This window comes from Equus asinus, chromosome 17 (genome assembly GCF_041296235.1).
Source record: "Equus asinus isolate D_3611 breed Donkey chromosome 17, EquAss-T2T_v2, whole genome shotgun sequence".
Classification (NCBI taxonomy): Eukaryota; Metazoa; Chordata; class Mammalia; order Perissodactyla; family Equidae; genus Equus; species Equus asinus.
Genome location: NC_091806.1, coordinates 18,949,583 through 19,021,671, shown reverse-complemented (window position 1 = coordinate 19,021,671; position 72,089 = coordinate 18,949,583). Strand labels below are relative to the sequence as shown.

Here is a 72,089-nt window from a genome sequence, read left to right as displayed (position 1 = left end):
TGGCAATTCACTAAGCATTTAATCATCACCCAATTGGTGACAAATTCTACAGATATTATGCCAGGCACTATGGTAGGCACAGCGAGGAACCACACATGAATAGCATATGCGTTATAGTAGGTACCAGGGAGTGTGTCACCAATGTCTTATATATTTCCCTAATCTGTCTGACATATTTATTGACCTTGACTTTCTTTCCATAGTTAAAGCTGTGGGTTCAAATGTGAATTCTCCTGGAAGAGAGAATAAGCCTACCTTACAAAATACATCTGAGAGTCACAATTTGTAAGCTTGCAGACACAGAGAAGTGCTGAGAAGGACAGGGAAATGAAATGACTAAGTAATTTCACAAATTGGAACCAGAAGAAGAGTCCAGATATCCTGTACATAGCCCAGTATTTTCTCAGTAAATTACCCATCAAATGTTGCCCTATAGATGATTTTTAGGTGACAGATACTAGATGTCTGAAGAGATGGAAAACATCATTGAGGAAATAATAAAGAACTGAAACAAGTACTGGGGCCAGGAGGTCCAATGACATGCTCCACATTTACAGTGAGTAGTCTATTTTTCTACTGTACAATGCAGAGTACAGTCCTTTCATGATTAGTAAGTATCTTTCTTTATCCCATTATAGGTAATTTAGGCCCCAGGAAGTGGTTACTTCCTAAATGGATCACCTCATGTCTCCCAACAATGTGACTGAATTTATCCTCTTGGGACTCACGCAGAATCCACACTTGCAAAAAATACTCTTCGTTGTTTTTCTGTTCATTTTCCTATTTACTGTCCTGGCCAATTCGCTCATTGTCATTACCATTTCCCTCAGCCCCATACTTTCAGCTCCCATGTACTTCTTTCTTACTTACTTGTCCTTCATAGATGCCTCCTTCACCTCTGTCACCACCCCCAAAATGATCATTGACATGCTGTACCAGAGGAGAACCATCTCCTTAAGTGGCTGCCTGACACAAATCTTTGTAGAACACTTCCTGGGAGGATCAGAGGTCATCCTGCTCATTGTCATGGCCTATGATTGCTATGTGGCCATCTGCAAGCCCCTGCACTACATGAGCATCATGCGACAAGGGCTCTGCCGCCTCCTCGTGTTTGTGACCTTGATGGGTGGAATACTGCATGCCACTGTGCAGATTCTTTTCATGGCTAACCTGTCTTTCTGTGGCCCCAATGTCATTGACCACTTCATGTGTGATTTCTTTCCACTGCTGGAACTTGCCTGCAAGGATTCCTACATGCTCGGAATAGTAGTGACAGCCAACAGTGGGGCTATGTGTTTGCTCATTTTTTCCATGCTGCTCATCTCCTACATAGTCATCCTGAGCTCCCTGAAATCTCTAGGCTCCAAAGGACGACGCAAAGCCCTCTCTACATGTGGCTCCCACTTTACTGTAGTTGTACTCTATTTTGTGCCTTGCATATTCACCTACACACATCCTGTGGCCACCTGCCCTCTGGACAAGTTGGTGACTGTGTTCTTTGCTATCCTCACTCCCATGTTAAATCCTATCATTTACACAGTGAGAAACACAGAGGTTAAAAATGCCCTGAGGAGTTTGTTGAAGATGAGAGTAACTTAGGCTGTTCGTAATGACGAGAAATTGACTACATATATATATATATATGGAGAATATTACATGTTGTATATTGTTAAAGAAAATTAACAAATTTTGCAGATCACTGATGGAAAATAATAATCCCAGATGCTAACATTTATTAAGTACTTAATAGTGGCCAATCTCTTTGATATGTGTTTTGATAGTTTTTAATGTACTTTACCAAGGCTTCAACGTTTATGTGCATAGATTAAGGATATGCAATGGAGAGAACAACTATAAATCCATGGTTTGATGATTCTAGAGTGTATTTTTCTCCAGAGTCCCACTGCTACTTTACTAAATTTTTCATACATATGTTACTTGAATGAAATTGACTTTTTCATAGAAAAAGCCTTGATCTCAGAGCTTCTTTTGTTTTTGCTTTGCCTGCGGTAAATAAAAAAGAGAATAGAAATTCTTAGATATATATATGGAGAAGTAACATAAGGGAAGGGAAAAATTCACTAATGATTTTTTTTTTGGCACTACGGATTGACAAAAACCAAAAAGAAAGACATTCACAAAAGAAAGAAAGAATAAGTTATAATCTATCTCTATTTTTTTCTTGTCATAAGAAATAAGCAAGAAGTTTTGAAATTACTCTTAATTTGGTCTTATTTTCTTAAATACCCTTGTAGTTCAGAGTTTTTCGTGGATATGAAGGACGTTTTTCTTTTACCTTACCAAGACTTGAGGAGTAATTTGAAGAAACAAGGGTAAACATTCTTTTCTTTCATCTCAACATAAAGGCATATAATTATGTTGTGAAGCTATTGCTCTGGAGGTGTGATACACGTATTTACATTAAATGAACACTATTATCTATTGGGCATATTCACATTTTTAGGTGATTTTTCATGTATTAAATTGGTAGTTCCGATATTACTATCCCCATTATACAGAGAAATTGATGCCAAGAGAAATTCACTAATTTACTTGCCTCAGGTCACACATCTAAGATTTTCAGATACAAAATTTTAATCCAAGTCTTTCAGATCTCAGCCTTCGTTTCTTTGAAATAAAACACCATTGACCATCACAGTATGTTTACGTCTATAGACAAGAAACTTTTCTGCAGTCTTAATGATTCACTTTGTCCTTCAAGAAAGATGGTATCAAATTTGTTGTAGCCTTTTCTCTCATGTAGCAATATATTTAAGCAATAATGATCCTCTTTGTACATGGAAAATATTAGATCTTTCTACATTACTACATAACAATTTATAAATTAAAGTTTCTCTGAATGTAACACTCCAACATGTGTTACTTCTCACAAACGTCCCTTTCTCAAACTCACGGGTCATATAGAGCTATTTTTAATTTGATCATACAGTAATGTCAGAGCAAGGTACACTGTTCTTTGGGGTGACAGGCTGTTTTAACTTATGCATGGCTGTCTCACATTCATAAGAAACAGAACAGTTCCCACAGAATCTAAGCCTGGAAGATCATATAAATAGCATGTGATCTATTAAAAATGATCAAGTTTGCAATTGCTGGTAAGAATTAAACATTTCAGCAGAATGTGGATTAAATGATGTGGTTCATTTTGACTGTCAATTAGGAGATGAGAGTATGCCAGGAGTAAGGAGAGGATGAAGTATTGAGTAAATGTTCTTTCTACTCTAAGACAAAAGGGAAGGTTTGAAGAGGGAAACTAAGGCCAGTAACTGTGTTTTCAAGGTGACAATAAGTGCTCAGTGGAGGAGTGAGAAGATTAATGAGAGACAAATTATAAATTGTCAATAGAAAACTTGGAAGGTGTAAGAACTGAAGGCAGAAATGTACGGCAGTCTGACTTTCTCAGTAGATGGAATCTTGCCGGTATGTGAATAACTGTAAGGAATGTTAAGATGTCCTTTTGTACTCATCATCAGGAGTATCTCATGAGGGCCAACTGACATCTGATTTTTTATGATACTTAAAACAGCATATAAAGAAGTAAGTATATTTACTCTAATAATTAATAAGATAAATAATATCTAGCTCTGTTCTGTAGGATGCTTTGGTTTATATGGGCTTTTAATTCAGTGAAAATATTAGGCATTAAGTGAGAGGAGTGAGCTAATTCTTATTGAAGGCCAAGCACGACACATAAATTTTGATAGGTTCTTTACATACTTTAACTCTCTTATTTTAAAAAGTTTTGTTAGCCTTTACTCCTTTTTATACAGAAGAAAATGAGGCTCAATGAAGTTAAGCAACAGTATCAAGTCATATACTCTGTCATCTCTACTCGTCCCGCTTCACAATACTCCTTGCAAGAATGATGTGAAAATATCAAATCACAGAATTGATCATTGGCTGCATTGTCAGGATTGCCCTTGAGGCAGTTTTCCCTTATTTTGGGGGGGGGCACGTTCTTCTCTTAAGCTGTCCCTTGACCTCTCCTTCCCAGGTTATTTGGTCTATCTTGATTCCTCATGTGTCAGAGAAAAGCCGTATGATGATCTCATTTCCACTGATGTATTTGCCTTCATGGGCATCATGAAAAGTAGAATGTAATGGGCTGGAAAAGTAAAATCGAAATGATTGAATTTTAAAGAAAGTGACACATGAGCAAGAGAGATGTGTGGAGAAAGAATAAGGAATTCAATCACCAAGGAGGCCTATACTCTGGGCATAAGGATAGCACCTAGAACAGCTAAATGTTGTTTCTACAGGACTTTTCCCAATAGCATCACATGATGTAAATATTATTTGAAAAACGGCTCATGGTCATTTAAATTGAAGACATTTTGACTTATTACATTTATACAAAAGATACTGATCTGTGCCTACACTGTGCTGAAGAGTTCTGACAAGTGCCGCATTTGTGTGGAATTTAAATTCCAGTGGGGAATAGATGGATAATAAACAAGCTAATAAATAAATAAAAACTGTAATTGTGTTTGTAATAATTCTGCTGAAAAACATTTATTAAGTGGGTGATACAGTACAGTAGATAATTGGATATAGATTTGTGTACTTGTTTGAAGCACAGCTAGAATTTTAGTTAGGCCCAAGATTAAAAAAACATATCATTTCCCCTCTTTCTTTTTATAAGGTAGTTACTCTAACACATGCTTTTGCAACGGGGACGTTAACTCTCCCAAGTAGGCAAAAATGATTTCCTGGGAGATGAAAATATGCTACTGTTTTTACATATACAGCGTAGATATACATAAAATACATAAATAGTATATCTGTGGTGTTAAGATTTTTGGGGGTGATTAGGTAACAGAATGTTTAAAAGGGGTCTTAGGTGGGCAATAATGAAAAAAAAAAAAAAAGGTTGAGGAGCACTGCCTAACACATGGTTAAGTGAGAACATGGAGTGGTTTTAGAATGCTATTAAATATAATCCAAGCACAGAGGTTGGCCCATCACCTGTGAAGATCATATTTAGTAAAACTGAAACTCCTTCTCAAGAGAATTCCCAGGGGGTATGGTCAAATATGTTACTGAAGCAGTTGTAATCTGTGAAGAACACTGTAATTGTAGGATACTGATAGTTTTTACTATTGAAGGTAGAAAAAGAATAAAGACTGTAACCCCAAATATTTCTAAACTGAAAACATGTGATTTGGGAGTACAAATTGTTATGGAATGAGACAGAATTTAGTCTTTATTTTTTCTGGCTGAGATATATTTTTTAATCCTTAATAATGTCAACTGGAGGCCGGCCCCATGGCCTAGTTCTTAAGTCCCAGGCACTCTGCTTAGGTGAGCCTGGTTCGGTTCCTCGGCATGCACCTACAACACTAATTGGTGGCCATGTTGTGGGGCGACCTACACACAAAATAAAGAAGACTGGAAACAGATGTTAGTTGAGGCCAAATCTTTCTCAGCAAAAAATAAATAAATACATAATGTCAAATGTTCTTCAGTTAGATGTGACACAATTTTAACAATACACTTAAAAATTCAAAGCTCACCAGATTATGTGATAGAAAACTTTTGTCTTAGTACTTGCTAGATAGCCAAGAAGAAATACTACTGACTTTTCTTCATTTATGTTTTCAGACACATGGATCATTGTGTGGCCATTCTGTTACTGAAGAAGAGACCTTGGTTGTGGAATGAATAATTGAATGGTTAATACCATGATCTGGCTTTGAGTTTGTGGAACATCAGCTTGCCTGGCTCCAGTGAAGTTCAGCCCCTGGGCAAAGCAGATCATTGCAGGGCTGGACAGGAATTCACTAGAATGGTGATTAGCTCCTTAGTCAGTAGAGACACAGCCTCAAAGGGATGCAATTGGAATGAGGCAAGTCTACTCATTTTGAAATTCTGTGCCATTTGATAATGGCACTCTGCCCCCTTTTAGCCCAGGTCTATTGCCCAAAGGGGCATATCCTGTTAATGATGTTTCTTCCAAGATGTGGATTGGAAACTCTGTGCAAATTAAGCTCAATATGCAAGCAAATGACAGACACAGTCCCATGAATGATTTTGTTAGCAGCTTAGCTGGCTGTCTTTTTTTGGAAACATTTTATATTTAGATGAAATTTAATTCCTCTACCAACCAGAGGGTTTTTTCCCTTCTTATGTCTGACCACTTCAAGTAGTTGTTCTAAATCTTTCTTTAAAATCATTAGAAACTCTGATCCTACGGATTTGCTACATTAAAAATTTAAAGTCATGATACTTAGGTTTTTTCTAGATGAAAGTTGATTTGAGTGCATCCTGGATGAGGCCAGACCTCTGGAGACCCTGGCATTATCCTAGAAATTTTACTTGCATAATGTCAACTTTCTACTTACTGTGTCCATCAGGTAACTTGGCTTTTGGATGTCACAGAGATGACATCAGACTGAATTTTGGAGGTGACTTTAAAAACTTATTTGAGTATTAAATATGTTCATATTAATTGGAGCTACCATTTTGAAATTACTGAAATAATTGAATCATCTATACACACAGACAATCATGTCATACTTAAAATGTGTCAGTGTTTTATCTGTTTTATCTATATATACAAATTGCAGCCTTGGGTTGGAAAGCCTTGAGTTATCAAAATTTTTAGCTCGATTTACTTTAATTTATTTTGGCAAATTATCAAATCTTAAGTGTCTACCTCTTGACCTCTATCCAGTTGATGGAATTAGCAAATAAAACAGTGAGTTTGTGTTTTAGAGATGAGCTTTTAGGAAGGGAAGGAACAGGATTAACTGGGCATGTCTAGGATGCTTTTAGAGAGATTTTTGTTTCCCTTCTTTCATGCAACTCTGTCTCTCTCTTTATGTGTGTGTGTGTTCGTGTATGTATATGGATATAATACAAATATATACATTGTATATGTGTTACTGATTTCCTCTTGTATCAATTTCCTTTAATCTTTATTTTTCCACTAATCATTTTCGAGAATTAACCTATGTGATGTTTTTGTTTCTATTTTAATTAGTTAATTATACATTAAATTTCTGGCTTAATTAATTAAATTTTTGAGGAAGATTAGCCCTAAGCTAACATCTGCTGCCAATCTTCCTCTTTTTCACTAAGGAAGACTGGCCCTGAGCCAGCATTCATGCCCATCTTCCTCTACTTTTTACATGTGGGACGCCTACCACAGCATGGCTTGACAAGTGGTGTGTAGGTCTGCACCTGGGATCTGAACCGGCAAACCCTGGGCCGCTGAAGAGGAATTTGCGAATTTAACCACTGCACCACTGGGCTGGCCCTTCTGGCTTTAATTTTTAATGTAAAGATGAATTGGAATTTAAAAATATATTTCTCTATCTCTGTAAAAGCACGCACATTTGTTTGTGAGCAGCTCTGCCCGCCAGGGTGGTTTTGGTGCTGGTGCTGACGGTGATACTGATGATTTGTTCAGAGATAGGGTGGTAAAATCAAGAAAGGTCATTGAGTGATTAAGCCCTCTCCCTCCAAAAGCATTCAAAAAAAGTAAGTTTTTGCATCTACAATGGTATAGTAATTTTCACTGTATAAATGTGCTCGATCTTCACACGTCAATCAAGGAAAGCAAAGTGAATTAGGAAGACTTACCACCAGAACAAGTCTTTTTAAAGCCTTTAATTAGAGAAATATACTATTGATGATGTATGTGCCCAGGATGCATATCTTCTGAGGAACACAGGGCCACTGATTATTCATTAAAAAATGATGACTCAGGGCCAGTCCCAGTTGCCTAGTGGTTAGGTTTGGCAAGCTCTGCTCTGCTTTGGCTGCCCAGGTTCAGTTCCCTGGGAACAGATCTACACCACACTGTTAGTGGCCATGCTGTGCTGGCGGCCCACATATTAAAAAGCAGAGGAAGATTCCCATAGATGTTAGATCAGAGTGAATCTTCTTCTTCAAAAAAAATGGCAGCTCAAAGGTCCTTACTAAACACATTGCTATTACTTCATGTTCTCCAGGACTTTATTGAAGAAATTATTTTGCCCCATAAGAAATTAAGACACAAGTAACACATTTCAGCCGTAAAGTCAGCATATTGCATTCAAATCTAGTCTTTATCACTTACTAACTGTATAGCCTTAAGAAAACCGTTTATTCTGTTTTTTCAAGTTATAAAACATGTCTAAATATAGCCAGATGTAAGGATTAAATGAGAACACATGTATAAAGTACTAACAAAATGTCTGGTACAAAAATTACTTATTATTTTTTGTTAAACAATGATATCTGTGAATAGACTATATATCTCTATATAGATATGACACTGCATTTAATTTACCTTTATATGGATACCATTAACATATTTATTGTTTATGTCATCAATGAAATTCTGGGAATTTTGTGGGTTCTAGGAATTCTAGGATTGAATGAACATAAATTAAGGTGAGATAGAATTTTTCACCCAGCACTTGGTTAATATAATAAAGATTGATAATATTTAGTGTTAGAAAAGCTATGGGGAAAATTATTCTTTAATTATTTTTCTTTCAGGCAAATTTCATAACATAGAGATAGCATGAACTTATTTGCCTAGTAAACCCAGGTAGATGAACTTGCATGTTTGCATTACATTTATTATTGACAATTCTGAAGACATGCTTGTTTTTATTAAAACAACAAACTGATACTAGCGTTTATTTATCAAAGATTATCCTGATCATTTGAAATTGAAACCATTTGGGTTTGATTATGTATTTCTGAGAGTTTTAGGAATACTTAATTTATATAGGTGTTTATTTTTGTTTAAGCCAATTAAATAGAACTCTCTTAAAAATTTCATGTACATAGTATACATAAATACAGAGATATACATAAACATACAGATAGACACAGAGATCTTATAGCTTTTATTTGAAACTTTTAAGCATGCTTCAGATATAATAAAACAAAACTCAAAAGAATAGCTGGATCCAAATTGTGTTTCTGCCAGATGGACTAACTTAAGGTTATTGGCTCAGTTGGCGACAGTTTTTAGGATTTTTTATTTGTGAACTATAAGAATTCTTTTAGAGAAGCTATTTTTGGATTCATTTTGTCTTTTAGAAGTTTCTGCAAACCAATCAAAGAATGTATTCCACTGTCTCCAAGAGGTCTAAGATTTCTTTTCAAGGGTGCCCCTTAAGGTGGACTACCTTATCTAAGTCAAAGTTTTCCTAAAGTGGCCACAACAATTCTAAATTATCCAAAAATTTAACCATTTTTCCAGAAATCACAAGATCCAGGTCCACACTGAGTATAAGTCTAAGAGACAGGAGTCTTTTTCCTTTTCCTTTTCTTTTTCTTTTTTTGCTGAGGAAGACTGGCCCTGACCTAACATCTGTGCCAATCTTCCTCTATTTTGTATGTGGGTCACCACCAAAGCATGACCACATTTGAGTGGCAAAGCACTGCACCTTGGAAGTGAACCCATGCTCCCAAAGCAGAGCATGCTAAACTTAACCAATAGGCCATGGGCCCAGCCCCAAGACAGTAGTCTTTAAGAGAAGAGGAGAAGGGAATTTTGACCAGGTGAAACTCATCTCTGCATTTAGATTCCCTGAAACAAATAATCCAAAGGAATCCTGGTAATTTTCCTGCTGCCTAAAACCCAGGGAATCATGGGTTTTCCCTCTTACAGACAGAAGGATGACCTACCAAGTAGATTCAACAAACAAAATACAGGTATGCAGAGTAAATCTGGAGAGCTCACATGCAAAGCAAGCAGAGCTGGGATCCGAGAGAGACTTACCATTAAACCCCAGGCTCTGTGAGAAAGCAGTGAGCTCAATTAACTCTCTGCATACCAGCACATGGTTTCTCACCGGCCTCAGAGTCTTTAAGGGTGTTCTTTGGATCCCACTTCTGATGCCATAATCTGTCAAAATTTCATAAATAGCAAAATTCAACTCATCAAATCAACAAATAGTCTTTAGTTAGAATTGACTGTGCATGTAAGACAGTTTGTGAAGTGAGAGCTTCATATTAGTCTTTGAAAGTAGAATGGATCTATCTGAAGTACAATATACATGCTGTAAATACATTGCACATGATTCATCTTCAAAGTAAATTGAAAGAGTAGAAGCTATAAGCTCTCTATTGGATATTCTCTCTTTTTGTTGAATTAATGAATAGCAATAAAGTACATAAATAGGCTTCTGCTCCTGGATGAGATTCAATAACTTGTGGCCAAAAGTGTTTTTGCCATGAACAACTAGAAAAGCCAGAAACAATAGAAAAATAGTACCTCACCTGTATGAGGTACCGGAGACCTGCTGAGGCAACCAAAATTGAAAGGGAGACAAGACCTTCAATAAAGTGAGTAGAATCCTGTGGCTGCTTTTACGCTGGGAGAATTTTTTCTTTCTCTGGATAGACATCCTGTCTGAGGATGATAGCCTCATCCAGGCTGAGAATCTTGGTTTTTTTATTGTATAGTTCTTTCTAAGGATATGAGGGAACATAGGTAGCCAGGCTGTGGTGGTGACCCACATACAAAACAGAGGAAGATTGGCACAGATGTTAGCTCAGGGCTAATCTTCCTCAGCAAAAATAGAAAAAGACTCCTGTCTCTTACATGTATACTCAGTGTCGACCAGGATCTCGTGCTTTCTGGAAAACTGAGTGAACTTTTGGATAATTTAGAATTGTACTGGCCATTTTACTCAAGAAATCAGGTGTATGAGGTCCTGGAGACCTCCTGAGGCAACAAAAACTGAATGGGAGGCAAGACCTTCAATAAAGTGAGTAGAATTCTGTGGCTGCTTTTACCCTGGGAGCATGTTTTCATTCTGGGGACGGACATCCTCTCTGAGGAGGTAGCCTCATCCAGGCTGAGAGTCTGGGCTTTACAACAGTGGATTGTTACTTCTGGGGCTTGGGTGAGGGCAGAGAAAGAAGCAGAACTTTTGGAGGAAATTTGGAAAGCCTCAATCATACAGTATTTTTCCCTTAAGACATGTCTCCACCTCTAGAGGATGTAGAGAGTGTGCTATGGGTTGAATTATATCCCTTTCAAAAGATCTTGAAGTCCTAATCCTCAGTGGCTGTGAATGTGGATTTATCTGGAAAAAGGGAATTTGCAGATGATCAAGTTAAGATGAGATCATTATGGTGAGCCCAATCCAATATGACGGAGATTCTTATTAAAAAAGCAAAATTCAGAGACAGAGACAGACATGCACACAGGGAGAATGCCATGTGAAGATGATGACAGATTGGGGTGATGCATGTATAAGCCATGGTACTCCAAAGACTGCCAGAAACCCACCAGAATTGAAGGGAGAGGCATGGAACAGATTCTCCCTCATATCCTCAGAAGGAACCATATCATAAAACCAAATAATAAAGAGCAGAAAGCAAAGACATAGAATATAAATATGAAGAGAGCATGCATAGACCCTAAATCTGGTCTTTGAATTAGAAGAATAAAATTTATAAACTTCTACCATGTGTTGGTAGTTATGTGAGGGTGTACACCTGTCAAAAGTGATCTACTTTACGTTTAAAAATTATACATTTTATTGCATATAAAGTATATCTTAAGAAGTTGATTTGGAAATATAAATATATAAACACATTTTTTCTTTACATTCTCTCTTTCTCTTCTTCCCTCCTTTACCTACTGACTTCAGAATGTTTTAGAAATTTTATTAGTAGTTTTCATTGTAATTATTTGTATCATAATGTATTTTATTAGAATTATTAGGTTTTATAATTATTATATTTAACAGTAACATTTTCTAAAATATGGAACTGAGAGGAGAAACTTAGCTAAAGTCACAGAAACACAAATAATGAGGCTATAATTCAATTATATCACATCTATTTGAACTTTTACCTGGACCCAGAGCTTTGTCTGTCATTAGAAAAGATTTGACTTAAAGGAAGAACCTTTGGTAACTTTTAGTTGGGTTTACCTCAGTGTGACTTTGAAAGTGTGTTTTTTTCTTAGAGCATAGTGCATGGGTGGAAAACTTGGTAACTGAAATGGGAGTGGACGCTCAGGAACAACTAGGAGAGGAGGAGGGCTCTGAAGAAGAATCTGCCTGTTGACAACATTTTCTGGGATTAATTGGCCCCATGGTTTGCTGTGATCCTGAATTAACTGAGCTAAGTAGCTCATGGAGCAAATCCTTCAGAGTTGGGTGGGAAGAGCGGAGTCCTCGTCCATCCAGAGGCTGGCCTTTGTGAAATTTTATGAAATTTCTACAAATATCTGATGGAGGCAGAAGAAATATTTAACTCCGGTGTTCTGCCAAGGAATGCTTCGGGGTTTTAGAGCTGGCTTCAAAGATGTTTCCATCACAGAATAGTGGGCATATTTCTTTTGTATTCCAGAAAATTCTAAAAGTTGAAGTAGAAAACTTTCTGCCAGTAAACAGTATCTTTTGGAGAGTCTTACTGAGGCTTTTTAAAAGAGTTGGCTATCTGTGGAATATCTTCCCTCCCCATAGATCCTGCAAGAGAAAGCAGAATGAATCTATTTAAGATAAAATGTACTTGTAGCAAACACAGTGTGCATGATTCACCCTCATAGGAAATCAAATTGAAATAGCAAAAGCTATGAGGTCTCAATTGGATATGATCTTTTTTTATAAGAAGAAAAGTAAGTTTTCTAGCCCCACTGAACTATTATCTTTTTATTGCCTCCCACTTAGGACTGGGTTCTAGGCAGTTGCTATCATCCAGTTCTGTCTCCTGAGAAAACTGAAGTTCCAGGAACATACTTCCCACAGTGATGAGATGATTCTGATGTTTCAGGGTTCCCCAGCTTTTACTGGCCTCTGCTTAATGCAGCACTGTCTCATGCCGAATTTTTATTGAAACGAGAGGTACATTGAAAGGAGCCAAGTTATAGTATCCTACACATGCAGATTTCTTATTTACAAAGCTGAAGGTCAGGAGAAGGTGAAGAATGCATACCGATACTACTATGATCCCATTATACTGATTGTCCTGATATTAACAATGCTAATGTTGGCTGCCCAGAACCCTCTATCACCCCTACTAACATCCAAACATTACATTCTCTTTCTGCGCTTGGAGTAAGGATAATACGAGAAGTGGAAGAGAGAAGTAAAACTCTCTAGTGAAATCCTAGGACAAACTACTCTTTATTCCTAACATGGCTCTTTGCTCACCCGCACACTGTGGGATTTTCCTGTCCCCTCCCTTGATTCTTTTTCCTTGTCTGGTTTTTTCCACAATCACATTTGTCCCTTGGGCTCTGATACCTGCCACCATTCTCTGACCTCTCTGTCCCCTCCTCCTCACTATTATTTTTTCAATTACACATATAAAATGCCAATCTCTTTGTTTGACTCATCCTAAAGTGTGTATCCATTTGATAATCAGGACATGTATTGAACATGCCAATGGTTTTCTTCTTTACCTGTTTATGATTTCATGGCTTTCTGCTGGCTCTGCTCAGATGGTTGGACACTGATACTTCGCATGTCATTGTGGGGTGGAGTGTTAGAGAGAGAGATTACTATGGGGCCATGAATGCTTGGGTTCTGGTTTGGGTTCCTATCTGATTACTTTCTGCTAAACTCTGCCACCCCGTTTAACCTGAAGTACAAAAAATAAAGCAGCATGAACTTGCCTTATGAGATATTGTAAAATCGAATGAACAAAAGATATTAAGCAAAAGTGAGAGAAGACTGTAATTCAGGATTGGATGATTCAGCAAACACACACACATACTTTAATACTGGAAGCCCATTAGCAAGAAAATCTTTTGGTAAAACGTGGAAGGGTTTGCTGGATACTCTGTGCACAGATAGACATGGATATCAGAGGAAGGTCATTTGCTACTAAGAAAGATGGACATTCGGAGAATGAGATAGTCTAGGGGCATTTATGAAGGGCAGCAGTGTCAGGCATGGTTGGAGTATCTTTAAGCAGAAGCACTGGGATGAAAAGGTGGAAAGCAAGATGATGGCACAGAGAGGGCTTCGGAGGTCACAGTGAGTATACCAGCCATTGCATTCGAAAACCATCATAACCATTTTGTTATATTTATGACTCATTATACATTTAAGGTGCCCACTTTTCCTTTTTAAGGTATATCAAGGAGGTAAAAAGAGGGAGAGGACAGAATGAGTGAGGAGAAGAGGGAATACCTGAAATCGTGTCCTTTCTTTCTGTTTAGAAACAGAATAGGCCTGTGGGAATCCACTTAATGAACTGTAGGATTGGCCATTTGGAATAATGATGTTTGTGAAATATCAGCCTGAGTTTGTGGTATGATTGAGCTAATAATTCTCAGAATGAAAATTCACCTAGGTATCTCATTCAAAGTGTTATTTTTCTTCCACTAAATTGTGTGAGACAATTTATTTAGAGTTTAATGAGTATTAAATACTATATGAAAGGAATTGTTATGTTGTATGTTTTGGGTATATAAAAATGGTCCTATTTTTAGAGCAGTAAAAATACTATTCATGAGACCTAATGATAGACACATGTCATTACACGTTTATCCAAACCGTAGAATGTATACCACCAAGAGTGAACCCTAAGGTAAACTATACATTTTGGGTGATTATGATGTGTCAGTGTAAGTTCATCCATTATAACAAATGCATCCCTCTGGTGGGGGATGCTGATAATGGGGAGGCTTAGGAATGGGTGAGGCAGGGACAATATGGGAAATCTCTGTACCCTTCCTTAATTTTGCTGTAAACTTAAAACTGCTCTAAAAAATAAAGTCTTAAAGACAACAACAACAAAAAGAGATCCCGTTAAAGCTCAGGAGAGATATTTAATTTTGCCATTCCCCACAGAGGCTAATTAAAGGTGAGCACCTATGATCTTCTCTAAGAAAAGAAGTAACAAGTCTCAAGCCTCTGATGAATCATATTTTGGATGCCTGCAGGCACTATCTTACTTTTGTTGGGGCCATCATGAATCATGTTGTATGGTTTTCACTGAGTTTCTTAGTGTAGGGGATAGAAAGACAGACATCTATAGTGGAACTCTGATAATCTTGAAGGAGTTAGATACCTCCTTACAGATGACCTCAAAGTCCAATTAGCCTAAATTTAGTAAAAAGAAAAAAAGAAAAGAAAAGAAAAAAGATTAAATTTCATTAAAGAACTTTGAGTGATTTTTGTTAAGTACTGAGTAAATCTTTTTAGTGCAGAAGATTGGCCCTGAGCTAAAATCTGTTGCCAATCTTCCTCTTTTTTTTTTCTCCCCAAAGCCCCAGTACCTAGTTGTGTATCCTGATTGTAAGTCCTTCTAGTTCTTCCATGTGGGCCACCACAAAATCGCTTGATGAGCAGTGTGTATGCCCACACCCAGCATCCAAACTGGCGAATCCCAGGCCACAGAAGCAGAACACACGAACTGAACCACTATGCAACCCGGCCAGCCCCACTGAATAAATCTTGATAAAAGCTATTCTAATGCTTTTTAGGCCTCCAAATTTTATATTTCACCAATAAAAATATATTCAACTTCATAACCTGGCTTTCATGCCTTTCAACCAGGAGGAGAGCTTTCTTTTCCAAGCTTTTCTACATGACTTTTGAGTCTGGCTAAACTAGAGTTTTCATGTTGGCCTTCTTTCTGTTTGCCTGATAAAGTTTGCCTTATCAATTCTATTAAAATTTTGATTTCATTTCTTTCATCCCAAATGTCCTTAGCCCTCTGATTTTAATATATCTGGGTCCCTTACTTTTCTACAGTCATGGACTTATTTCATTTTTACTTTCCTCTCATATTGGGCCCCATATATTGAAGCTGATATATACTTTTCTTGTATATTTTAACATTTGTCACAGATATTTGGAATTGTCATTCCTAGCTTCTGATCACCATAAGAAAACCAGTATGATAAACAGTGCTGATAAGATTTCAGCCACTCAGTAAAGGAACTTAATGTTTAAAATATTTGTGCCACTCTCTTACCAATAAATGAACAATTTAAATTAATATTTTTGAAAAATTGAAAGTACTTCTTGAAAAACCAATACCAATAATCATAATGAAAATAATCACTCTAAATGTAGATAGTGTATACTTGCATCTTTTATATGCTTGTCTATATGGAATTATATAACCTTCATAACAACTCTGAGAAGGTATATTATTTTATTATTTATGTTTACAAGTGAAGAAAATGAAGCACTGAGATGTCAAGGGACTTGTTAAATGTCACACCACGATAGATAGTTGTGTGGGGTGTGAATCAGGGCTATGTGGCTTCAAACTTTACGCAATGATCTCTGTGTTAACCCACCTCTCAGGTCTACTTTTGAATATTTGCACTTAAGAAAACCTGGCTTTGAATCTGACTCTCTTCAGTTAACATTATAATCCATCCTTTAATAATTCTGTTTTTTTTACTACCAATTTATCTACTTTTGGGAATTTGTACTCTTCTCTCTGCAGACAGTTTCCATTGTTCTAACACTAATTACATGGGGACTTACATAGTTAATGATCTTATCTAAATTTATCTTAAAATTCATATTAAATTATTAAGAAGAGTGGAGTATTTTCCCCATTCCTCACAATATCTCCAGATAATTTTGATTCAATATTTGAAATAAAAGGTAATCCTGTCATTATGGAAGATACGTCAATAAATATAATAATTTTATAGTATGTTGAAGTAATACGTTAAATTAAAATGGACAAATTGAAACTTGCACTTTATAAAAAGGAAACAAAATTCACAGAAACAGAGAAAAAGCATAATCATAATAGTGAAAGAGGAAGAGGCTGAGATGAGTAGCATAGTTCTTAACTTATTATGAGCCAGATCTTTTCTCATTTTATCTGTATAGTAACCATGATTATGTCTAAAGTGGCTTTCTCAAGATCATGCAGCTAGTAAATAGTGGAACTGGGATTTGAACTCATGCCGTATGAATCCAGCAACTGTGTTCTTAACCAAGAAAGAATTATTTTGCTAGAGTAACAGCAGTGCTAGATAAAATATTGCTTGCAAAATATGAGCTCACAAAAAATAAAGGATTCTCAGAAAGGCAATATTTTCACTTGAAATGTAGTAAAAATGTAAAATTTGGTTGGTGATAAAAATGTATATGCATGTTATAAAAATACAATTTTTTTCCTACTAAACAACAGAGATAATAAGACAACATCACCAGATAAACTGTTTTTTGTCTGCAGGTTCATCAGCTTTTCTGCAAAATCACCAACATTGAAATATTGGCCATACTTGCTTATATAAAAAATTATTACAGAGACACACACATATGCAAGTATATTTATACAACCTTTCTGGAAGGACATACGAGAAACTGAAAGTAGTTATTTCCAGGGAGTAGAATTATAGATTCAAATATTTGAAGATAGATTTTAATTCTTATCCTGACATTCTTCTGTTCACTTTGAGTATTTATGGTGATCATGAATTACCCTATAATAAAAAAACACAAAATATTGAAAAACTCTTTAATACTTTATAGCAATGATAATCTCTAGCATTTGTGGCAGCAATATTGTATTTTGGAAATTATTCTAAAGCACTTTGTAGAATTATTATTTATGAGAGTGAAATTTGGAAGCAATAAAAGTATCTCAATTGACAAATGGTTAAATAAATCCTTCTTATAAAGTTTATACAACAGGCCATTCAATTAATAATTAAATTATGGAAAGTATGAGAACATGGGAAGATCTTTTATAACAATTCTAAATAAAAATCAGAACACAAAATACTATATGATGATGATTTCTATCACATGAGTTATATATACTATGAATCAGGACTTGAAATAGAAAAATTATAAAATTGAATACTGGAATTATGGGATTTTTTTAAATATAATATTTTTAGAAGAAGTGTCCTGGGCGATTCAGGGTAAAGACAAATATTTGAGAGTAAAAACACTACTTACATCAGAGGCATATTAGAAAATTTATATCAGATCAAATTCATAGGCAGAGAGTCTCAATTTTCTTTTAGGGTACGTTCAAGAGTATAGTAAAGAGGTAAAGAGTAGTTTCCCAAATTATGACAACCTCAAAGTATTATCCAGGCATTTGTTCTCCAGACAGATTATTATCCAGACAGTTATCATGACCATCAGTGAAGCTGATGTCTTGAACACAAGAGGCATAGGTAAAGGGTTGTCAAAGTAAAGCATATTTCATCGAAGACCCTTAAGGGGTCAGGGATAATGAGCATAAAAATGAGTGAACCAAAGTGAGAATATTTTCTTCAGGAGGGATTGTCCAACAAAAGTAGCTCTTAATTGCATTGGAATAGTGTTGTTCAGATTTCAAAGCAAACAGATAGAATGAAGAATACATGAAATATTCATGTGTATGTGTGTGTATACGTACGGGCATAAAATCTTTTTTTCAGTTCTTAGGAAAACTCAAAGTAATGGCAAGTATTTGTACTCTACTTTTTTATATGAAAGCTAAATTTCAAAGCAGTTAAATCACTTGCCCAAAAAAGTACAAGTTCTACAGTTCTCAATCTTGATAGGAATGAAACATTTTAAAGAACGTTTATTTTTTATTTATACAAAAGCTTTGTTCCAGGAGCCAGCCCTGTGGCCGAATCATTAAATTGGTACACTCTGCTTCGGTGGCCCAGGGTTTTGTTGGTTCAGATCTTTGCCGCTGACATGACACCGTTCATCAAGCCATGGTGAGGTGACATCCCAGATAGCACAACCAGAGGGACTCATAACTAGAATATATAACTATGTACTGGGGGGCATTGACGAGGAGAAGAAGAAGAAGGAGAAGGAGAAGAAGAAGAAGGAGAAGGAGATATCCATCAGATCTTAGCTCAAGTGCCAATCTTTTAAAGAAAAGATAGGCATTGAAAAAAAAAGGCTCTGGTCCAATGCAATGAGTTTCTGAATTAAGAGCTGTATCTGGGAGATGCTTGGACTTCTGCAGATTTACAAAGATTCATAGGAGATTAAAGGAAGTTGGAGGTAACAGGATGATGTGGAAGCAAGTGATTCAGAGTTAAGTCCACTGATCTTCTTAAGATGTCACTTCTTTTTCTCTCTACAGATTAAAACGTTGTCAACTGCATCTTACCTATACCCACTAGTATGGCAATGAATAACAGTGTGATTTAATTCATTCTGTTTGGGTTGACACAGGATGCAGGAATGCAGAAAGCAATGTTTGGAGTCGTCTTGATTCTTTACCTTATGACACTGTTATAGAACTTTCTTACAGTAGTGAATATCAAAACAAGCAAGACTCTTGGGAATCCCATGTGCTTCCTATTCTATCTGTCATTTGCTGATGCCTGCTTCTCTACAACCACAGCCCCCAGATGGATTGTGGATGCCTTCTCTCAGAAGAAGACCATTTCCTTCAATGAGTACATGACTCAGGTCTTTGTGGTCCATTTCTTTGGATTCACAGAGGTCTTTGTGCTTATCCTCATGGACTTTGATCACTATGTAGCCATTTGTAAGCCCTTGCAACACACAACACTCATGCACTGGCAAATCTGTGTTGTGTTGGTGATTCTGGCCTGGGTGGGACATGATATCTACTCTTTAGCACAGATTTTCCTGGCATTGAGATTGCCCTTGTCTTATCCTAATGTGATTGACCGCTATTTCTGTGACTTGCAGCCCTTGTTGAGACTTGCCTGCATGGACACTTACATGATAAATTTGATAGTTCTTTCTAGTAGTGGGGCCATAAGCATGGGGAGTTTCACAATTCTGCATGACCTATGTTGTCATCTTGTACTCTGAGAAACCACAGTCCAGGAGGAAGGCAAAAAGCCCTTTCCACATGCACCTCTCACTTGATTGTGGTTGTCATATCTTTGGATCCATGTATATTTATATACACATGTCCACCAACCACATTTACAACAGACAAGATAGTGGCTATGTGATGAAGGGAGGAGTCTCACGTTTGGATGTGAAAGGCAATATTACCATACAGTTGCCTTTTCATGGTCTTTCACGTTGTTCTTCACAAAGGTGAGGGAAGAGGCTGTAAGAGAGTTTAGCAGCAGGTATAGGCAGAAGGGAGGGTAAGGGAAGAAAGTAGAATAGATAATGCATGATGAAAGCAGGGAAGATGTGAAAGGAAAGTGGAAATTTTATCCATGTGGGAGAAATTTATCATCCTTAAATTTTGAGAATCACTTTTGGGTATATGAACATTTGCAGGAAAAATGATATTTCAGGATATTTCTGTATCCGTGACCTAGTGTAGCTTAGCTTCCTTGGCTGTTATGTTTATTTGGGTATTAGAAAAGAAGGATATATTTTTAGTTCTTGTTCCTAATAGTATCTCAAAATTCAAAATTCAGATTTCTTGGGAGAACCTGAGATTGAAAAATAAGCTCTAGTGCTCTTCAACTTTGATCTTTTAGTTTTAATGTGAAAATTATTTAAAATGTGTATTTTCATTTGGAAGATAATCTAATCTCTCTGTGTAATACAAACTCACCAGCACCAGCACCACTTCATAATATAATAACACATACTCTCATGCTGTTTCAGTACCCATGTTTATAATTCCCATTAAATTGGCACCAAGAAATTTTACTTTAAGTGATATAGGCTTATGAGAAAAGAACACAATGAATTTCGTAAGTAAGTAGAACATTTCTACTAACTGAAGACAAATGTTACCAAGTCACACTAAATATTCTCAATACTCCCAATATAGCTAATGGTGGCAGGATAAATATTTAAGTCCCAAAGAGGTCACTTATCAACCTCTCAGCACCATATTCAAGAGGCAATTTTGTTTCACAGCCCCTCCAAATAAACACTCCTAATTTTCCTAGTTTTATGTCTTACTTTTCCATTTTTAAAGCATTTGAATCCAGTGCTATGAAGGTTATATTTCAGTGTAATTGGTTTTTAACTAACTGTGACATAATCAAGAGAAAACTATAATTCTGATCTCTTGTTGCTCCATCGAACTTAATTTAATGGGAGAAAATTTTCATCTGTCCCTAAATGAAAACTCAGAATGTTTCAGGAACTTTTTTCGCATTATTACATAATACAGAGCGCAGATTCACTTAAATTTTATTTTTATTTATTTATTTATTTAAAATTTTTGTTTTTTTCAGATGTACATCATATTTCAAATTCTGGATACATTACATCTTGTTCACCACCTCAACACTAATTATAGTGCATCCCCTCACATGTGACCCTAATCACCCCTTTTGCCCTCTCCCCTCCCCCCTTCCCCAATGGTAACCACCAGTCCAATCTCCAGTGCTATGAGGGGTTATTTTTTTTGTCGTTTTTATCTTCTACTTATGGGTGAGATCATATGGTATTTGACTTTCTCCCTCTGACTTATTTCACTCAGCATAATACCCTCAAGGTCCATCCATGTTGTCACAGATGGCTGGATTTCGTCATTTCTTATGGCTGAGTAGTAGTCCATCATGTATAAATACCACATCTTCTTTATCTTCTTTATCCATTCGTCCCTTGATGGGCACCTAGGTTGCTTCCAAGTCTTGGCTATTGTGTATAATGCCGCAATGAACATAGGGGTGCAAGTATCTTTATGCCTTTGTGTTTTCAAGTTCTTTGGATAAATACCCAGCAGTGGAATAGCTGGATCATATGGGAGAACTATCCTTAATTTTCTGAGCCTACTCCAAACTGCTTTCCATAGTGGCTGCACCAGTTTGCACTCCCACCAGCAGTGAACAAGGGTTCCCTTCTCTCCACACCCTCTCCAACATTTGTTGTTTCCTGTCTTGTTAATTATAGCCATTCTGACCGGAGTGAGGTGATACCTCACTGTAGTTTTGATTTGCATTTCCCTGATAGCTAATGATGTTGAGCATCTTTTCATATGCCTGTTGGCCATCTGTATTTCTTCTTTGGAGAAATCTCTGTTCAGATTTTTTGCCCATTTTCTAATTGGATTGTTGGTTTTTTTGTTGTTGAGCTGTATGAGTTCTTTGTATATTTTGGATATTAACCCCTTATCTGATATGTGGTTTGCAAATATCTTCTCCCAATTAGGTTGTCTTTTTGTTTTGTTGATGGTTTCCTTTGCTGTGCAGAAGCTTTTTAGTTTGCTGTAGTCCCATTTGTTCATTTTTTCTTTTGTTCACTTAGATTTTAGACATGGGCTTAATTTGAGAGGGTGGAAGAAGCTATGAGGGAACAAATAGGTCTTACTTGACCTGGTATCTTAACAAGCTGACTTATTGTCTCTGGGCTTGGCAGATGTTGAAAGCTTTTTCTTTCTCTTCCTTTGTGGGCCTTTGTAGGCCTTCTAATTCTAGTATCCTTGATGTAGGAGGACATTTCTATCCCTTATGATCACTGGTGACTCCTTGCTTAGCCCTTAGAAAGCCAGTGATTACCTTAAACATTCTGTACCCTTCAAAATGACCCCATTGGACTGATCCCTATAAAATCATCTTATGGCCCCTCTATGGAAGCCCATGTGGAAACATCTATGCATCTCTGCCCCTCAGGAGTACTATTAATGTAGAATCACTGTTAATGTTGGCTGATATCTACCAGGCACCCTCTCCTGACTCCATCAGTAAGTCAACCTGTCTATCTTCCTGCCTCGAATTTCCTGATCTCAGTACCTTGGGCCCACTAATATGGAGGGTTGCAGGGTACATTCTCAGAGTAGCTCCATCACACACAGTCACGTGCACACACACACCCACACACGCATGTTAAGTTTAGGGTGAGAGACATATCATTAGCAATTTCCCCAAAGATGTTCTCACAAACCAATCTCCCACTTTACACTCTGATGAGGTTTATGTCCTTTATCTAACCGTGGGGAACTTATTTTTATCATTTCCTCTGGTTTAGAGATAGGCAACGGTGGTTTGGACACACTTTGTAATTTCACATCTATTGTGTCTAGTCATAATTTCAGTTATAATACCTTGTTACACAAGAAGTGTTAATTCATAAATAGTTTGTCTTAACACTGGACTTCAAAACAATTTATTTTCATTTAGAAAGGTATTGCACATTATTTCAATTTGGGAAACATTTCTTTGCACTCACATAAGAGATATATTTTATGGAGAAAAGTTTGTACAATTAAAACTTACCTGTAAACAGGGAAAACATCAAAGGGAATCAGGCAAAGACTGACTTTAGGAATGAGTAATGATAAAAGAAGAAGACAAATCCTTCTAACCATAAGAATCGGAGGCAGGAAAGGACGTATGAAAATCCATCCAAAGTGACAGTGCATGGACCAAATTCACTTAAAAATGTATAGGTTTGTTTGATCCAAAATTGTTATTTAACATAAAGTTTAACAAATGGATCAGTTATCAACATATTCAAATCATTAAAATTCATATAAAATATGAATGCCTGATTCCTTTGAAACCTGGATATGTTGCAAATTTGGACATTCAATTCCCATAAGGCAGCAACAGACCAGAGCTGAGTCATGGCAGACCTTTATAGGGGGCAGGGTTTTATCCCTCTCAAGGGGTTGCAAATGTCTTAAATGTCTGTGCACAATTTGGCTTTTGTCATTTGTTTCATATTTCTGGCCACTGTAGGCATATGAGATTGAGATCTCTGCATTAGACATTCAGTAAAGTATATAGTAATAGCATTACAAAAGGTGGCTTTGGGGCCTGCCACGTGGAGCAGCGGTTAAGTTCACACATTCCTCATTTTGGCAGCCCGGGGTTCACTGGTTCGGATCCCAGGTGCAGACATGGCACCACTTGGCAAAAGCCATGCTGTGGTAGGTGTCCCAGGTATAAAGTAGAGGAAGATGGGCACGGATGTTAGCTCAGGGCCAGTCTTCCTCAGCAAAAATAGAGGAGGATTGGCAGTAATTAGCTTAGGGCTAATCTTCCTCAAAAAAAAAAAAAGGTGGGCTTGTCTTATTCTTGAATTTAATGGAAATTAATTCAGGAATTTCTAATTCACTTAATTTTCTTCAGGTATCTGGAAACTATTCTTTCATCAAGTTAAAGAATTTCATTTTACTTTTAGCTTACTGTGTCTTAATTATAAGTCAGACTAAATTTTATCAAATCCCACTTTGGCATCTTGGAAATTATCTATTTACAAAACAATATAATTTAATTAACAGAAAATCCTAGTAACAGAAATCAATCAACCAAAGTTTATATCAGAAAGCCGAATATAGGGGCTGGCCTGGTGGTGTGGTGGTTGAGTTTATGCACTCTGCTTCAGTGGCCCTGGGGTTCAGTGGTTCAGATCCTGGCTGTGGACCTATGCACTGCTCACCAAGCTATGCTGTGGCAGCATCCCACATAGAAGAAGTAGAAGGACTTACAACTAGGATATACAGCTGTGTGCCAGGGATTCGGCGAGAAAAAAATTAAAAACAAAATATAAAAGAAGCAGAGTCTATAAAAAGTTTCCAGACCTTATTTGGTAAAATATATTTAATGAGAAATAGAAGGACTCTGTTTTATGGGAATTAATATTAGTCATCTATGCAAAATATGTGAGCAAACTTGCAGGTGACTTTAAATTATAGAATGACAAATTCCCAAAAGTATCTCATTAATATGATGCAAAGCAGAAAATTTAAGCTAGCATTACACTATTTCTTTGATTGACCCTTATCGAATTATTACACCTCACATATTACACAAATATAAATTCAAAGACCTCACTCCAAGGTTCTTCCTAATATTTGCATCTTATGATTATAATTAAATAAAGATTGTCTTAATGTTTTTCCAAAGGCCCAGGTAATCACACTATTATGGATTCTCTTTCTTCTTACTGATATATGGAAAAAAATAAAGAACTGTAGAGTTAAGAGGAGTATTTTACTCTGAAATATTTAAAAAGGGTATTGCGAAGTTTATTCTACAACTGAAAATTAAAGGACAAATAGAAGCAGGCTGCAAAAGCTTTTCACAACATGTTGCCCAAGGCCTCTATAGCACAGAAGCTAGAGTCCATCTACACTCAGAAAGAAGTTTTAACACTAGGTCATTTTTAAGTAGTAATAACACTCAGGTTCTTTGGGGATTCAGGAAGGGCTAGACAGATCACCATTACATGATCTGATCACTGTGTAAATTTCTGGTTCTGCTTCTGGCAACTCGCTGCTTAGATCATGTTCCACTCACTCTGATCTTTCATAATTCCTTGAAAATACCCGGGTAGTTTCTGTATTATAGTTTTATCTCTCATGAACCTCCATCCCTCTAATCCTGATATGGCTGTTTCTTTTCAATCATTCATGCCAGTTATTGGTGATCCTCATTATTAAACTAACCGATTAATATATTTCATCACTTTTCCTAAGAATATCGCAACAGAATTCAAAATCAGCTGAAATGTTACCTGCTAATAGAATCCTTCTCTGACTTTTCAACGTGATGTATCCTCTATGAAATAACCATAGCCTTGTATTTCCATTAACTCTGTTTTAATGATCACTCTCTGCTATTTTTTGTGCTGTTTTGTTTATTTTTAGTTACCTATTGATTGTCTCTTTTTTATCCCTAACCACCTGAATTTGGCTATTTGGAAAAAAAGATGCTTGCATTATAGTCATTCAAAAGATATTTATTGAAAACCTAATAGGTGCTGAGCATAAATAAAATAAAAACACTTCCCTCACAGATGTCCAGTCTAGAGAGAGATGGGAAGAATCAGAAATCAAATAATAATTATACAAAATAATTATACATTTGATCATTGTTGGTAAGAAAATGTAGGTATTGACATACCGAATAATGGCAGAAATGGAAGTCATTGAAGAGAGTTATGGAGGAAGGCTTTCTGAGGTAATGGCACATAGTCTCTTAATCTAGGACCAGAAGTTGGAGGGAAACAGCCCTGAAGAAGATGAGGGCTTGTTTTCAGAGAGAGAAAGGAAAAAGCACTGAGTTCAGAAAAGGCTTGCGTAGCTCTAAAGGCAGATGAAAAAGCCCAACATGGCTGATGAGCAGTGAGGGAGGAGGTGAAGTGCTCAAGATGTGGTTGGAGAGATAGAGGCAGTAGAAATATTAATCAGGGGATTCTAGGACAAGGCAAGAGTTTCTAAAGGCAATGGGAAGCCAAGGAAGGATATAAAGCACTAGACTATCATAATCCTTAGGTTGTAAATACCCTAACTCATAAATCAGATCTCTCTCTCTCTCTCTCTCTATATATATATATATATATATAAAATATATATATATAATATATATATAATGTTATTTTTTTTAAAGATTGGCATCTGACCTAACAACTGTTGCCAACCTTTTTTTTTTTAATTGCTTTTTCTCCCCCAATCCCGCCAGCACTTTGTTGTATATTTTAGTTGTGGGTCCTTCTAGTTGTGGCATGTGGGATGCCGCCTCAACATGGCCTGATGAGTGGTGCCATGTCCGCACCCAGGATCTGAACCGGTGAAACCCTGGGTGGCTGAAGCAGAGCGCACGAACTTAACCACATTGCCATGGGGCCATCCCCAGATTTATATTTTTAAGAGATCCTTCTGGCTGCTGTTGGAGAATGGGCAGTTTTATTTCTCATGTATTCCCTTTTAAATTTTGCTAGAAAAGAATATTTTATTTTTTTAATTGAGGTAAAAATGTTTTCCAAAACTTTTTATGGTAATTATGTTTGTGATGGATGCTAACTAGACTTATTATGGTGATCATTCTGCAATATATACAAATATCTAATGTTTATGTCTCACACTTGAAACTAATGTAATGTTATATGTCAATTACATCTCACACATTTCTGAGAGAATGACTTATTATGGGAAACACATGATGCTCTCAGTATGACAGCTGTTTGCCAACCAAAGTGCCTTGTTTCCTCGACAGTTTCCTCATGGCATTTTTTACGTCTGTGTTCCTCAGGGTGTAGATCAAAGGATTTAACATGGGTGCGATGATAGCATTAGACACATTCATTGCCTTGTCTATGGGGTGAGTAGCCATAGGTCTTACATACAAGAAAATGCATGGTGCAAAGAACAGCATGACCACTGTGAAGTGGGAGCCACAGGTGGAGAGAGCTTTGTGTTGCCCTTCAGAGCTGCAAGACTTCAGAGAGCAGAGGATGACCACGTAGGAGCTGATGAGGATAAGGAAGACAGTCATACACATCACCTCACTGTTGAGGATGACTAAGAGCCCCAGGATGTGGGTGTCCATGCAGGCCAGTTTCGGCAATGGAAACAAATCACATAGAAAGTGATCTATGATATTGGGACCACCGAAAGGTATTTGGTACACAAAGAGAAGCTGTATTACTGCGTGGGTAAATCTGCCCATGCAGGCCACTCCCAGCAACAGGCAGCACACCCGAGGGCTCATAATGGTCATGTAGTGTAGGGGTTTACAGATGGCCACATAGCGGTCATAGGCCATAACAGTGAGAAGGATGCTCTCCACACCACCAAAGAAATGCTCTGCAAAGAGCTGGGCCATTCAGCCTTCGAAGGAGATGATGGTGCTCTCAGAGAGTGAGTCTACAATCATCTTGGGGGCGATAACAGAAGAGAAGGCAGCATCCAACAGGGACAATGAAGTAAGGAAAAAATACATAGGTGATCTCAGACTCTCACTCATGATCATGGTTACTACAATGAGTAGGTTTCCCAAAACAGTGGACACATACATGATTAGAAATAAAACAGAGAACACTTTCTTCAGGTCCAGGTTCTCTGTAAAATCCAAAAGTATGAATTCTGTCACATTGTTTTGATTTCCCATTTATTGGGTGTTGATATTAGATTCAGCTGAGAGTTGGAAAACCTAAAAAAGCAACATATGATTTATAATTACTGATTATTTGGCTTCATATATTTCCAGGACCTCAGGGAAGTTTTGTTTATTTTTATTCATTTATTCATCATCCAAGCCATTGACTTTTTAGAGCATGCTAAATAAAGAACTAAAAAGATAAAGACCTCATGAATGCACAGTTTCCTCCAAGCCTTTCCGCCTCCCTTTTCAATGGTTCTTCCATGTGAAATAGGTTTTTCCTCCTCCTCCCTTTGATTGTTATCATTATTAGCCAACTTTTTTGAGCACCTGTCTTACCCAGTTGCTAGATAACCCTATGATTGACTTGATTTTACAGATGAAGGAACTGACTCTAATAGAGTTTAGGAAGCTTAACCAAGGTTGCATGGCTAGTGGATGGTGAAGCCAAAATGTGGACCATGTTTTCTGACTCAGGAATCAGCAGCATCAAGCACCAATATTGCTTCTCTAGTAATTATGCTGTGAGTTTATCAGTTACCAATCACTGAGCTAAGTAATATTACAATTATTATCCTGTTTTATGTCAAAACAATCTGAAGTGTATTTTTCTTGCTGTGTTCTTTTCCAAGCAATATGACAATTCTTATGTAATTTTGTGCTGTAATTCTAAATATTAAATGATCAAAATGCACCTAAAACTAGTGATTCTATAATTCCTGACTAATATGCCATTCAGTGATGAAGATTAGAAACCATGATGCTCTACAAAGATACAGACCCCCAATATAACTGACTCAAACCTGAATCAGCCCAAGACATTTCTCTCAGTTTCCTCTGTTCCTTAAATGGAACAAAGGATCTGGGAACATAGTAATAACAATAATCAAACAATTGGCTTTTAAGCTTACTAACTATGTTTCTGGGCACTCTGCCAAGTATGATGTATGTATTACCCCAGTTAAACCTCATGATACCATATGAAGTAGGTACCATTACTACTCCCATTGTAAAAAGAAGCAACTGAGGTCTTAGGAAGTTAAATCACTTGCATATGATTATATAACTAGTGTTCTGTGGAGTTGGTATTTCAACCACACAGCTCAGATTCCCAGCTACTATGTTCCACCACTGCAGAAGAGAAGAGCAGATTATGTGACATTTCAGGAGAGTTACTGTTACAACATGGAAGAAAAGTTACAGTGAAAATATGCCTCATGCCTCATATTACTGGAGACTTTTAAGCAGAGGCTGACTGCCACATTTTAGAAATTTTGCAAAGAGCATAGCTTCCAATTGATATTTGGACTATCAAACTGTGAATGCTGAGGGGTCACTCTTGCTATTCGACAACCCACCTCCACTCCTAGACCGTAAACAAAATGCAGAGCATCTATAGGAGACTGTGGAAGTGCCATTTTATTCACATTACCTAATCTCATCCTCTCCCTCAAAGCCCAATAATTGAGGTCTTTCTTGCAAGAGCCTTTGTGAATTGTAAGAAGTACTGGCTCAGGAATCAGGAAGTAAGTGGGTTTTATTCCAGGTAGTGTCACTAACTTAGTCTGTTATTTGGGCATGTTGCTGGCATCTCTGATCTTCAGTCTCCTCACTTGCAGTATAAGAATGGTTCATTGGATGAGTAACAACAGAAAAGACCGTCCTCTTCACACACAACACTCAGTTCTAAATTGCATTAATTGTTTATGCTTCTCGGTAAGATTTCCTAAAGAAGATTCAGGGGCTGGCCCTGTAGCTGAGTGGTTAAGTTCAGGTGCTCTGCTTTGGTGGCTGGAGGTTCACCGGTTCGGATCCTAGGCATGGACCTATGCACTGCTCATCAAGCCATGCTGTGGTGGCATCCCCCATAGGGGGACTAGAATGACCCTCAAGTAGGATATGCAACTATGTATTGAGGCTTTGGGGAGAGGTAAAAAAGAGGAAGATTAGCAATAGATGTTAGCTCAGGGCCAATTTTCCCAAAAATAGAAGAAAAAAAAAAAAAGAGATGATTCATTTCACGCTAAGAAAAAAAATTGGAATTCACTGCTCTAAGTAATATCTAATGCCCTTTCTGTCCTTATGGCTTGGAACTTATAGTGACTCGCTATCAAATACCGTCGAGAGTTTAATTTTTCAACCTAACATTCAACTCTTGTCACCAGCACCTCCTTACTTACTCAAGTTCATTTCTCTGTTCTCCTCACTTTAATTAATTAACTAATTAATTTTGTGAGGAAGATTGCCACTGAGCTAACATCTGTGCCAAGCTTTCTCTATTTTATGTGGGCTGCTGCCTCAGAATGGCTTGAGGAGCCATGCCAGGTCTGCGCCCATGATCCAAACCTGTGAACCCCAGGCCTCCAAAATGGAGTGCATGAACCTAACCACTATGACGCAGGGCTGCCCCTCCTTACTTTATTTATTCCAGTGTCATCTTCCGTGCTCCTGCCAGACTCACAACATTTCTTTCCACATCCAACTTTCTGTTTGCAGGGAATGTCAGTGGATTCAAACTTACTTCTAAATCACAGCCAGGTCACTTATTTCAGCCTCCTCAAGCCTCAATTTCTACAGCATCACAGTTAGCAAAAGAAAAACCACAGATACCATATATATGGTGCTGAATATCTAAGTGCAATGCACACAGGACTTTTTTTCATTTAATCATGACAAACAGCCATACAATGTAAGTATTATGATTGTGTGGATTTTCTGAAGCAGCAACCGAGGCTTGGAGAAGTTGTGTTACTTCTTCACTGTTTCTTTGCAGGTACACGACTAACTCCAAAGCATAGGCTATTAGCAATTATGTTTTGTAACCCCTCGTTACTTTAACTTCCTGCCTCACAGAGCTGCTGTGAAGGCCAAAAGATGTAACACACATGAGAAAGCTGTGAAAAGCAGTATACACACATTTATTTTCATGATCATGTCATTATGTCTATAGGCTCTAAGCTTGCCTACTGCCTTTGTCCGTTCCCTCCATCAGCCAATCCATCACCAGGCCTCTGTCATGCTACCATATCTCCTTCACTCAATGCCCACCTTCAACTTCATCTTCCTGAATATTCATTCTACTAACTCATAAAACACCTTTTCTGCATGTCATTATTTCACGTTTCTCTTATTTCCAAAGGGAAATGTTTAAGGATTGCTACTTCTTTCATATATCTCATAGTTCCTAATAAATTAGTAAGGATGCAATTGGCATCAATAGAATCCAAGACATTTTATTAATTGGAAGGAAACTGCAATGTGTTGTAGGACACAGGTAACGCTAGTGCCAGCTCAGGGTTGAAAGCAGGTCTGTTATCAGAGTCTGGTTGCTATTTCTCTGTCAACCAGCCACAGCGATGCCATTTACTGGCTGTACTCCTTACCATTTGGCTTCCTAGATATATGTCAGTGAAAACCAACAACTAAACAGTACCTTGAACGTCCAGTTCAGTGTGAATCACATCATCACATGCCTTCATGTTCCTTTCACAGCAGGCCAGTGAGGAGATGTATTTTATAAGGCTGTTCAAATGAAGACAGAGGCAATTATAATGAATGCTTTTCTTTGTTTCTTTTTATCTTGACCACGCTACTTCCCTCACATTCCCTAGTTATTTAAGTAGACAGCATTTTTTTTTTTTAATTTCAAATGTGGTCCATTTCCTTAAATAAGAGCAGGGCTAGTAAATTTAAAATAATAACAATAGAAATCATTGTGAACTGAAGAAATGAAAGAAAAATAAATAATTTAAGTCTTAAAGCTAAACTGTGGCTAAAATAAAGGAAGACTAAGACTATTCCTAGCAGAGGAAACAATGTCGGCAAAGTCCCTGACATGGGGATGAGAGACGTTGTGCAATGTAAAGTACAAAGTAAGGGGCTGGAGTCACAGATGCCAGGTCTAATTTGACTTTTGGAATACCTTTTAGCTGTATAATTATCTAAGTATGATTTATTCTTTCAGGGGTGCATTTGTATTTAGAAATATTAAATTTATATATGTATATATGAAATATATACATATAATTATACAATAGGTTCACATATAAACTGCACTTTTACTTTTAATAAATACTTCATCACTTTAGGCATTCCATGTTAGGATATGGAATGAAGGATATGAAGATTTGTTTCAATTTTCTGATATTTCAACAATGCTGCAGGGAAAATCTTTGCATGTTTGTGCATATATATATATATGTATATATGTTTCTGTAAGATAAACTTTTATAATAGAATTGCAGAATCAAAGGGTATGAACATTTTAAATTGGAATACATATTGGTAAATTCTCCTGTTAAAATGTTTATTCCCATCAATAATGTATTAGAGAACTTTGTTCTTTCTGTAGTATTTTGTCTTTCTTCTTTCTATTTCTTACTTTTCAAATGTATTTGTTTCTTTTATCTTATTGTTACATAGGGATACATTGTATATTATAAAAGTATTCAGAAAAATTTTCAGCTTTATCTTTAAATGAGTATGTTGATGAATCTACACAAAATTATTCCCACTATATTTTTTTATTTGAGGAAGATTAGCCCTGAGCTAACTGCCGCCAATCCTCCTCTTTTTGTTGAGGAAGATTGGCCCTGAGCTAACATCTGTGCCCATCTTCCTCTACTTTATACATGGGACGTCTACCAAAGTATGGCTCGCCAAGCGGTGCCATGTCCACACCCGGGATAGGAACTGGCGAACGTTGGGCCACGAAGCAGAACGTGCACACTCAACTGCGGCCCCACCGGGCCGGCCCCACTATTTTTTATATAAAATTAGTTTAAATGTTTGCTGAATTTTTCTCTGAATTATTTATTTATTTATATATCATTTATGCCTATATTATATATTACAAATTTTAAGAAAAATAGCATTTCAGTTTTTTCTCATTAAGCAGAGATCCGAGGCCAATAGTATGAAAGGAAAGAGAGAAAAAGCCTTGGATACTAGGAAAGAGGAGATAGAAAGAGAAGGAAAGAAGGGAAGAAAGTTGGAGAATCAGACCTATACTCACAGGGAGAAAGAGAAATGAAATTGGAAAACAAGGGCACAAAGAATCTCCTTGTAACTATTTCCAGTTACATTATCCACTCTCTTTTTTGCTGCCTATGAGCAATTTTTGGAAACCTACACATTTTATTTTATTTACCAATTCTCATTTTTTAAGATAGAAGCCCATTCACTTACTTTTTTAAAAATTTGCTCGAAAGTGTACAAAAATAGATCAAGCAAAACAATATGAACTTACTCTAGTTGGAACTCAAATATAAACTCAAATTCATTATTCAAGTTTCCTTACCCAGAGAATAAATATTGCTTACAGATAAAGCATATAGGCATTGACTGTGAATTATTGACATAGTGTAAGAGTAATAGATATGTATGCATTTATTAAATTCAATTTATTGTCATATTTTGGAAGTAGATTCTAAGATATAATTTTATGCAATAACCAAAATCTTCATAGTAAATACTTAATCAAATAATAAACATGATTCTTAGAGCCTACTTTTTATAGTTGGTCAGAAATGGAAAGTTGTATAAATACAGATTCTTAGGTCATCTCAGGTCTACTCAAGGATTTTACCAAACTCAAGATTCATTCACATGAAGTAACTTCAGAGAGTCCAAGATCCGAGTGAAATTATTCCAGCTTGTTTTTTCTAACTGTGGAGGCAGGCTGCCTGGGATATAAATGAGGGAAAAGTCATCCAATTAATATGTCTTAGTCAAATTTGTAGAACTAGGATTTTTATTGCTTTCAAAGAGAGATAAAAAACAGCAGCTTTAAGTATTTGTGATCCTAATGAAGAAATAACATTTCTGGTTTACCAAGGGATTTACATCCTCTCCAATTAAGGATGATTGCTAAAAGGTATCCAAGTAAGTGTTTACCAAATCCTTCAAGTCCCTTTTTGAATCTTGATTGACTTTATTCTTAGGTCAGAGTAGAAACACTTTTCGTTCAGCTTCTGAGAACATTATGAATATAATGTTCTCCTCTGGGTGACGGACCTGGGTATAAGAAGTCAGAGTGCCTGTTTGAGCAGAGGCGACCACACAGATTTGCATCACTCTAGTTGGATCTCTTGAGGCTAATTCTCCACTGATGTTAGTGCTAACCACAATCCAGTGAATTTCCACCCCCTGCCTTAATAATAAGGTATTTCCAGGAGCAACAACATCACCGAGGCCAGGCCAACATGTTTCTCCACAAGCAGAACTCTAGATCGCAGTACTGACCATTTAATTATTTGTTCCTCCACTGTGATCTGTACCTCAGTTACAGAATTTCCACATGTGTTATCATCCAGCAGAGCCATATGCTTCTTAATCTGCATTGCTTTGTTTTTCTCCCTTTTGATTAATTATCTTTAAAGCTCAAAAATTTCCTCAGTGACAATCAGCATCCTTGAGCAGTTCTGCAACACAAGTGGAAAGCAAGATTTGGTTCCTTAAAAGAATTCTTAACCTATGTAGGTTCTCTACTCTGAGATGCTCAAACCAACTAAGATGACTTCCTAGAGTCTTATTATTTCTTGGTATGCTATTGTCAATATTTAATATTTGTATCTTTCATAATTATTTTACCACCTCCCCCAGTGAGCTGTTGGTGTCTTTCAATCATACTCTGATTCACTAGCTTCAATATTATTTAAATACTTGCTTATGCCCTGTATTAAATGGTATTTTTTCAATATTTTTTCCAGTGCTGACCCTTGACTTGCCTTTGGTTGTGTTCCAGCCTCCCAGAAAGCAGAAGGCTATCAGATAATGAAAAAAGAAGCCAGTAATCTTTTATAATGACTCTAATTTCTGCTACTTCTATTTTTCAGCAACGATTGCATATTTTGTCATTTTTAATCATTCACGTATTGCTTTTAATATTCTTCAAGAACTAGAATTTCTGGAATCTAGTTAATTGCTAACAAGTCTAATAAGAAAAGCAGTCCTTAGAACTGTAGTCACCCAGCAGTGGGAATGTCATCCTCTTGTGTTAACAAATCTTCAACAAAGGGGGTTGAGAGACAGTCAGAGCTTTTGGGGAAAGAAAGGTAATGTGAGAATTTGACATAAAATATCACATTCAAAAACTCCATCCATGTTTCTCTGTCAAGTATATATTTTGCATTTTCATGAAGGAACATTATTTTGAAAAGTAACAGTTGATGAAGTGCTGCAACAACTTTGTCATGATTTTGCAACTAGTTAGTGAAATTATTTTTTAGTGACTAAAGGTATAATTTAAATTGTATTAACAAAAAATACAGAGGCTGACACACCAAATAAACCTATATTCTAGTACACAGAATGTTGAATAGAAGTTTAAAGATACAGATTGGAATACTTCATCTGCTACTTCCCAGCTTTGGAACGTTGGGCATAAGGAAATTTTTAATGTTCTCTTAGTCTTATTCGCTCTTCTATTGCCAAAAGCTGAAAGAAGATGGCCTCTTCAGTACCACCTTCCAAGTCCCAAAGGAGTGCAACTAATTGGAGGAACCTAATGCACATCCAGAGACCAAGACATAGGCAGTGAGGGAAACATGGCTTTTAGCATTCCAGTACCTTCCAAAGTGAAGGTAGCAGGAATGGAGGTCAAGGGAGCCAATGCCAAGTGCCAAAGGCAAGTTTAAAATATGGACTATATATATTCTCAAGAAAAAATCATTTTTTCATACTGGGAGATCTTTAAAGGCTTTATTACAATGAAAATTGGGGGAAAAAGAAACAGAATGGGAATTCCTTGGTAACAGCGATAGTTTCCATCCTTGAGCCTAGCACTGAATTCTAAGCCATTTGCTAAAAATATAGGAGTAAAGTGATCATTTTTCCTCATGGTCAATTTTCCAAATTTACTAAGTAACCAATATTTTAAAATATGTAAAAATAGTCAGATGGTTTATAGTAATTTATACATAATGAGAGGTTTCAAAAAGATTTTGAAAAGTTTTGCAAATGTTTTGGTGACTTGAAGTCTAATCTAGATTTGTTTAATTTTAGTTCAATTTATTTTCACTACATGTGATCAAAGAACTGAGTCGACCAAGTTTATTCCTGCTTTGCTTCTACACATTTTGGAAATTTATTTATTCTTTCCATAAATATTTATTGAGTAACCACTATGTGCCAGGCATATTTTAGGTGTTTTAGATAAAACAGTGAACAGATTAATGATTCCTGACCCCATGAGTTTAGATTGTAGCAAGGGAGAGAAAATAACAATAAACTAACAGTTAAGTAGATAGCGTGTTTTGTTAGAAGTTTATAAGTACTATGGGAAAATAAAACGTAAAGGATGGTAAAAAAGATTAACAGGGCTGAGGGAAGTCTTCAATTTAAATAGTCTTGGTGGAGGACACTACGTTTGAATAAATATTTCAAGTGAATGAGAGAGTCAGTCACGTGAGTATCTGCTTGAAGAAGTGTGTCTGGTGAGATCAAGGGACAGTAAGCTGGCCAGTGAGGTGGGGACCAGAGACTAGCAGGAGACGAGGTCCGAGATAGGGTGGTGGTCTAGATCACGTAGGACACAGTACGTTGAATTGATTCACTTTTTTAATGAAAGAAATTCTTTTCTGATTGCTTAAAGGTTTTTTTTTTTTTTTTGTGAAGTCAAAAGTAAATTCATTGGTTGAGACTGAGGAAAGAGAAGAAGATATTGGGGTTTTAAAGATAGAGGGAGAGGTGGAAATAGGCCTTTGGGGTATACAGTCCTTTGTTTTTAATAGTCCCAATAGTCCTGAAGTCATTTTACGACAGAGAGATTAAAAAGACTGTGCACCTGCTGTGTGATGGTCTAGGCGCATCAAGGGCTCCCTTGAGAACCAGGTCATGAATTTAAAGTGAAACCGGTTCGTGTGGTCCCCAAAATACCACGCACCGGATGAGGTACAACTTGATTAAAAAGTCACACAGTCCAATAGCGTTTTCTGAGGCCAGGCAAATCTACAAAATCCTCCAGGACTACGTTAAACGAAGGTACTGCTGCTCGGTTTATTACTTGACTTGTCCGCCACCTAGTGGGAAGGTTGCGTAAGGGCCAAATTAATCAAAAGGGTGCAGAACTACAGAAATGACCATTAAACAGGTTGCCAGAATCTGAGCAAAGATGAGATTGTGTGGTTTGTTCCTCTACCTATTTAGGAAATCATCTTGGGGACTAGTCTTAATCTGACCATTTATCATAGGCTTTGCTTAGTGTATTTGTCCACAGATGTGACAAATTCCCACTTTTAAAAAATCTGTTGTCAACGCTCTTTTGTAATATTTTTTCCACCAGGTTTAGAGTCTTTCTCTTTCTATTTTTCTTTGAAAGGTCTGAACAGCGTTGTGCTTCAGTCGAAAGTTCTGTAAATAATGAATTTGGCACCTTCTCCAAACAGATTTCAAACATCTTACATCTGGCAACAAGGAAGATGTCAAAGTGTCTACTGCTGCCCCAGAAGCAGGTGCAGAGCATCATTTATTCCTGATTTTATCCCAATATTTGTTGCTAACTCTTCCTATAATTAGCAAGCTTCCTTCATTTTATTGTACCTATGATTGTAATTGTGTTTCAGATCAGTTTTTATGGGATGCATTGTTAAAGTCACTTTTCTTACAGCTTCATTTCTCGCCTTGACCATGTTACAGTCCCAGGACTGCAGGTCTGGCTCACTTTGCTTCTGATTTCCAGTCTCAGAGGGCAGGACATTACTTAAGCTGATAGATATCTGACAAAGCAGCATTATCATATTACAGAACTTGTCCTTAATATCTACTTGCTCTTTTCTTAAGATGAGGAAAATTTTTGATACATTTCTGATGTTTCTCACGGTCCAGGAGGCTTTAAAGATTATAACATACTCTGCTTTGAGCCGGGTTTGGAGGTGATTTACAGGGGCAGCATGCATCACTTTCAGGAGATTTAGGAGGGAGGTTGTGGCTACATCAAGAGGGCATTTAAATTTGGGTTTTTAATATTTGACGCATAGATGGGAAAACATTAAAATGGAAATTCTCTTGTGACAAAACGCACATTTTGCAATAAGGAAAAATGAGTTAATGTTGACTTTTGCTGACACAGAAATCACATTATATATATATATATGTGCCTATATCTACCACTCTTAGTGGCCTTCATTCCTTTCCCTGGATCCAGACTTCCATTTGATATTATTTGTTTTCTGACTGAAGCGCTTCCTTAACCTTTCTTGTAGTGAAATCTACTATTGATGAATTCCTTGACTATTGTGCATCTGGAAGTCTGTATTCCATCTTTGTTCTTGAAAGATATTTTCGATAAGTCAAATTCTAGTTGGGCGATATTTGTTGGAGAACATTAAAGGTATTGTTCCACTGTCTTCTGGTTTATGTTGTTTCTCAGGAGAAGTTTGCTGTAATTTTTATCTTTAATCATGCGTACATAAAGTGTCTTTTCTCTTTGGTCACTTTTAACATTTTCTCTTTGTCACTGCTTTTGACCAATTCATAATGACATAGCTTTTACTGTAATTTCTTCCATGATTTTTGTGGTTGGGGTTTGTTGGATTCTTAGTTATGTGGATTTATAGTTTTCATTAAATTTGGAAAATATTTGACCATTACTTCTTTATACATATTTTCTATCCCTTCTCCCATTCTATCTTTTGAGGATTTCCATTACTCCTATGTTAGGCTGTGTGAAGATGATGCTCAATATTCATTTTCAGTCCATTTTATCTTTGTTTTCATTTTAGATGACTTCTGTTGCTATGTCTTCAAATTTCCAATCTTTTCTTCTTCAGTGTCCAACTTTCTGTTAATCCAACATCCAGTATGTTTCTCATTTCAGTTATTGTATTTTTCATCATTAGATTTTCAATTTGAGTCCTTTACATTTTCCATGTCTCTACTTACCATATGCAATCTTGTCCCTACTTTCTTGAAAATATTTAATATAGTTATAATAATTGTTTTCATGTACCATCTTAGTAATTCTATAGTCATTGGTATTTTTGTGTTTGTTTGAAGTGATTGTTTTTCCTCCCCAGAATGTGGATTATGTATTGCTTCCTCTTTACATAACTGGTAATTTCTGATTAGATGTTAGGCATTATGAATTTTACCTTGGTTTCTGGATATTTTGCATTCCTATAATTATTCTTGAGCTTTCTTAAGTGGGACTACATAGTATTTAGATTATGGTTAGTTTGTACTCAACTTTTACTCATTATTGAGACAATGCATTTCTGAATACTCTACCTGGTGCCATGTGAATTATGAGGCTTTATATTCTGCTGGATGGAAAACCCAAACTACTCCAGATTCTGTGTGAGTTACAGGGTTCGGTTCCTCTAACATCACTAATGCTGTCTAATATCCTAAAGACACTCAACATCCTAAAGATTTCGATTCTCCACAAGCTAATTTATACATTAAAGTGTTCCCAAATAAAATTAGTAATTTATACTTCTAATAGACAGCTTTGTTCATATTGAAATATAAATATGCAAAATATATTAATTTATGGACAGGTAAATTTGAACAAAAAATAGAGGAAAGGTTTACCAATATTAAAATATAGCACACAGCTACAATAATTATCAAAATGTGTTATTAGCAATAGAATACACATATCAGTTTAATTGAACACAAGCTCCTGAAATAGAGCATAATAGGGATGAGATTTTGGAATAAGGTTGAGGTGGTATGTAAAATTACTGGAAAACAACAAATTATTCAGAAAGTTAATGGAAAACATTCCTTATGTCATGGAGAATAAAAGTAGATAAAAATTTAAATGGAAACTGTCAAGTTAGTCAAGGAAACTATGGTGAAGTTATTTTAGAACTTTACAGTAGAGCAGGCTTTTCTAATAATGATGTAAAGGCAGGAGGGAGTCAGGTGTTTCACAACAAGATTAAACAGATGGGAAAGTTAAGGACTGAGGAGAAGTGAGAATGGGAAAAGGACAGTAAGATGATAATTTTCTTGAGATTGTAGTGAGGAGAAGGACCTGTGATTTATACTTTTGGGACATCTTCCAGTCATATGAGTGTTTGGGGAAAGAGATGAATGATCTAAGAAGTCTGACATCATGTTCTCAGAAGAGCTCGGTTTCCTATGATCCAATGGGTTGGAGAATTTAACTGCCCACAGACACCTTTTACACCTCAGGTTTATCAGAAATCTAGGATTATGGGGCAGGGTGGTGATGGGAGAAGGTGGTATCTGTAGCAGCTGCTGCAGTGGGCTGGAATTCCAATAAGTTTATTGGGTTCGGGAAGCAGAGAAGGATTGCTGTTGGGGAAGTTCTGGGAATCTGAGCCTTTTTTGCAAGTTTTACATTTTGACATCTTATAAGCAGATTGAAGTAAATATATGTATTTATTTTTACAAATGCAAAATGTTCCAATACTAGTGATGATCATGAAAGCTGTAGTATTACATAGCTCAGATACGCTTAAGAGATTTCAAATAATTAAATAGGAAAACACATTGATAGCTAATGTAGATATTAAAAGATTGTGTTGGCTCCATACAATATTGAGAAGATTGTTGTACTGTTTTGTTTTATTTTGTTTTTTTGGAGGAAGATTGGCCATAACTTCTGCTGCCAATCCTTCTCTTTCTGCTGAGGAAGAGTAATCCTAAGCTAACATCTGTGCCCGTCTTCCTCTATTTTTTATAGGTCAGACACCTACCACGGTGTGACTTGATGAGCAGTGCATAGGTCTGTGCCAAGGATTCAAATCAGTGAACCCCAGGCTGCCAAAGAGGAGCCCACAAACTTAACTGCTACACCACCAAACCGACCTCTGTTATACCCTTTTCGAGCCAAGACATGTTCTCAAAAATTCAGATAATTTTAAATCAAGGAGAATAGTAGTGGTTAGAATATGCTAAAATTCTAATCTTCATATAAAAGTATTATTTTTTTTATGGAAGATTAGCCCTGAGCTCACTACTGCCAATCCTCCTCTTTTTTCTGAGGAAGGCTGGCCCTGACCTAACATCCATGCCCATCTTCCTCTGTTTATATGTGGGATGCCTACCACACCATGGCTTGCCAAGAGGTGCCGTGTCCGCACCCGTCATCTGAACTGGCAAACCGTGAGCCGCCAAGAAGCGGAATGTGAGAACTTAACCACTGCGCCACTGGGCCGGCCCCCAAAAGTATGATTTTTAGCATTTATAACATTGACAAAAATAACTTTTAATAATTTTAGTTTATTTTAAAATATTTAATTAATTCAGCCCAAAGATCTTTCAAGAAAAAATGCCCTTTGGAAATTCTGCATCCTTGATTGTGGTAAATCAAAAAGGTAAAATGTCTACTGTGCCATCTCAAAATATCAGTAGAAGGAAAATTACCAAAATGCACAGCAGTGTATGTGGTAAATTGTATTTTAAAAAATCAGACATAATAAATAGTGCAAAGAAAAAATATTAGAAAAAATAAATTAGGTAAGCTCATTGATCAAACTTAGATCCAGGCAGCTTGTTGGTTTTGTGAACTCTGACAAGTGGGATAGGAGCAGAACTGGCTAAATATGAGTTTTGTGTCATTTGTTTCCATTCCACAAACACATAGGCCCTGAAGTTAGAGTTTGTTAGCACAATGCCTAATTGACCAAGAGCTAGCAAATGATGACTCCGAAACTCACCAAAGTCCACTCCAATCTGAGAGCACATTTTATTATTGATTCCTGTGACATAATGGGGGGAGCTTTGATCTCAAGTTCCGGGGGCCTGTGTATCCATACAATATACCCCACAGAGCTGATTCCAGATATCATCCATGATGAGTCAGCCCTACCATACATCACTGATTTTAAAGTGATCTCCCTACATACTCAGGTGTGCTAGTACCCTTCTTTAACGCCAGACAGCAAGAATAGAAATCTTGGCCATTATTAGTTCCCAGTCTCATTCTAGTAGCTGGAAATCATAGGTCAAATTCTGCCTTAGTGTGCCCTGCTGGGGAGAAATCCAAAGATATCATTTTGGAAACTCTTGTTGGTACCTGAAGTGGTACCTAGAACGTCCACTGTCCCCAGGTGGTTTCATGCAAAGCTAGGTTATTTTCCTACCCTCCAAAAACTGTACATTTTTAATTTAGTCTCCTGCATCTTAATGTTTCTTTCTCCTCTTCCTCCTTCCTGCCTTATCTTGGAAACTTTCTTCAACATTTCGCTGTAATAATTCACTACAACACCCTGCAGTGGTAATCAATCTCTGCAAATGTCCAAACAAACAAAAAGTAAAAATATTTTTGAAAGATAAATTCCATTTATGTTAAGTAATTTAACTATTACTGAATTAAATATCACAATTTAAATATTACAGAACTGTACTAGCCCTATTAGATAATTTTATTAATTTGAAGCATGAAGAAGAAATTGGATTCCACTCTTTGTCAATGAGGTTTATATATTAAAAACAATGAAGGGAGAAAATAGTTGTGCAGTTGCAATTTGCTTCGTGATCCTGTTTCCTTGATCCTGAAGTGATTTACTCTCAGTTGCAGCTGTGGTTGTCATATCTGTGTTCATATCTTGGAAAAGAGTTTAGTATTATAATTATAGGTATTATAAGAATGTTGATCTGATTAATGTTTCATATCCAAAAGAAAATCAAAATGAAGAAAATAAAACAAATAAGGAGCTTGTCCCTCCAAGTCACACTTAGAATGTTCACCCATATTTGAGTAAATATTCATATATTAATAATGAACCTGAATGCCATGACTAACTAGTAATAGTACCATTATGCAGATTGGACATGATGGTAACCTATGCAGTCACATCTCTGAAAGGCAGAGATGTCACAAATGACACTCATGTAGGCATTTAGCTCTTCGGCCTTACAAATGCTGAAGTCTAAGCTGATAAATGATTTGGGCTGAATACCAAGGCTGAAGCTGACCTTCAGAGCATTACTATTTAAAAATATTCTGCAAGATACTCAAAGTTGACAAACAATTGTCTACACATTAAAAAAATATCCTTAGGAGTTACGTCTCTAAACAATGTGAAACACGTTTTGAATGTGAAGATGGTTCTGTGCCCATGTTCTGTATGACAGAAAAGGGGAGAAGAGTGATCTCAGGATAATATTCTGTGTAAAGGCAGACAATTGGCGTGAACTCATGAACTGAGAAGAAAGAAAAGAGGCCTCAGTTGCAGTTCTTGACTGGGCTGGGCACTACTGACAGAGACATCTTTCAAGGTGGCTGATGTAATGTCTTCAGAGAATCTTTTATTGTGTTGGAGGAATTGGGTACTGCTAGTAAGAACCATTTTCACTAGGTTAATAGTAGGATTCAGGTATGAAGCTTCTTGTCAAGAAAGTATTGGTCACTAGAAGAAGTTATCACTGGGGATTGGATAAACAGAAGTGCCTGTTAGTGTAGAAATGGTTTTGGCAGCAAGCATTCTGAATAATTAAAGCATTGCATCAGCATTCTGAATAATTAAAGCATTTCATCAGCAAAGACCAAGAGACCATGGTGGAAGGAGACATTGACCACAGTTCTCCATATACCTCAGAGAATACACTTTTTCTTTTCATGCTTCATGACTCAAAGGCAGGAACTGGAATCCCAAGGTGTCTCAGTAAGTAAGCCTGATCTAAAGAATGCATGATTGTCATTGCTTCAATATAGCTCATGACCCTAAGGAATTATATCTTAAACACTTGGCATATGTGTATAAAATTCTATACATCGCTCATAAATCATAAAGGGTATTTTTAATTAAAGATTTTATTTTTTTACTTTTTTAGAGCAGTTTCAGGTTTACAGCAAAATTGAAAGAGATTTCCCATATACTCCCTACCTCAGCACATTCATAGCCTCCATTATTATCATTCCCTAGCAGAGGGGTACATTGGTTACTATTGATAAACCTGCATTGACACATTGTAATCACCCAAAGTCCACAGTTTACCTTAAGGTTCTCTCTTGGTGTTATTCATTCTGTGGATTTGCACTAATGTATAATGACATGTGCCCATCATTGTAGTATCATACAGAGTGATGATTCTCATTAATAGAAGCAAACACCTCAAATCCAACTTTCTAAGTAATATATTTAATAATATTTAATAAATAAGGGGTAGTCTTTCAGCATCAAATAAATTCTTTTCCCTTCACAGGACACTAATCTATTTTAATATTCAAAGATTTTATCCCAAATATGACACAAAGTGGCTAAGAATTGACATGTTTAAATTTACATTAAAACATATAGACTACTTGTGATAAATCCCTAGTTCCAGGGTGAGTGATTCTGCAGCCCATACCATGGAACCTCTGGTTTCCACCCACCACATTTCCTTCCTGAGCAAATAAATTGAATTTGCAAATAAATTACAAGAGCTAGAAAAGTTTGTCTCCTAATGCACAGAGGGGAAATTTAGGGAGCTAGGTGACAACAGAGTAGTTTCTTGCTATCAACTTCCTTTTTTACCCAAGACACTGTTTTTTTCTTCTTCCTGTTGTCTATTATTTGTGTTTTCCTCTTTTTCCCTGGTATCTTTGGTCAGTATGACATGCCTAATATCCCCAAACCGTTGTTTGTATTTTGTTACTGAGTTTTAGGAGGGTTAACTTTCTCTTCTATGGGCTAAATGGACAAACTAGAAATTAAACTTATTATAGCATCTAGGATGTTTCTGATTGCAAAGCAGAAGAAGCTTGAGGGATTTCTACTCTCTAGGATGCTAATATTTTACATCATTAGACTTAAAACATTCCCTCAGGAATTCATAGCAGGATTTTTTCCCAGGTATTCTGTGGGATGACTGCTTTCAAAAAGGGATGGAAGGACTTGACACTAATTCAAAGTGTTCTAACAGGTAAGTGACAGATTACTTAAATCTTTCTCGTCAGAGAGACATCATTACAGAATAATTGAACATAATTTTAAAATATATTTCTACGTGTCTTCTGACTATATTGCTCCTACATCCTCCGACAAAAAGAATGGAAAAATAGATTTTTAAAAGTTTACTGTTAATATAGTAAATAAGTGGAATGAAATATAAACTTTAGAATGAAACAATCTTTTGAACCCAAGAAATATTTTATGACCACTAGGTATGTGGAAAGCCATCATTACTCTGTGTAGATACAAGGATGCATTCCATGTCCTAAGGTTTATTACAGTTTCTTGAGATGGCAGAGTGTAGAAAATTTCACAAATGCTTTTCCTGTAAGTTAGCTGAACAAGATAGATCCTCCCTATGGATATTAAAAGTTAGAAGAGATTATAACTGATTAGAAATTAGAGAAAAGATTAATAGTGGTAGTGACCTTGACATAGCTTCTGGAGAATGACAGCTTTTCTATTACCAAGGGACAACTTTAAATAGAATTTTGTATATATCACAGTACAGAATTATTACTCTTCGCACGTTTCTAAAATTATAGCATAAGAATATAATTTTCAGTTTCATGCATCTCATATTTAGTTTGAAAAGCTGAATAACTATTCCTCATGGAAAGTTCAGAGGAAATATGACAATGTAGAGGCTAAAATCTATGTAATGAAGGTGAAAGATAAATCATGCCATGTATGTGGGAGGGTAGTTTTTAAAAATCATTCTTTAATTTGGGCTTTTGAGGAATAAAGAGTCTTGGGATAACTTGTTAACCTTTCCACAGAGAATGGTAAATTTTGCATAGAAACAAATGTGTGTAGGTATTCTCCCAAAGATAGAAGTCTGGTATAACCGAATCAAGGAAGATTGGGTAGTTTGAGAGACAATCCTTAAGGAAAGCAATGATTCTCATGGTGACCTCTGCAATAAAACAGGTTTTTTTTTAGGATAGAATGAACCACCTAACATTCTATTGCACCCTCATCTATTTTCCACCTTTTTCTATCTGTTTTTCTTTCAGCTCTCCTCTGTTACCTCCCCACCAAACACATTGCCTGTTTATTATTGTTTTGACTAATTTAGCCATTCTAAAGTTGGCTGAACTTTTTTAAGGTAAGTACAGTAGTTATTATAAGATGTGCTATTTTATTAGTGTTGTTTTGTCTCCAGGTCAGTCTTACCCATTTTTGTCTCAGATTCCTTTGAGAACCTGATGAAAGGTGTTAGACCTCTGGAAAAAAAAATGGACCTACAGTTGTCCACAAAGACATTCACAAAAACATACGTCAATATCAGGAAGAGATGAAAAATGTTAAGGTTCTCTTTGCATTATTTAAGGGCCAAAGATTCATGTAAAAATATGTCAGATGCCTAAGTTGAACATTTTTATGGGTGTCAGAGTCCCTAAATCTTGCATGGCCTTGTGGTGCTGTTCAGACTACAACATCTGGTCCAGGTTGTGGAGCTGATTTACTAAGGTATTTAAAATTGATCTGAGGTTTTTTCTTTTTTTTTCTGAGTTTATAAATTGGGAGCATTTTTCTCTGTCTATCCTACATGATAGATAGAAGGCCACAGTAGATTAATAGCGCGTATGCGTTTGGTAATCAGAATAGTACTAAAACAACCAGGTAATTATTATTTGTTAAGAGGTAATTGAAAAATTCAATTTAAAAACAAATACCGAGCTCCTACACTGTACAAGGCATTGGGTTTTGAGCTATGGAGAATAAAATCCTGAGAATATGTAATCTTCAGTGATTCTTATTACAATAAGGAAGCTAAAGGAAGAGCATACATGATTGAATTTAAGTAATAGTATGCTATGTAATAAGAAAAGCTATAAAAGAAGCCATTAGAGAAAAGGAGAGAGAATTTCATTTACCACAATCGAATCATTGAAGGCCACCAAAGATGCTTCTTAAAAGTTGGATCTTAAAATTTCAAACCAGTTGAAGTAGTTAGAATTGAAATGACAGTTCAGGAAAGAAGGGGACTATTGATTAAACTATTAAGTACTTGATGTGAACTCACAATTATTAACAAGTTGAAGAAAATATATGCATTATGATTTTTATTTTATCTTAAAAATGTATGTCCAAATGTCTAAATAAACTTGTTCTAGAATTGAGCATTCTAATGGGATTGATGATATACAAATCAAAAGCCACTCACTTAAAAGAAAGGCCACAATCATGGGCCTTATTTTCAACTACAAATATTTCATGATGGTCACTCTTTCAAATGAATAAGGAAAGAATGAGGTTATTGTATGGATTAAGATACCAAGTCTCAGTTTCCTCATAGTTTAAGATGCTTGGCAAAGAATACACAGTCCAAATAGAATTTTTAAAAAATTTGGAATCCTAAATTAAATTACTTCATCAGACACTTTCCCAAGAGTACTCTTTGATTTGGAGGGAGATAAGATATATTTCAAGTTTGCTAGGAGAAGACAACTTACCAAGGGAGAGGAAAAAATATATATAAGGGAAATTTTATATCTGTTTAATCTATCTTAGTCTGTGCTTTGGCCACTTACAACTTTCAAGACAGTATATTGAAGGCATGGATGGGATCGAGGAAGAACACAATGGGATAACTAAGTCTTCCGAGTTATACTTAAACACATTACGTTTCAGTTTGTATTTTAACTTGCATACAGTATCCTTTTGAACATCATCTTGACAAGAAAGATCTAGAGAAAATGTTCTGTTCTAAGAAGTGAAACCAGTGATAATAGCCCTTTCCAAATGCAAAACAAAAAAAGAAATCTTCACTGAAGGAAGTGAAATTTCAACGTTGAACAATTATTGACTTTGCCAGGACAGAAAACAAATGGAACAAAATCAGTTACTGACTATGTACTATTCCTCTTGTCTGAAATTCAGTCAGCCTCCCTCTTGTGAGTCTCCGCTTTATTACAAGAACATGGGGTTTTCAAGTACCTGGATAATACAAACTCAACTGGAGATTACAACCATGATCTGATCTTACACGAACTGCATGGTGACATCTCCCCAAATGATCTCAGATCTAAAATGCTTAAGCTAAACACTTGAATTGTGAAAACGTGAACTCTTGAGTAATAATACCCACCCCTTTCATTTATATGTAACCTCAGGGACTTTGGGTCCACTAAGGGGTACTTTTCAGAAGTGGGAAAAAGGAAAATAGAAATGAGGCTATTTGTGATACTACCAACTATCAAAGATCATTCACTTCTCTACCTTAGTGTTAGTGTATGTCAAATACTACATATGATAAGTGTGCTTCAAGGTAACGGTACATTATTTAGAGGCTATAAGTGTTTCCTATTTCTTTTTTCAAACTATAGTAGCTGGGAGTGAGTGTATGGTGCATTGGAGCATATTATATATTTATAAAAGTATAAGTTTATAAATATATATAACAAATACATATATAAAGAAGACGTTCTTTATGGGGTGGAAGTAAGGTGTGATTTTTGCATTCACATCAGGAAATTTCAAAAACAGTCAAATATATCTAAAATACCAAATGATACCCCAACCAAACATGGGCCCCAAGATTCATTGCATGTGGAAAAATAAGTTAATAATAAAAGGGAGACATACATTTAAAATTTATAGTGAGTTATGAAGATTAATAAGAATCATGTAAAAGCCACAAAGGGCTATATTTTAATAGTGCTGTCAGAAAGTATAAGATTCATAAGCTTATTTGAGACACATCATGACTCTGTGAAGCGGTCATTACAAATTGTGGAACAAAGTGTTGACATGACTTATTAAGAAACCACATCTAAAATGCCCATGATGAAGAATATTTATTTTTATTAAAATATTTCATAGCACCACATTTCACAGCATTAATTAATACTTTTATTTTTTTGCAGAGAAACCATTTCACAATCACCCCTACACTTCATTCTTGAATTATGCAGCTGTGTAATAATGTGACCGAGTTCATTATGCTTGGTTTGGCACAGGATCCTGTTAGGAAGAAACTAGTGTTTGTCACTTTCTTGCTTTTCTATTTGGGGACACTTCTGGGTAACTTTCTGATTATTACTACCATCAAGACCAGCCGGGCACTTGGAACTCCAATGTACTTCTTCCTTTTCCATTTATCCTTATCTGATACCTGCTATTCTACTTCCGTAGCCCCTAGAATGATTGTGGATGCCCTTTTGAAGAAGACCACTATCTCTTTCAGTGAGTGCATAATCCAAGTCTTTTCATTTCATTTCTTTGGCTGCCTGGAGATCTTCATCCTAATCCTCATGGCCCTTGACCGCTATGTGGCTATCTGTAAGCCCCTGCACTACATGACCATCATGAGCCGACAGGTTTGTGGTGCACTGGTGATTGTGGCCTGGGTGGGATCCTGTGTGCATTCTTTAGCTCAGGTTTTTCTGGCCTTGAGTTTACCTTTCTGTGGTCCCAATGTGATTGATCACTATTTCTGTGACTTGCAGCCTTTGTTGAGACTTGCCTGTACAGACACCTACATGGTCAATCTGCTCTTGGTGTCCAACAGTGGGGCCATCTGTACAGTGAGTTTTGTCATGCTGATGTTCTCCTATGTTATCATCTTGCATTCTCTGAGAAACCACAGTGCTGAAGGGAGGAGAAAAGCCCTCTCCACCTGCGTTTCCCACATCATCGTGGTCATCTTGTTCTTTGGTCCTTGCATATTTATATACACACGCCCTGCAACCACTTTTTCCATAGATAAGATGATAGCTGTGTTTTATACACTTGGAACTCCTTTGCTCAACCCTCTGATTTATACACTGAGAAATACAGAAGTAAAAAATGCCATGAGGATGTTATGGAGCAAGAAGTTAATCTCAGATGACAAAAGATGAATGCATGTTTCAAATTTTTCTTCATTGTTTGTATTCATCTCACAGTCCATAGAGTGTATTATCTTCTTATTGTGGAGTTAATATAATCCTAACCTGTGGCATAAGAATTAGTTCCTTCTGGAAAATAGGGAATGTGAACTCATACACTGGTTAGTGTTCAGTCAATCTTATGTAGAAGAAGATACAGTACTAGGTACAAACAGCCATGTAAGACATGCTGCGTTGAATGTTCCACACGGTGTTCCTGCCCCTCTTGCCTGCTTAGTATCACTTCTGGTTTTGATCTAATGTTTTCCCTTTCCTTCTTTGTGTTGACTTCTGGTATCTCTATTTATAGTTACACATCTATATGTTTATGTTCACCACCTGGCAGGTTTTCTGTCTCGATGGTGCTTTTATTAGATATTGGTCTCATAATATCTGTTCATGAAACTTCAGTTTGGTTGTTTTCCCTGACTCAGGAGAAAGCACCAGATTCATATAACTGTATAATTTTCATTTTTAAGGGACAAGATATATAATCTAGGTAATCTCCCTTCTATATCTTGGGGTTATACTTCAAATTCTTATCATATGTCTACCTTGATCCTTCTAGAGCAGTGACAGAACACAGGGAGAACATTCACCTTTCTGAAGTAGTCATTTTATCTTAGGAAGGTTCTCACTGTTAAGGTTGTACTCATATTATTCTTTTTGTATACATTACCTTTTGCTCCTAAAATGATCCCTTTTAACTTTGGGGAAGTATTAAGTTTTCCTTTGAATCATACCAACTATAATAATTTGTTTATAATATTGGATTATTTTGATTGTATCATAGATTGCCAAAATTAAGTTAGATATATTTATGTGGGTTAAAAGTTAAGAGTACATGCAGTTGATGATAGAGAGTTTGAAAATAATAACTGATTAAACAAAGACTGTTATAATCTAGAGGAGGATTTTTAGGCTTTAAAATAGAAATAACTACATCACAGATATGAATTATTTTAGTGAGTTTTAATATAACCCAGAAAATAGAGTAATTTAAGAAAGACTGAGATATTTGAATGCAAATTGTATTTATGCAATGGAGATAAATATCACCTTTCGTCACCATCCATCAACACCATGGTCTATAATTACGTGTTCACTAGGAATCTTTCTGGTTTCAATTTGTTATTTTGCTTGTATTTTTATCCATAAAGCAATTCAATATGATAATTTTTGTTTATTTGGAACTTCTATTTCTAAATTACTAAATTATATTAAAATTACTAAATTTGTATTAATTTCATTGTACCAACAACTTTAAAATTGCTTTAGCTTGAGGAAAAGGTCATTTGATTCTCCATGTGAGAGTGGAAACCTGCAAATTCCGCCATGAACTCTAGTGACATATGTACATTGCTTCTTTTCAGATTCTGTGATTTTCATGGCTAATCCCTCTCAAGAAGTTTATCACTGATCACAACTGCTACACTTTGTTTCTGTTCTTGTAAGGTTTGCACCTTAGCAGATTCCAGTTGGCAGAGTTTTAATTGAAGTTGTCTTCTATTTTAAGATAAGGGGAATATGAAAAGAGGTGTACATTAGATATAACTTAGGTACCGCCCCAGTTACACTCTATGTAATATGTCTTCCAGACGTTGTTTTAACATAGAGCTTCCATGTCACTTGTCACCACATATCCTGCAGAGATTATGCTTTAATTTTAGTCTAGGGTTTTATAATAAAGGTAATAGAACTGCAAAGATGACTGAATGTGCAACCTCACCAGGATGTTTTTGTTGAAGTGTGTGTATATGTATACACAGTGGAATATTACTGTGCGATATACAGATGAAATAATGCCATTTAATTTACACAAGATGGATGGAACTTGAGGGTACTATGCTAAGCAAAATAAGTCAGAGAAAGATAAATACTGTATGATTTCATTCACATGTGTAAGATAAACAAATATACACACAGATAAGGAGAACAGACTGGTAGTTACTAGAAGAGAAGGGAGTTAGGGGAGGGAAAAGAGAGCAAAAGGGCACATATGTATGGTGACTGTTGGAAACTAGCCTTTTTATGGTGAACATAATGCAGTCTATAGAGAAGTCAAAAATTGATGATGTATACCTGAAATTTTCATAATGTTAAAAGCTGACGTAACCTCACTAAGACAATTTTAGGAAACGAAACAGAACAAAATAGGTCTTGACAGAGGTAATCAAGTTAAAATGATGTCTTTATGGGGAGCCCATGTTATCCAACATGGTTGGTGTCCTTGTAAAAATGGAAAAGTCGACACATACAGACACAGGGAGAATGCCAGATGAAGATGAGGGCAGAGATTGGTGTGATACATCTACATACCAAAGAATGTCAAAAATTGTCAGTAAATTACCAAAAGCTAGGAACAGATTATCCTCATAGCTCTCAGAAGTAATTAACCTTTCCACCTCCTTGATCTCAAAATTTCAGCCTCCAGAACTGTAAGACAATACATTTCTGCTGTTTAAGCCACCCAGTTTGCCGTACTTTGTTATAGCAGTGCTAGGAAGCTAGTACTGATATTCTGATTAAAACAACTAGATCTGACTCTTTAAGGCATATACAGAATGGTAGCTGTATTGGTTTTCTATTGCTGCTGTAAAAAATTAGCATCAACCTGGTGGCTTAACACAACACAGATTTATTATCTTATAGATCTGTAGGTCAGAAGCCCAACATGGTTCCCACAGGGCTAAAATCCAGATGTCAGCAGGGCTTTGTTCCTTTCTGGGACAAAAGGGGAGACACCACTTCCTTGGTTTGCCATCTTCCAGAGGCTGCACACATTCCTTGGCTTTCGGCCTCTCAACTCCATCTTCAGTGTAATCAATGTTGCATCTATTTGACTATTCTTTCATTGTCACATCTCCCTCTGACTCTCTTTTCTGCCCTCCTCTTCTGCTTTTAAGAACTCTTATGGTTCACTGGGCCCACCTGGATAATCCAGGATAATCTCCCTGTTTCAAGGTCAGTTTATTAAGAACATTAATTCAATCTGTAATCTTAATGCCATTTGCCATGTAAACATATTTTCATAGGTTCCAAGGATTAGCATGTAGACATCTTTAGGGACTATTATTTGGCCTACCACAATAAAACTCAGTAAATCTAAGGCCAGAGAACCCAGAAGCTTACTGTTTTATGGGAGGGTCCAGAAGACACTCGCTTCACTAACACAATAAGCTTGTACTGGTAAGGGAAGTACAAATGTACTTGAGAAGCTTCATGGTTTTAATAGATGAAGATGCTTCCCTAGAACTTTGCTGTTTGGTATTTTTGGAAATGGTGGGATTCTAGAACAGCATTAAGTATCAGTTAATAACTTCGATATTACAGTTAATAACTATAAAGTGGATGCAATTATCATAATGATGGCAAAACACGAGAGCAATAAGGTGCCTTTTCTTGTAGGGCTCTGTGACAATGACAAATACATCATGGTGTTGTTAGGGGCTATTCCTTAGTCCTAGTGCCCAAGAATCCTCTTACTACCTCCCATATCAAGTGCCCTTCTTTATCTCATCCATTATGTTCATGTTAGATCTTCATCTTCCATTAAGCCCTCCATCTCCCTTTCCCATTCCCTCAGTCCATTTAGACTCAAGGAAAAGAAAATTTGACTATAAACAGGCATAATCATATTCATACTTAGGCAGATATCGTTGAAGTCTTTTTGTTTTCTTTTTCTTTTGCATGAGCTGAAAGAGGGGAAAAAATAAGTTCAAGTTAACAATGATAGAAAAGAGAAGTAGAGAAATGGACATAAAACAAGTTTATTTTCTTATGTGACCTTCCCACATCAGTGTGGTATTCTAGAATTCTAATAGTCTCTGATCTACTCTTTTTATATCTTCATTTCTTTCATTTACTTGCCATGCTGACAATTTATTGTCAGATAATATTTTAACTTACTGATAAATATAAATTTTTTTGGTTAAATCGCTTGACTTACTGTTTTAATTGTTTTTATACCCTTGGAAGCATCCAACTGTGTCTTTTATGTATATAAGAAGTGTATCTAAGATCTGTTGTTGACATGTTATCATATTTTTACCAGCACATCATGTTTGATATACTTGAATTATTTGTGTGTGTGTGTGTGTACCTAGACTACAAAGGAAAAACAAATCTGTCTTCTTCTAGAAGTCCTCAGCTGTTTTAAAGAAAAATTTAACAGAATTTCTATCACTTTTAATGCACTATTCTTTGCTATGTTTAGGTATATTGATAATAAATCTAGAAGCTAAATTAAAACTAAACTAAACTTCTAGATAATAAATCTAGAAGCTAAGTAGGTATTTTGACTGTTTTAGATTCCTATTGCCGCATAACAAATTACCACAAAATTAATAGCCTAAAACAACACCCATTTACTATCACCGTGCTTCTTGTCTGGAGTTTGAGTGAGCTGGTTTCTGTTATTGATAAGGCAAAAACCAGGATCTACTGGGCTGGAATCTTATCTGGAAATTCTGAGAATTGATCCCAGGCTCATTCATGTTGTTGGCAGAATTCAGTCCTTTCTGATTGTAGGACTGAGTCCCCAATCTCCTGGCTGGCTGTCAGCTGGGAGTCACTCTCAGCTCCTAGAACTCCCTGCATGTGGCCCTTCTGTCTTCAAGGCCATCAATGGTGCATTTAATTCTTATTCAAATCTCTCTAATTTACTCTTATGTTACTAGCCAGGAAAAATTCTTTGTTTTTAAAGAGCTATGGGAGTAGAGTCCGAACATATAACTCAAGGTCAACTAATTAATAACTGTAATTATATTTTGATATCCTTTTTGACATATAATTTAATATAGGTATGATACATTATCATAGTTACACTCCTAAGGAATAGAGGAGGAAATCTTTAGGGGCATTTTGGAATTATATCTACCACAGTGATAACAGAGTTTTGAAAAATCATAGCTTAACTGGACAGCCACATGCAAAAGAATGAAAGTAGACCATTCCCTTATACCATGCACAAAAACCAACTCAAAATGGATTAAAGACTTGAATGTAAGACCAGAAACCATGAAACTTCTAGAAGAAAACATAAGCAGTAGGTTATTTGACATTGGTCTGACCAGCATATTTTCAATTCAAATGCCTCACCAGGCAAGGGAAACAAAAGAAAAAATGAACAAATGAGACTACATCAAACTAAAAAGCTTCTGCACAGCAAAGGAAACCATAAACAAAATGAAAAGACAACCTAAAAATTGGGAGAAGATATTTGCAAACCATATATCAGATAAGGGGTTAATATCCAAAATATACAAAGGACTAATACAGCTGAAAAACAAAAAAAAACCAACAATCCAATTAGAAAATGGGCAAAAAATCTGAACAGAGATTTCTCCAAAGAAGAAATACAGATGGCCAACAAGCATATGAAAAGATGCTCAACATCATTAGTTATCAGGGAATGCAAATCAAAGCTACAGTGAGTGGTATCACCTCACTCCAGTCAGAATGGCTATAATTAACAAGACAGGAAACAACAAATGTAGGAGAGGGTGTGGAGAGAAGGGAACCCTTGTTCACTGCTGGTGGCACTACAAACTGGTGCAGCCGCAATGGAAAGCAGTATGGAGTATCCTCCGAAAATTAAGGATAGATCTACCATATGTTCCAGCTATCCCACTGCTGGGTATTTATCCAAAGAACTTGAAAACACAAAGGCATAAAGATACTTGCACCCCTATGTTCATTGCAGCATTATATACAATACCCAAGACATGGAAGCAACTTAGATGCCCATCAAGGGATGAATGGATAAAGAAGATGTGGTATCTATACACAATGGATTACTTCAGCCATAAGAAATGATGAAATCCGGCCATTTGTGACAACAAGGATAGACCTTGAGGGTATCATGCTGAGTGAAATAAGTCAGAGGGAGAAAGTCAAATTCCATATGGTCTCACTCATAGGTAGGAGATAAAAACAATGACAGACAAACATGTAGCACTGAAGATTGGATTGGCAGTTACCTTAGGGGAAGTAGGGAGGGGGAAGGGCATAAGGGGTGATTAGGTTCACATGTGAGGGGATGGACTACAATTAGTTTTCAGGTGGTGAACATAATGTCATCTAAACAGAATTCAAAATATATTATGAGGTACATCTGAAAATAAATAAACAAATAAAAAATAAATTAAAAATAAAGAAACACCATAGCTTTATCACAAGAATCAGAGAATGTATAACTCAGTATTTCTAAAATGAGGATAGTTCTACTCTATCTATTAAATATGCTGCCTTTGCATCCTCTACCAAAATATTATCAATGATTAAATAATGATTAAATATGACTTTCCCTTAGGCGAGGGGGATTTTGTAGGAAATATAAGTGACATTTTATAGCAGTTTAAACAATCAGTGAATCCGACTAAATATATGATGGTCTTCAAATATCTTCCACAATCAATAACGAATTGTCTACACACGTGAACATGTAAATCCCATGGATGAGGGCCTAAAGTGGGAACTGAAATTTTAGTTCCACATAGTTTTGCATCGTGAGCTATTGTCTTATTTTTCCCTTACATGTCATTTACTTCAGTCTGAAGATTGTGATCTGAATGCTTTGTCTTTTAAATATTTCAGAGTTCCCTTCACTAACTTTCCTGGAAATTGCATCAGAAAGCTTCTGAAAATAAGATTAATCTGCTACTACTACTAACAACAATATTAACTATAATAATAATGGATAATGCCTATTACTTATGTGTGATAAAATACATATTCTTATTGCATTTATAAATGAAGATTCTAGGGAGGTAAGTATCTTACCCAAAGGCACATAGCTGGTTATAGGCACATCAGGAATTCAAACTCAGACACTGGCTTCAACATCTGAGGTGATAAACATTAAATCACCCCTGACAAGCTCTCTATGCTGCGTCTTTCAACCATACTCTTGCTACCATTCACATGACATATACACACAAACACACTCATACATTTTAACATAATCATTTCTCCTTGCAATGTTTCTGAAATCAAAAGCACAACAATTAAATAATTTAGGCAGTCAACAACAATTATAAGAGTAGTTCAATAAAAATTTTTAAAAATAAATCTTTTAAAGTATATGTTGCTTTACCATCATCAAATATAATCAAAATTATGAAAATTTTCTTAGTAATTTGTTTTGTTGTTGCTATTGAAATTCTACTATGAATGGACTGTATAATTTGGAGAAAAATGTATAACATGAATCCTGTGTAATTTAAAATTTAAACATGATTTTGAAATATTCAGCACAGTATTTTACTATCTTATTTTAAATTGAAAATTCAGAAATATTTATTGAGTGTTGTACTATGTGTAAAGTGTAGCAGTGCTGTTCAAAGTCATTGTAGTGTTAGTAAGCATCTTAGCCAAGGTCAAATTCTAATATACTAGTCACTTGCTTCCTAGACTTGTCAATTTACCTCTTGTGCCTCTGTAGAAATATTAATAGTACCATATCATTTGATCACTATGTGCGTTAAAATGAAAAATCCTTTTAAAGTCCTTACCATGATTACTATCACATTGTAAGGACTGTTTTCAATTATTGCTGTTTCTCTGGCCATGATTAAAAATTAAATTATTAGAGGGGCCAGCCCAGTGGTGTAGCGGTTAAGTTCGCGTTGTCTGCTTAAGTGGTCCAGGGTTGGCAGGTTCTGATCCTAGGTGCTGGACCTATGCACCACTTATCCAGCCATGCTGTGGGAGGCATCCCACATGTAAAGTAGACAAATGCAGGCCAGATGTTAGCTCAGGGACAATCTTCCTCAGCAAAAAAAGAGGATTGGTGGTGAATGTTAGCTCAGGGCTAATCTTCCTCAAAAAATAATAATAATAATTAGATAGAAGATGAGAAAGAGCAGAGCCTGATTTCCTTGAGGTAATAGTCTATGGAGAAGATCAGAGAAGAATACCAATATGTAAAAATACAAACACAAAAATGGCCAAAAAATATTCAGACTGTCTATGAAAGGGGAATCAATGGTCTGGCAAAGATAGGTATTAGGAGTGTAATGGAATGACCTGGGGTGTGAAATTATGTTGGAGGAAAGACAATATAATGAGGATAAACTTTGTGGAAATGGAAACATTTAAGTTTCCCCTTTATAAGTTAAGAGAAATCTGGATACCTTCAATATTAGTAATTAATTAGCTTCGGTAATAGAAGCAGATGAAGACTCTTAATAAATATAATGAATGCAACAGGGTTTATTTTCTATATAGAAAGTAATAAGGCTACTTTTAAAATTTGTCTTTGACCATAAAACCTACTTTTGATATTTAACAACATATATTTGAAGCGATCTAAAATAATATATTTAAAAAGGCACAATTGAAAAGCCAAAGCAATAGCAAATTAAAATCAGCAGAGTTTAGTTTTACTTGCTTTGTCCAAGAATTACCATAGGGACTGACATTGGGATCGCAGCACCAAGGTACCTGCAGCGCCTTGAAATACTCCTGACTTTCAGTGCAGCTTCTCTAAGAGTCACCGACTCCTGAGTGTGAAGGGACTTTGTCTTTGCTGCTCACTATTGCATCAGAGGGAAAAGAGACAAGAGAGAAAGGCCAAATGAGTTTGACATTTTCCCTGCAGTTTTGTGATATAATTCTCATTCTCATTTTGAGTATGCATAAAGCTAGTTTTTAAGATGTACTTATTTTAAGTATATTTTAAAAGCTAGATACGAAGAATGAGACTTTTTTCATTGTGTTTTTCCCCCTAAAAGATTTCCGTATTATTTTTGTTTGCAATAGATTTGTTTTTCATTTGTTCTCATGAGTTCAAGAAGACAAAGATATCCTTTCAAATACTGATTGGAATTGGCTGATACTAAATATGTGAGTTGGTTTTTTGTTTCCTTTTTCTTTCTTTCTTTTTTTTTATTTTGCATGCCTGAGTCTATGTGAAGTCATCTCTGAATAGCTATAGAATCATCTATCCTTGTTTGCTTATTATTTAAGGGAATTATTTTTTCCATGAATATGTATTATAAAAATATATCTGCTTTGTAACTATTTCTTTTATAACCTTGAATGTTTTATAATTCATGTCACAAATTGGCATTATAAGTGTTTACAAAACAACTTCAGGAGGTTTGTTCTAATAGAAAACGGACAATGGGAATGCTCTCTTGAAATCCTGTTCCTAACATGGGACTGTTTGATGCTGAGACAGAAGGTTAAGGGAATATTTTGTACTCTACTTAGGATAGAAAAACATTGATAAAAAACCATGAAAGTCTGAAAAAGATAAAATAATTGAGTAAGACAAGTAGTAAGCAGAATGAAGACAGTCAGAAAATTATGGAATTGATAACATCATTTTGATTAATTACTTGATAAATCATTTGATTTAGAAAATTAGTTCTTTGCACCTGGAAGAATTCATGAAAACTATAATTCCTCATTGTCTTAAGAAGAAATAAGTACCCATAGAATTGAGGGACTTTTTCACAAATCACATAATTAGGGAGTGTCCAATAAGGACCCAAACCTCTGCTTCTTGCCTCACTGTGTCATAGGTCTATAATACTTTGCAAAACTCCCTGATATTTGAACTGGATAGGGTAGTATAGAAGGAAATTTCAGTGATCACAATTGGAGAACTTCAAATTACATAATTAATGACTATTTCTTTAACAAAGGTAAATCAGACATGTATTATTAAAATTGAAAAAAAAACTGCAGAGAACTACAAAATAACCTAAGTAAAAGATTGGGGAAAATAATTATTTTCTTGAAAGATTTGATTCAATTATTCTTAGAGCGATGATCTTTTCTAGTGCACTATAGGCCTTCATAAATGAATTTTTGCCTTGATTTCAGTTCTCTCATCCGTGAAGTGGGAAATCCCATTACCTACCCCATGTCCTGGTAGTAGTCTGGGATTTTCAGCAGTGTTGTCAAAATATTTTATAACTTTGGAATTTGTTCAGTGATATGTTAAACTCACTGGAGAAAATCTATTCTCTGAACTCCTCTTGTCTTAGAAATGGTGAAACATTCATAGAATATCAATCCTTTTTCAATTAATAATTAATGAGTCAATATTTACCTAATTCTTACAATGTATTAGATGCACATATCTGTACCTAAATGTTTTATATGGATATTTTATTTTAATTCTCAGAAGAATCCTGTGTGGTAGGTACTACTATCATCACTGCTTTACACATTAAAAAAAAAAGGCTCAGTGTAAGTAACTTGATTAGATTAGGCAAGAGTTAACTAGTGGACCATATATTGGAGTCCACTTACTGAAACTCAAGCACTCTCACCCACCATTTATAGCTTGTCTCATTCAAAGATGCAGTTGACAATTTTATTCTATTTATTTATTTATTTATTTTGAGTAAGATTATCCCCAAGCTAACTTTTGCTGCTGATCCTCCCCTTTTTTACTGAGGAAGACTGGCCCTGAGCTAACATCTGTGCCCATCTTCCTCTACTTTATATGTGGGATGCCTACAACAGCATGGCTTAAAAAGTCTTTTGTGGGTCCGCACCTGAGCTCAGACATGGTGAACCCCAGGCTGTCGAAGCAGAATGTGCGAACTTTATTGCTGCATCACTACACCAGCCTCTGACAATTTTATTTTGAGAATTGGAGATTAGTCAGTCTCATTTCCTAAGAAACATTTTCTGTGAGACTACAGAAATCAAGATGACCATGAAAATCAGGGGTTGATTTTTTTCCCTGTTTTAAGGCAGGATGAACATTGTGTCCTGACTATCCCATTTGGATGCTGTCCAGTCTAGATTTTCTTAGTGAACTTGTTGCAGCAGAGATGAGGATTTTAGACCGAAGTTTTAACGATGACAGCGTTTCTATTGTGTCCACACATATCAGAGGCTGTTATCCCTTCATGTAGCAGACCAAGATTATTCAAACTTCATTGAAAATTTATTGTTTCTTTCTATTCAAACTATAATAAGAGCCAGTATTAGTTTAGCAAAATTAGGAACCACGAAAAACAGTAAATTATATATGTGAGTCTTTAATAATAACAGCTATTAGATTTAGCAGATGATCTTGGAATTTCTTTAAATCCTATCAGAATTATAAAAGTGTAACTATTTTTAATGATGATATAAAAGCCAAATCCAGAGATAGGTGTAAAGAAAGCGTGCAGATATTGGTATAAATATAGATGCAGATATAGATGTTTTCTATTTCCTTATGTCAAATATCTCTTCCTGGAGGAGTGGGGGGTAAGAAAGGATGTGTCTAATTATATTTATATCTTTTATGACAATTGACAGCATATAATGCTTGGATAATAGCATCTATGTCTACATTTACTAAAGAAACAGAGGCACCATTGTGGTAAGTTATATGAGTTTACTGAATTGCAATAAAGGATTATGATTCATATTTTGTTTTAATTCCATTCATTATTATATTCTTCTCAAATCATATTACAAAATAATGTTTTAAAATTAACTTTGTTTACAGAATACTGAAATAATTGCTTTGATAGGGAAATCATAATATTGTATAACACTAAAATCCCCTCTGACCATTACCATTTTTGTTTGTAACAAGTAAATCTTTCCTTCCAAACCTTTTCATATTAAGTTATAAGCACAGAGTTTCTCACGAAAACTACATGATATTCTGTGGGTGTGATTTTTTTTAACACACTAGTTATCATATTGTGATTATCTTTGTACTTTTTTTATGTTTTCCACTAAAAAATATGTTAGCGATTTGTATCATGATAGATGTGCAAGATTTATCCAACATTTACATTTCTGCCTAGTTTTCCATAAGAAGAATGTACCACATACTATTTCCATTCTATTGGCAGGAATTTATATCATTTCCATTTTCCAAGTTTGAATGTCTGCTATGAATATGTTTTTGTATGCTTTCTGGTGTAGTTTTACTGGGTAGCTTACCAAAATGTTATATGAACAGGCTTTTAACTTTTATTTTTATGAAGTTGACAATTGAGAATAGTATCTTGTTGTTTAATCTGATTCTGATGAGGTTGAGCATTTTTATATGTTTTTTGCTAGCTAGTACTTTCCTTTCTTTGTTTTGCCTAGTCAAATGTTTTGCTCTTTTAGAAATTTCACTTACTTATTTTTATAATATTGATTTATAGGATTTATGTTTACTCCAATTAGTTTTTAAAATATTTTGTTCATATGAAATTGTGCCATACAGCAATTTTAAATATATTGTTTCTTATAATTTTTTTTGTGCTTTGCTTAAAAAATTTTCCCTAACTTATAAATCCATTCTAATTACCTCTCAAATATATTTTCTAGCTTTGTTTGATACATTTATATTTTTCAATAATTCAGTATATAATTTTTTTATGCCTTATGAAGCGTTTTGTTGTTTTATTTTTTACCCGCAGAGGGAGATTCAAAGTCCTAACCTCAGTTACTGAAAAGTTCACAATTTCACATCAATTTGAAATTTCAACTTAAGTATAGAATAAATTTCAATATACTTACTTGTTTATTTATTGGCTATCTTCAAGTTCAGCAATCTTTCACTAACAAATCTTTAATTGTCATAGTTTTATAATATACTTCAATTCTAAAAAGTATGTTTATACTTTTTGTTCTTTCTTTTATAAAGTTAACTACTATAGACATTGTTTCTGAAATTTGGAAGCAGATTTTGAAGTTTTATAAAAAATTTTGTCAGAACTTTTGTTTTAATTATTGAATACATGGATTAATTTGGGAAGAATTTACATCTCTTCTATATTGATCCCCTGTAACCATTAAATGTGGTATTTCTCTTTAATTGCTTCAGTATTTTATTATCTTTTAACACAACTCTTTATTCAAGGAGATAATTCATTTTTAAGGACAAGTAACCCACAGTTAAAAGAATCTTTAACTTTTTATTTTAAAGAAATCATACCACAACTCAGAACCATTGAAGTTGGAGTTTCACTTGTGTGACAGCCACACTTCCGGAGATTTTGCAAGAAATCACACCACGGGGTATTAACTTGGCATTCACAGATGGATTTCAAAGCAAAAGTCCATACTTTTCCTTAAAATCTTATTGGAAATCACTTTGTATGTCCAACGTGCATTTTTCTAAAGTAATGTAAAGGGAACTCAGAGTAAACAGCAATGTTCAATTGCTGTTATAACTCTCCACAGGCTGGCAATTCTTTGTGAATATGTAGGGTTCATCTTTGTATAAAACTCAGCCTTGAGTTTAGCAGTTTTGTGATGACGTTTTAGATCAGGTTGCAGAAAGGAAGTAAGAGATGTAGTGTACTTTCCACCAAAGTAATAATCCCTTTTTAACTAAAATATTCCCGGACTTGACCCCAGGTGAGTTTAATAAGCCTGACAAAGAAAGCAAGTGGTTGGAGGGCTGGTCTAGTGGTGTGGTGGTTGAGTTCACACTCCACTTGGGCAGCCTGGGATTCCCAGTTTCGGATCCCACGTGTGGACCTAGCACTGCTCATCAAGCCCTGCTGCAGTGGCATCCTGCATAAAATAGAGAAAGATTGGCAGAGATGTTAGATCAGGGCCAATCTTACTCACACACACAAAACAAGCAAGTTAAGAGGTTCAATTTAAAGAGATACAAGGTGGCAAAACAGATTAAATGAAGAAGACTCTCTGGATGCAATTTGCCCCTCCAAGGATGTTGTCATAAAAGGAAGTACAGAAAGTGTGACCAAAGGATAAAAATGATAAGGACTCCTGAGCTATACTGGGAAGTGAACTGAGAAATAGGGTCAATTTCAGGAAGCTGTAAATGTACTAGAAGCCCATGCAGTGGAGCAAAACTTGTCATCTGCTTGTTGCTCTTTCTCTCCCTCCCTTTTTTTTTAATGTTCATGAAAATGTTCTAAAGGCACTTTCTGAAATTAAAATTATGAGCTCATTGAAGTCTAGTGACATCACTGAACTTTCAAGATTCAGCACAGATTAAATCACTGGGAAGTATTGAGAATTATAATGACATTTCACCCTTTGAAGCATAGATAACCTCAGTGCTGTTTTACACATACTGGAGATTCAGAAATCACTCCTAAAGTATAATGCTGAAATTACATCTCAAAATTGACCTGGAAAAGAGCATTTGATCTTTTATGTATTCATCTTGTGGTTCATGGCAAGTGAGAGACTTTGGAACTCAGCATAATTGTAATTAACTGATGATGTGTGCTATTATTGTTACTGTATGTCTGCTCTACTGAACTTCACGCCACTTGTGGGTAGAGATTATATGTATTTTGCACACTGCTGTACCTTTAGCCAATTATGGTGATTGTATTATAATAAACCTTCAATACATATTTATTGAATAGATGAATGACTTTTAAAATAAATCAATAATTTCAAATAGTTGAGTGTTTCAGGTATATTAACTTCCCCCTCTACAGGATCAAACCCACAGAAGCAATGGGACATCAAAACATCACAGAATTTATCCTTCTAGGACTTTTCAGTGATGAGGATGTGAAAGTTGCCTGCTTTGTCGTGTTTTCTCTTTGTTATGTTGCAATTCTTTCAGGAAACCTGCTCATTCTCCTCACTATCAGGTGGAGCCGCCTCAGTGAGCAGCCTATGTACTTTTTCCTCAGCTACTTGTCCCTCATGGATGTCTGCTTCACCTCCACGGTGGCCCCCAAACTGATCACAGACTTACTGGCCCAGAGGAAGACCATCTCCTACAACGACTGCATGTCCCAGATGTTTTACGCCCACTTCTTTGGTGCCACTGAGATCTTCATCTTGGTGGCCATGGCCTATGACCGCTATGCAGCCATTTGCAGACCCCTTCACTATATGGTCATCATGAGCAGACAAGTGTGCTATGTCCTTGTGATGGCCTCTATTATTGGAGCATTTATCCATTCAATCCTGCATGTATTGATTATTATTGAACTTCCGTTCTGTGGCCCCAATCAGATAGACCACTATTTCTGTGACGTATTCCCCTTGCTAAAGCTGGCCTGCATGGACACCAGTTTGTTGGTCATTGCGATCATTACCACAACAGGGGTGATGTCCATTTTGACTTTTGTTGCTTTGCTAATTTCTTACATCATCATCCTGTCCACTGTGAGAACCCATTCCTCTGAGGGCCGCCACAAAGCCCTCTCAACCTGTGGCTCACACATCACTGTCGTGTTCATGTTCTTCTTGCCCCTCATCTTAACCTATGTCCCAACAGCTGATTCTGTCAGTAACGACAAGGTTTTTGCCTTATTTTACACCATGATCGCCCCCATGTTCAACCCTCTTATCTACACACTGAGAAACACAGACATGAAGAATGCCATGAGGAAAGTGTGGTGCCGAGAGAAACCATTTGAAGGGAAATGAAGCCTCTGGTGTTCAAGCCCTTAGGCAAATCCTATTCTATCTACAGAATCATTAATGTCACCAAATACAGCAGGTACAGAGGAGTGGTGTGTAGTCACCAAAAGTTGCAATGCCATTCTTGGATCAGCCATCTCAATAATGTCATGTAGCACGCCACCCCAAAACTTGTGGCTTATACGACAAACATTTAATTCTCACTTATGTGTCTTTGGGTAAGCTTGGGTTCAGCTGATCTAGGTTGAGCTTGAAGGGGGTTAAGTGCAGATGTCAAAGTAGATTCAAATATATTTCATGTAGTTCTTATCTTTTTCATGCATAAAATAGAAGATTTATCTTACCCTTTGCTGAAATTATAATTTTATGCTCTGTACATTAATGTTTCACTGTACCATTAACTGTTATGGAAGTTCAGCATTGTATGTCTCTCTATACTATGTGGCAGACTTAATTTGTAGATTTTTCATACTAAAGAATATACAATAAATACTGTTTTGAAGATTTGAATAAAATGATGACGTTGAATTATACCTCAAAACAAAACAAAACTGGTCACCATGCAAGAAGTGGACACATCAGAACACTGTCAAAATGAGGCATTCCTACTCAGTCACTATAAAAAGCAGTGTAATTCTAGAGGCTCTGACATGTGATAAATGTTTTAATCTCATGAATATTTTAAATGAAAAAGAGATATGCTGCAAAACATAAAAGCTATCCTTACATATTCAATTCAGCAGAGCATGGAAACATGTTTAAATAATTTATGCTGCTCCAGGGACAGAAGTATAATCACTGGTTAGAAGAAACAAGGAGACAAATTTATTGTTTTCCACTATAAAATAAACTAATTTATTCATCTGGAAAATGAGAAAGGTTGCCATTTATTTTTGTCAGTGAAGGCTTTAATCCAAGTCATACCTGCCTTCGTATAACACCAAGGTTATAAAACTATAAAGCTGGTAGACAATGTTGTCATCATACATCCATGAAACAAAATGGTGTTGTTGACCAGACTCATCCTTATTGAAACTGGAGAGAGTCTGAGTTCTCGTGATTCTTGGCCATTTATTTCCAAGGAGCCAAGAGGAGACTCTATAAGCTCCTCTGATAGGGATTGACTCTGAGGAAATTTGTGAACAGGAATATGTTTATAAAGTCACTGGTAGAAACTTGAATATTATTTTATATGTTCCACTTCTTGATCTTTGATAGTAATAAATATGTTAGCTTTTATCTTCTTGGGGACTTCATATTTTCAATATCACTAATATCTAGTGATAGTCCAGATTTTAGTGCAAAGATATGAAAGAAAGAGAATTGTGGAGAAAAGTTACCAATTGGATAACAGTTTTCTAAATTCTGTTCAAGTTTAGCTCCCTTTGTGTTAGTTAGCAGAATCCATGGGGCTATATATATCCAAGGGAGGGCTCTTTGGATTTCATTGACTCATAGACCTCTTGTACTCTAAGAACATCAAGTATCACCAATCCCAGTGTTTCCAAATCTAAGTTCCCAGATGTACCACTGACTGTATAAAAATTACCAGAGAAGCTTTAAAAATGCACATTTTGTATACCATTTAACCCTGGCCTACTGGATCAGAAACTCTTAGAATAGATACTATCATCTGTCCAAAAATCTCTCAAGATGCTTCCAATGATCAGAAAAGTTTGAGAAGCACTGACGTAGGCATTATTTTAAAATTGAGCAAATGGGGGTGCATAGACATCCAGTGAGGATATGTCCAAGCTGGGACAATAAACATGGATTTGTGTGGTCCAGGGCAAGGATTTCTTAATTATGACTCCTAATTCAGATGTGTTTCTGCCTTTTGATCTTTCTTATCTTTAATTCTGTGAATGCATCAATGTCAGAGATCTTCTTTTTAAAACACTATGTACAGTCCTTCACATACATACACACATAGAGACACTTGCACAGATACACACTCTGCAGCCATAAACATAACCACGTGTAGGTAGTAACGGGAATAATCAGATTTAAGGAAATGGCAATAAAACAATGACAAAAGGATAATCAGGGATGTATTCATTTGCTATAGAAAAATAAAGCTCAGTTTTCACAAAGTAAATGAGGGATGTGTCACCAGGACAAATGTTGTTCATATAGGAAAGTCATGATTTTTGTCCAGAATGAGTCTCTCTGGAGTCCAGAGTTGGAAATTGGGATGCCAGTAAAGGAAGCCGTGATACATGGCTCACCATATTCAGTGAAGCTGCTTGGTTCAAACATTGGAGGAAATATGGTTTCCCAATCATGAATCTCAGCAAATTGTATTTACCCTGTTGATTGAGTGACAGTCGCCTATTCATCACAGGTCACTTTGTCTTCAGATTTATTAGTTGTTCCTGTTAGTCATTTTAAATGTTAGGGACCACTGGATGCAGATGGCAAGTAAAGACTAGAGTCAGTTACAGAAGCATATTAATGAGATGTTACAATTAAAATGGGGATTTTAGAGTCTCTTCTTTTTTTTTCAATTTCCTTATTGTTTGCATAAAGAAAATGAGTTCTAGAGAAAGAAAAAAGTTTTTCCCAAGACCAGAGGTTGAGAACAGGTCTTTTGTTTTTTTAAGCTTGTGTTTTCTCTCTTTCACATTCTGCACACACCTCCCTTCCCATTCCAACCTTACTAGGTTTAATTTTCAATGAGCTTTGGAGGGCTTGCATCAGAATGCTGTAGCTCAGATGTCTGTTAATTTTCATACAATATACACATATTGAGTATTTAGTATGTACTAACTGCAGTTCTGAACATAGAAAACAGCCATAAGTCCTCCATAGTAGACTCTCATTCTTTAAGGAAAATGATGAAAAAGGCAAACATGGGGAGAAGAAATTAGTGGTGCTGAGTATAATCATGCTGTGCTTCTGAGTTGAATAAGATTTTTATGGCCTAGCTATTTCAGAGAATTATCTGATTGTGAAATATTAGAACAAATATAATAATAAATAACAACTTCTATGTGTAGAGTGTGTTATTGTCTCATTTTTTCTGCAAAAAAATAACCTGTGAGGTTTTTATTGTCTTCATTGTACAGTTGAGAAAATTTAAGATCATCCAGCTTAAATTGATATTTCCAACTCTTTAACATTAGCCTTCTAGAAAACCTTCCTGACCCACAGTTTCCTCACTGCATTCTTTACTTCCGCATTTCTCAGTGTATAAATCAGGGGATTTAACATGGGGCTGATAATGGTGTAAAATGCAGTCACTAACTTCTCCTCTGAAAAGATAGTATCGGGAAATGTATATGAAAGTACAGGGAACAAAAAAGATGATGCCCACAGCAATGTGGGAGCCAAAGGTGGAGATAGCTTTGCACTTGCTTTCTGCTGACTGCTGTCTCAGGGACACCACACTGATGGTATAAGAGGTTAGCAAGATAACAAAACTCTCCAGAGTAATGATACCTACTGTTGGTTTTCACAACACCACTAACAAAATATTTGTCTGTGCAGGCAGGTTTCAGCACAGAGTGGACATCACAAAAGTAGTGATAAATCTCATTGGGTTCACAAAAGTGTAGTCAGACTACCAGAGCCACTTGGATAAGGGTGTGTAAGAACCCAACTACCTAGTTCCCTGGCAAAATTTTATTGCCTCTTTCCTGGTTCATGAGGGTTATATAGTACAGGGGTTTACAAATAGCTACATAACAGTCATAGGCCATTACAGTAAGGATGAAGATCTCACTGCAACCAAATAAATGCCCCCCAACATGCACCCCACATAGGAGGTAGTTTTTCTCTTGGATAATAGGCCAAGAAGCATCTTAGGAGCTGTGACCAAAGAGTAACAAATGTTCATAAAAGACAAGGAATTGAGAAAGAAATATATAGGAGACTCGAAAAGATTGCCCTCATAAACTGGCAGCATGATAAGGAGGTTTCCAAGAAGAATGACTGTGTAGAAGAAAGAAAATACCACAAAACAAACTTCTTCAACATCTAGGTTCTTAGAAAGACCCTAGAAAATGAATTCAGTTGCATTGTTAACTTTTTTTCCTGGAATTAGTCTAGGAGGTCAAGATCCCAAGAGAAAATTAAATTATCTGAAAGAAAAACATAACAAGGACTAACAACATTTACTTCTAACTCAAAACAAATGGAAAATCACTGTTGTTGAAAATGGAAAAAAAGCTACTTACTGCTTCTTAGCATGCATATTTAAACAAATTGAAATACACATTCTGATAATCTTACTTCCATATGATGGCCCATTCATCTACTCTAGAAGAGGAATCAAAGTCCAGTGAGATAAAGTTAATCCCCTAGTCACACATCTAACCAAGAGTCTCACCTGCCTTATCTTTTATTAAGGTTTTTGCATCTGTTTGTTTCTAAAAATTTACTTAGTTCTTCTTCTGTGTAAGGCACTCAACCTAATTTTGAAACAACTTCTGTGTCTGGTGATATGGTAACATTTATGTATCTGGAAAGATTTGTCTAAACTTTGACTCAGAAAGGTAAACGTATTTTTGCATTTTTAATTCTGAATACTGCCATGAGTGTTCAAGTAGTTGAAACTACGTGACCTCTGCAAGTTCTTATCATGAAACTCAGATCTTTTTGTACAGGAATTTATGGTCCCCTATCTGATATGAAGCTCTTATAGTCAAAAGGTGTGTGGTGTAGTAGAAAGAGGACAAGATACAAACCTAATTCTGAGATAACGGTGCTATAACTCTAGATGAATAATTTATCTTCATGGGGTTTCTGTCATCCCATTTGTGAAATGAGACCGTTTCAATTTCACTATCATCTATCATATTAACGATTATTTCTACCACGAATTAAATCAATTCTGTCAGCACAGAATAGCCATAAAATTCTGATAAGAACTCAGAAAAAGATAAGACAAAGCATTAACATAAACCTCTGGAGACAAAGAAAGCTCTGTTTGATTTGAAAGGAGGGGAGGGGAAGCCTCTGGTAATTTCTCCATCTTCCAACTCAGTGATTGAGGATTCTTCAAGAGTTGCTTTGCCTTGGTGTTTTAAAGATTTGTCTAAGTGAGAAAAAGAGAAAAAATCTGCCTTTAATTTCACCATTGCTTCATGCATCCTTTTAATCTTTCAAGTTTCACGCTAGTCGATATTAGTTACCCGACTTAGGATGAATTAAGTATTTCGTTATTTGCTAAATTTAAAACTCAATCAATTCTTTCATTTAACACCATAAAACTAATCCAAAGAATTCAGTAAACAGAAATAATTGTAACAGAAGTGGGAAGGGAAGAAAGTGAAAAGGGTAATAGGGCATATGTCTATGGTGACAGATAGTAATTGGTCTTTGGATAGTGAGCATGATGTAGTCTACACAGAAATTGAAATAAAATGATATATACCTGAAACTTATATAATGTTATGAACCAATGTTACCTCAATAAAAATAAATAAGTTGAACAAAAAAGAAGTAATCATTCTGTGATTGTTCATTGGATTAATGTGCTTCTATATATATTAGATATTAAATATTTAATATAACATATGATAAAATATCTCATTCGGGAGTATTTCTCTCTTGAATTTTAATTATTCTACTCTTGAAAATTCTACATGATTTGAAAATAGTGGATTCAATAGTGCTATTGAGGTTCACTGCTTTTCTTTTTAATTGAATCTGCTGATTTCTGGACAACTTGATGGGTAGTTCATTTTCAGCCTATGTCTGAGATGAATCATAGTGCAGGCTTTCATTCCTTTACTTTTCAATTGTAGACCATTAAAGTTGACTCTTGACCACTAATATTCTTTCATATTTTTTCCTATTCCTACTCTTTCCTTTCCCTTCATTCTTGCTTTACTTTTTTTTTTTTTTTTTTTTTTTTTTACCATTTCTACCCTCATCTAACCTCCTTCTTCCTTTTTCTTACAATGTCCAAAAAGTCAAACATACTCTTAGTTGTTCGTACTCTTAGAGGGAACTTATGCACTGCCCACTACTTGGTAGTAAGCACAACTGATTTCTTGATCCACTGCACCTTTTAAGAGAGGCTATATGTTCCTTTTTCAAACCATCTGTAAATAGCTGGAGAGGAGAAAAATGTACCCATTGTCTCCCCTTTCCTACTGCCCAAAGATCTCCCCACAGTGGACCATTCTCCCTGCAATTTCTGTCCATGTCACTGGACCCTTCCTGCCGTTGTAAGAGAAGGCAGAGTTCAAACTAGCATCGGGGTCACTCTTAGCAGGAGGCTAGCTTGATGGGAAAGCCATTGGGCATATTTAGGCTCAAATCATGTTGCACAGTATCTACCAGTTCAGCAACAACAAGGAATCTCTGAAGTAGGATTTCAGAAGTGCCCACGTGGGTGTGAGCCAAGGTCCTATCAAGTCAAGCCCATTAGTAACTTAAAGATGGATAATAATTTCCATAGGCCTCTTCATCTATGGTCATGGTGAAGCCAGGCCATTGAGAGAGTGTCTCAGGCTACAAGCAAGGCAAGTACAGGAATCTGGGTTATCCTTCCAACAAATGAAGTCCAGTACAGTTGACCCGTGTGCCACTTATACCTGCTTGTATTTTCTAATGATATTGGGGTCTTGTTGGAGAGTGAATTACAATTACCTTTTTCCATGAAAAGAGATGAAATTGGAGGTACAACTCAACTTCTTCAAGGAGGTGACCATTTCTAGTTTCCTCAGAAGACTTAACGTGGGTTAAAAAAATCAAGCTCAGTTCCCTACTACTGCAACTGCTTTTAGGGTTATAACTGATGCTTATCAACTTACTTCTCCAACCATCCGGGCTTCTTCTCCCTCACATTCAGGTGTTATCTCTCAGTTGCTTAACAGCTCAGGTGACACTTTCACCCAGAATAGATTTGATTATTTCCTGCGTTGCCCTTGTCAGTGAATCCTACTGAAAACTAGCAGTCTCCCTAGTCACCTTATACGTGATTTGGAGTAGCATCACCCCCGATACAGTATGTGTTTTCTCCAAAATTTAAAAGCCCATTAAGTAGTATGTCTTTTTCCTAATGATAGAAGATAGAATAGAAAACTCCTTCTTTATTGAGAGAATCTCTGCATCCCCAAGACCACTGGATTCCTAAGAACTCTACCCATGTTACAATCCCATGAAATTTCACAGCATTTATTTTCCACGTCCTGCTTCTGTGCACTTAGTAGGTTTATAAGTTACCAATTGCAATGTACTGGCAAACAATGCTAAGGCAAAAAGAGTGGCTTAAAATCACAAAACCAGGACATAAAGGCTTACAGTAAAAATAGTTTATTTGATTATGATTCGGCAATTTAGGTTGGATTCAGCTGGGTAGTTTTTCCACTGGTCTTACCTGGAAACACTCCCATAGTTTGACTGGAGTAGATGTTCCAATGTGGATTCATTTAT

General features: G+C 36.1%; 3 protein-coding genes and 2 pseudogenes across 3 annotated transcripts; 3 read left to right on the top strand and 2 right to left on the bottom strand.

The window, feature by feature from the left end:
• Window positions 1-672: 672 nt before the first annotated feature.
• Window positions 673-1,599, top strand: LOC139040523 (olfactory receptor 4C3D-like). The gene has a single exon (XM_070487289.1). It carries the CDS (start codon window positions 673-675, stop codon window positions 1,597-1,599), a length of 927 nt encoding a protein of 308 aa, XP_070343390.1.
• Window positions 1,600-26,719: 25,120 nt separating this feature from the next.
• On the bottom strand, window positions 26,720-27,661 carry LOC106825926 (olfactory receptor 4C6-like; annotated as a pseudogene).
• Window positions 27,662-48,419: 20,758 nt separating this feature from the next.
• On the top strand, window positions 48,420-49,352 carry LOC139040780 (olfactory receptor 4C16-like). Its single transcript, XM_070487787.1, has one exon. It carries the CDS (start codon window positions 48,420-48,422, stop codon window positions 49,350-49,352), a length of 933 nt encoding a protein of 310 aa, XP_070343888.1.
• A 14,430-nt stretch (window positions 49,353-63,782) lies between these two features.
• LOC106825924 (olfactory receptor 4P4-like) lies at window positions 63,783-64,709 on the top strand. Its single transcript, XM_070487288.1, has one exon. The coding sequence runs from the start codon at window positions 63,783-63,785 to the stop codon at window positions 64,707-64,709; it is 927 nt and encodes a 308-aa protein (XP_070343389.1).
• A 3,087-nt stretch (window positions 64,710-67,796) lies between these two features.
• LOC139040522 (olfactory receptor 4S2-like) lies at window positions 67,797-71,365 on the bottom strand (annotated as a pseudogene).
• Window positions 71,366-72,089: the final 724 nt, after the last annotated feature.

What these genes read in the sequence shown, in the direction of transcription:
- LOC139040523 (XM_070487289.1), top strand. Translation starts at nt 673, where the DNA reads ATGGATCACCTCATGTCTCCCAACAATGTGACTGAATTTATCCTCTTG.
- LOC139040780 (XM_070487787.1), top strand. Translation starts at nt 48,420, where the DNA reads ATGCAGCTGTGTAATAATGTGACCGAGTTCATTATGCTTGGTTTGGCA.
- LOC106825924 (XM_070487288.1), top strand. Translation starts at nt 63,783, where the DNA reads ATGGGACATCAAAACATCACAGAATTTATCCTTCTAGGACTTTTCAGT.